The following is a 72089-nucleotide window of genomic DNA, read 5'->3' on the forward strand; positions in this document are numbered from 1 at the left end:
GCAAGATCCTATTTGAACTCTTTGGTCACAGTGAAAGAGAAATGGAGAGACTGAGGCAGGTTAGAGGACTTCACACTCATTCCCTAATTCCAGTTCATCAGGGTGCCAGGTCTCACCTGCAGGGCTTCAGCCTTTTCCAGCAGCCTCGGGTCCAGGAGTGGATAGACATGATAGGCCGCTTTGGCTAAGATGGCAGACAGCAGGGACAAATTGCTTGTTGCCCACCCCCTGCAGGTGTAGCTGGATGACCGTGGGGGGAGAATGTGCTTCAGCTCTTTGTTCTTTACTCTAGGCCAAAATAAAAGACCTGCGGTGACGTCCCTTCACAATCTTCTCTTACTTATTTATCTTTACTTATTTTACTTTTACTAAGTAGACACATTTCTCCCCAATTCAGTAGGAAGATATGTGTTTATGAAAAGTCATGCTAACCTGATTGTTACACAAAAACAACTTTTATGAGAGAAGAGTATTACAGAACGAAGGAATCCAGCAACCTTGGCTCACCTGGCCTTAAGAACAATGACCCTATAGCCTGTTCATCTCGTCTGCTTCCTGGAAGAAAGAAAAATCTTTCAGTGACCATGTCAGAGGTCTTAAACTCATGCAGGGCAATTCCCAAGAGGGACCCATTATATCTGTATCTGGTGTCAGAGAAGTCTGCTGACGTTGACACTTTAATACTGACCTCTGAAACATGTTATAGTACATCTCAGGGTGACTTACATTAAAGTGATTTAAGTTCGAGGGCAGAATTCAGATATGATTTATTTGTATATGCCCAGAAGCCAGCATATTTCCTAGCTGGGTTGCCAGGTTTAGCAAGAATACAAAACAAAACAAAGCAAAAATACTGAAAAGTTATCTGTTTATCCAAAATTCAAACTAAACTGGGTGTCCTGTATTTTGTCTGTCAGTCCTATTCCTCACATAAAACACGTAGATCCATCTAATCCTCTCAATAAATATTGGAGAGTGAGTGAGTGAATGAATGAATGAATGACGAGCATCACACCCACAAATGGAGAACTAAACTGGTAAAAATGTGGGTTGACCATGTAAAAGATACTTATCTAAGTTATGCCTGATAGTCACAAAACATCAAAACTGTGTCTGGTTAACATTCTACCTTTGAAAATCTGCCAGCCTGGCTCTGACTTGAGATACATTTTCTATCCACGCTTTGTTAGCCACTTTCATTCAGTGTCCATATGGGAAGAATACTAATCTTCTGTTAATGTAGGTGTTTTGTTCCAACAATTTTACATCTCAATTCCACACATTTCTGGTTTCGCATGTTTGCCTAATTGTTTATTAGTGTGTACCAGTTGTACAAGAAAATTGACATTGGATGGCACGTGGGATTCAGTCATTCTGAAGCTCAATCATCTCTGTATCTTCCTTTAAAATTGCCAAAACTGCTTTTACTCCAGCCGAACCCTGGGGTTTTGGGTAAAGTCGTTGACCTTGATTAAACCATCAGGACCAATTCTGTTTGGGAAAAATATATATCTGGGGTTAGTTCATTTAACAATCAATCTTAAGAAAGACAATATATTAACTCTCTCACTCCAAGTGAAATCTGCTGTGGCTTCTGCCCTTATCACCCTCTTTTTCTCTGACCTCTTGGCCCCCTGCTCCTCCTTCTCCTCCACTCCTACCCTACTCGTCAAATCTGAGTGTGAGCCAGAATCATCTGGGGGGCTTGCTAAGACACAGATGCCTGGGCCCTGCCCCTGAGTTTGTGACTGGGTATTTTAGGCAACAGCCTGAGAAGTAGCATTTCCAACCCCTCACCAGAATCACTGTCCTATGCCATTCTTTTTGCCCTTTCCCCTTTGCTTTTGGGTCCTTATTTCTTGTTCTTCACAACATTTCTCTGTTCCCAGGGCAGTATAATGTAGTAACTTCCCTATATCTTGGCCTGCTATGTTTGTTTTATTCGTAGTCTTTCCCCTTCAATGTGTAACAGTTACTTACACTTCCTGTTCAATGTAGTTCAGCATTCGGCTGACGTGTGAGGCAGAGATCTCCCCATCCACTTCGGCAATATATGTGTACAGAAACTGGAACGTGCTAAATGGGATCCGGGGAGGTCCACAGTCATGGTCAGATGATAACACTTCGCACACTATCTTGAGAGTTTTGGCAATGGTCTATAAAGCCATAAGATAAAATGAGAAAAAAAGTCACTATTCCAAATTAAATTCCTAAGATGAGTTTAGAAGCCAGAAAGAAAACAAAAATATTGCTCTCATAAAATGAAATCAGAATGATGTAATACTCTGGAAAGCTTAAATATTTTTTACCCCCAAATGTCATTTAATTCGATCTAAAAAATATTGATATCCTGGGTGTCTTTCTTTTTTTCCTTTCCTTTCTTTGTTGGAGGGATACTCTCGAGGGACTAAGTTTATGAACTGCTCAATACTTTACGATATTTATTACTTTAATCAGAATAACCTCACAATTTTTATATTATAAAAAATTAAAATTATTCTTATTGCTCTCCAATCTTACCTCTAAAGAGCTGAGGTAATTAGTCTAGTTTATATGCTCCAGCAGTCTGTGGAACAATGCCACAGTAGGGGCAAGGAGGGAGGAGAAGGTGAGTCCCTGGGAAGATAGGAGTCCCGGATACAGGAAAAGTGACACTGAACATTAAAACCACGTCTTCCAAAACACGTAGATCCATCTAATCAGAACACCTAGTATTTTTTTTTTTTTACATTTATTTATTTTTGAGAGACAGAGACAGCGTGAGCAGGGGAGGTGGAGAGAGAGAGGGAGACACAGAATTAGAAGCAGGCTCCAGGCTCCAAGCTGTCAGCACAGAGCCCGATGCGGGGCTCGAACCACGAACTCTGAGATCATGACCTGAGCCGAAGTCGGATGCTCAACCGACTGAGCCACCTAGGCGCCCCAGAACACCTAGTATTTTATTTTATTTATTTTTTATTTTTTGAGAAAGAGTGAGAGAGAGTGTGCATGCATGCAAGCAGGGTAGAGATAGAAGGAGAGGAAGGGAGAGAATCCCAAGCAGGCTCTACACTCTGCATGATGCCTGACACAGGGCTCGATCCCACAACCCTGGGATCATGACCTGCGCCATAATCAAGAGTCGAGCACTTAACTGACTGAGCCACCCAGGTGCCCCAAAACACCTAGTATTTTATATGACATAACATTCACCTTGTTGTTGCTGGGGAAAAATTAAGTAGATGATGGATTCCAGAGGGTTTATGGTACAGAAGCAAACACTGCTTACAATGAAACTTGACCATTTAAAAGATCATGTTCAGAACTGAGGTTTTACCTGTGTCTTTAAATAAACCTACTGTTTATATAAATTTCACAAGTGAAAAAGTGAAATTGTGGGATAAAGGAAAGAAGTGATTCGAAGAAAGGATTGTTTAGTTCTGAATTAGCAAAGATAGGTCAGCATATATGTCTTGATGGTTTACCAAAACAGATGATGTGCAGATTATCCTTAAACACCTTCCAGGGATCAGTGAAAAATGAGTCTGGAGTGGTGAACTGGGTGTGCCTGGGTGAAAGAAAAGGCAGCTGCACTATCTCCCCAAAGGCTGGCCAGCACAGTTCTTTCTTTGCAATTGCTATTAGCTGTTCTGTTCCCTTCCTCCCCCTGAATATAATGGAAGTCTCAATAATGGTTCTTTAACTGGTGTGTGTTACCCAGGGGTGTAAATGGGTATGTCAGGAGGTATATGGGGATGCTGAGTAAACTTGGCCATCTTCCTAACAGTGACAAGTGATTTAAACATTTTTTGCATTAACTATTAATTTTAATTGATTTAATATTTACATTTTGTTTCTCTGCATTTACAAACATTGCCATTTTATGAAACAGAAGCATCAATGCACATGAATTTTAAAATGATAAGCCACATTATGTCAAAGAAATTTTGGTTTGCAGTAGGCCATTTTCATTGACTCTCCCCTGCCCTCGGGAGTCCTCACCTGGAAATCCTGTGAAGTGCTGTATGTGGCAGAGGGCCAGGCACTTCCAGAAAGGAGGGTGAGAGGCAGGCAGACAAAAGGCTGGGTAAGAGGCTGTCAGGGAGAGGGAGGGACATGTACGTGACAGGACGTCAAAGGGGTTTGGGGACTCTATGATCTCCATTCAGGGCTCATCCTCTCTGCTTCTCTTTAAATAAATAAAATAAAAAAAGAATCCCCTACTGCCTTTGTTCTGCAGACTCATCCAGGTGGGGGTGCTGTTAAGGGCTGAACTGTGTTCATCCAAAATTCATGTATTGAAGCCCTAACCCCAGGACCTCAGAATGTGACTATATTTGGAGATGGGGCCTTTAAAGAGGTAATTAAGTTAAAATTAAGTCATCAGAGTGGGCCCTAACCCAATAGGACTGCTGTCCTTATAAGAAGAGGAGATTAGGACATAGAGACACCAGATATATGCATACCCAGAGGGACAGCCATATGAAGAAACAGGGAGACAAGGGCTATTTACAAGCCAAGGGGAGTGGCCTCAGACACCTTGATCTCAGACTTCCAGCCTCCAGGACTGTGAGACAATAAATTCCTGGTGTTTAAGCCGCCCAGTCTGTGGTACTTCGTTCTGGCAGCTTCTACAAGCTAATGCAGGTGCTTTCTACTCTAAATAGTATCTTTTGCTGATCACTCAAACACAAACCTTTAAGCTCTATTGTCTTCATAAGATTTTAAAATATTCTAAAAGATTTAATACATGGATGAATGGGTAAAGAATTCTCTGGACAAGAGCTTTTTGGAAAACTTAAATAAATCTAACATAAACAGGGATCTGCCTTCTGTTGCATAAGATTTTTTTGGTCATGTGGGGCTCTACTTCATAAAGAGAGCCTTTATAAGCATCTTCTGAGACTCATTTTCAAACCCAGAGGTGAAAGGCTCAGAAAGTGAATCATTTGCTAACAAAATATGTCCTTCCTTCCAGTGAACACAATTACATGATCTTCCTTTTCTATAACCAGTCTCAGTGGAACAGGAGGTAATATATGCTAGTCTAACGGAAGGAGTGCTGAGAGAGAAGAGGAATATAAGTCTGCGTGCCACAGTCTTTTGAATCATGAGTGTAGAGCCAGAGAGCTCAAGAAAGTACCTGCTATCTAAAATTCCTGCCAGTAGACTGTATGGAGGGAAGTGGTTTTTCTAAATGGCACCAAGATCATGGCTGGCTGGTGAATTGGCAAAGGAAGGAGGAAATTCCTGGGCTTGCCTCTAAGGATTTATGACTTAACTAGAATGCAAAGCCTCCACCAGACTGATGGCTCCTACCTCCACTTTTAAGTTCCTAGCAATAGTCCAGCATGAAAAAAATGGGTAAAATGGGCCTATTCCTGGATTCACAGAGCACCTTTTATTTACAGATTAGCCCTTTAGGCTGACTTCACCTCTAGGTGTTCTATGATCTTGGGATGAGGAGGGGCACAGATACCTCAGGACCTCTCAGTATTGGAGGAGCCCACTGTTATCCAAAGCCAGGCCTGAGGGTATCTCAGTGGAAGCAGAGAAGGGGGAATAGAATCACAGAATGTTAAAGATGAAAGAACTTCATGGAACATCTAATTCAACCTCCTCATTTTAGAAGGAGGTAGAAAGATACAATTCCCCTCATGGTTTCCCCTCCCCAGCTTGGAGGCAGACATATCAAAGTAAACCTAAGCAGCTGTGCTGTGAGCTAAGCAGAGGGAGGAATGGAATTTAGCTTTCCATAGTTACTCTTGGTTTCTGTGAGGTATGTGGACAAGGAAAGGACTCACACACTTCACCAAGGGATGTGGGAACCCCTTTCTTTGGTGGCTTTGCAGTCCTGAAGCCACTCTCCCTATTATGCACTTTGCTGCCATCTTGAAGAGTGGGATGGTGTGAAGAAATCTGAGAGGCTGGGCCTTTACCTCAAAGCTGTTTCAGTTACTGCATCAGACTAAAATTCCTGGACTAGATCGAATCTACTTATTTTCTTTTAAAAAAATTTTTTTTCAACGTTTTTTATTTATTTTTGGGACAGAGAGAGACAGAGCATGAACGGGGGAGGGGCAGAGAGAGAGGGAGACACAGAATCGGAAACAGGCTCCAGGCTCCGAGCCATCAGCCCAGAGCCTGACGCGGGGCTCGAACTCACGGACCGCGAGATCGTGACCTGGCTGAAGTCGGACGCTTAACCGACTGCGCCACCCAGGCGCCCCAGAATCTACTTATTTTCTTACTCAACCCTTTGTGGGTAGGGTAGACCAGGAAAATCAGAATTAACTACAGACAGGGGTTCCCAGGTGGCTCAGTCGGTTAAGCGGCCAACTCTTGGTTTTGGCTCAAGTCATGATCCCTCAGTTCATGAGATCCAGTCCCGAATTGGGCTCTACAGTGACAGTATGGGGCCTGCTTGGGTTTCTCTCTCTGCCTCTCCCCCCTCTCTGTCTCTCTCTCTCAAAATAAATAAATAAACATTGAAAAAATAACGAACTACAGATAAAATACAGTATGTTCCCGTCTCCTCACCCCAAACACTTCTGCAAGTAGTATGAATACATTTGTGACCCTATGAGAATTTAATAAAATGTGTCAATTTTTAATTTTCCCTTCTGGATTTCCCCCAATCTTTGGGGCTATTTCCACAGAAGTGTGATAGTGATGACAGGCAAAACATCTACTCTGGCTGCATTTTCCTCTCCTCTTCGGAGGAGAGCAATTTATTCATTATATAATGTTATTATTAGGACAATGAGACAAAAAACCATGAATGAATGGCCTCTCCTCACCTTGTCTCTGAAGAAATGGTTATAATGATGGGGCACCTAGGTTGCTCAGTCGGTTAAGTGTCCAACTTCAGTTCAGGTCGTGATCTCACAGTCTGTGGGTTTGAGCCCAAGGTCAGGCTCTGTGCTGACAGCTCAGAGCCTGGAGCCTGCTTCAGATTCTCTGTCTCCCTCTCTCTCTACTCCTCCCCCACTCACACTCTGTCTCTCAGTCTCTCTCAAAAATACACATTAAAAAAAATTATAAAAAAGAAATGATTGTAATGAAAGTTGCAGGGGAAACCCATAGGAATAGTTGAACTATGTAGTATTTCTCGTAACTTTTGTCAGAAACAAAAATGTCAGATACATATCCCAAGCATATTCAAGAACAAAGAATAAGATGGTGTTTAGATTTGTTGACTGATTCAAACTACCTCTGTGTACCATTTGCTTTTGGTGGAGGCAATGATTTTCTCATTAACTTCCAAACTTGCATGTATTCCAGGGATTTTTAAAAAACCATGTTTCTGATTCGTTTTATTTATTTTTATTATTTTTTTTAACATTTATTCGTTTTTGAGAGACAGAGATAGAGTGCAAATGGGGGAGGAGCAGAGAAAAAGGGAGACACAGAATCTGAAGCAGGCTCCAGGCTCTGAGCTGTCAGCACAGAGCCTGATGCAGGGCTGGAACACATGAACCACGAGATCATGACCTGAGCCAAAGTCAGACGCTTAACCGAGTGAGCCACCGAGGTGCCCCCAGATTCATTTTCATTTAAGCTATTATAACAAGAGTGTTTAACAAGAGTGAGTCCACATCTGATACCTAAATATATATATATATATATATATGAACTGTGTGCAGTATCTTTTTCTTTAAAACAGAAATATTCCATTTCCAATTGTAAATCAAGTCAAATTTGGAAAAGGCCTGAATTTGTATGAGCATCCTGCATCCATGATGATGTCAAGACTATAAGTCTGGAAATAGCCTCATATCTCCTTTCCTGCTCTCTCATCTCTGATTTTTATATACAGTTAAGCTTATCAGATAGTAGTTTCTATAAGGCTGTACATCTTTTTAAAAGTCTCTATTGGTATATCTTCTAGGTATCTGAAACCCAAGTATAAGCAAATCTACAGCTGGCTCTTGGTTATCTTTAGGAATATGGGTGGAGTGGTGACAGAAATAAATCTGAGTGCAATGTCTGAAATTCACAAATAATCCAAAATCCACATTCTAGTAACCTCTCCCCAGGGTCTGATGACAGTTTTCCCCTCTCTCCTCCTTCCCCCTGCTTCTGGCTGATGAGCAGAGGAAAGACCTAACTCAGAGAGGAGGAGAAGTAGACAAAAGAGGTATGCTCATCCTCAGCCCAGGAGACTGACCCTGTGTGCAGAACCACTGCTCTTCCAGGCTCAGACAGAGCTTTTCCCGTAAGGAACAAAAAAGCAGTAAAGCTCACTTACAACTCCAAGAGAACTGCAAGCAAGGGCTAAAAACTTCAGCCACTCAATCTCCTCCGTGAAGCGGCCCACGTTCATCACACTGTTAAACAGATCTGTTGGGAGACTCAGCACCTTCCATATCTGGGCCAGCTCATCTACATGGATGATCAGTCTGCCAGCAATCTGCAGGCCAGGGCATGGACACAAGACAGAGAGTGAGGGACAGGATGAGAGGATGCCCGAGGGACAATGCACAGCAAAGCCCATGTTCTCCCAGCACACAGCAAAGGGTTTGGTAGGGGGTGGTGGTCAGGGGAGGACCCTGGCAGTTCTCTTTGTAGGGTAGAGAAACATTCAGTGGAGTGGAAAGCATGCTGAGGTATAATTCAATCATTTTAACTCTAGATGTGAAAATCATAGGGAAATAATACACTTATTACATTTTTGTTTTTTTCTGATGCTTTTATTGTCTGCCATTTCATCCCTAGTTTGTCCCTAGTTTGGCAGATAGGATAGCCTGAAAATGAAACACCAAGGGGCAGAAGACTTGTCTGAGACCACTGATCAGTGAGGAAATAAAAACTAGATATTAAGTCTCTTGCTCCTAGGGTCTATGGACATCTTTGCACTAGACTTCCCATGCAACCCTCACACTTTCCCAAGAATATTATGGGGTCTGTGGTCTGGATGCCTAATATTACTTGGTCCCAGGCATGTCAGATCTCTGTCACATCTGTTGCATAAGGTGCTTGATGGTTAAGAGGAGGAAGGGAACAAATGGCCAGTTGTTGGCCAATGATGTAAGAAGGCTACAGATGCCCCAACAAAGTACTACTGCACCTTCCCTGCCCCTCTCACTCTAGTGAAATGCTAAGCCTCTGGGAGCAAGGCAGTTGGCTGTCATTCCTGAATCACCGCAATCATCTCTGTCCTGGATTTTAAAGTGGAGTTTGGTGGTGCTAAACATTATTGCCTGAGAACTGGCCAAGCTGCAGCTTTGTCAAGTCAGACCTTCCTCATCCACTCATTGGGAAGTTCCCAGAATTATGTGGCTGTGAAGAGAGCCAGGATTTTCTCCAAAAGCTAGGTTATGTCTGCACCTGAGATAACTGGGGAACTAAATCACGCTCCTCTCCAAACTGTGACCGGCATCATATTATGATCTTGATGAGTAAGGCAGACATTGTCAAGGGACTCTGGATCTGCACTCCTCTGGGGTGAAGGGATTAGTATTTAACTGAGCCCCTGGACATTCTGCCAGCTTCAGGGAAACCTGGGATGACTCCACTGATAACTCAGCTTACGGTCTATTTCATTATCATTCTTATTTCCCCAAGAGAAGATTCACTTCCAAGGCATCTTTAGTGAATTTCATGATACTGAGTGGCCAGCTGACTGGACAGAGGATGGTGAGCTTTTGTTTTTACCCACCTGGACTCAGCATTGCCCATCCTCCCCCTTGATGCTGGGGTGCAGCCCTTACCCGAGAATGCAGGATCTTTAGCAGCTCAGGTGTAAGCTCTGCCCAGTTAGACAAAGCCACTCGCTCAGACCGCTCTCTCACTGGAGGAATCTCTCCACGAGACATAGCCCCAAAATAACTACAAGAAAAAAAGTTAGGTGGGTGGGGAGAACATCCTATATGCCAGTGGCCTCTGGTTGCTTTGAGAATCCCCTTCCCCTTTTCTTGAGGGGAGGGGATGGAGAAAGAGCATTTGTTAGGAGCTTCTATAATGCCAGACACTTTGTTTCATTACATCAATGTACAGGGAAAGCCTGAATATGTTACTTTCCCCTCAAGGTATAAAGAACACTTAGGGAGTAAAAAGATTTGCTTCTCTCTAAGGATGAGGAATGATCAATAAAAATTTTGGTATGGAATTCCCTGAAGCATCTTGAGCCTGGGTTTTTTCCCCAGTCACCCCTCCTAAGTGTTTTATATACACATGTGTGTGCACGCACACACATATACATACACACACACACACACACATATATAATAGGAGATATATATGTGTTCTATATAATAGATATGCATATAATATATATGTAATATAATATATAACAGTAATTTGTTTCTCTCTCCTATCATATACATTACACATACTACATATAATTATATATGATATGTATATACACATATGCACATATACATACATATGTACATAGACTATACGTATTATACACATTATTTATATATGTATATATAACACCACACACACACACACACACACACACACACACATATATATATAATAGAGAGGAAAAGGTCACTGTTATTTTAAATCCACCTCTCTCTTTTATGGAGGAAGAATCCCAGTTACCTAGAGGACTGTCTTTCAAACATAAAATCTTTATTTTCAGAAAAATGGCTATTGACATACTAAAAGGTGATATTAGGTAGGGTGTAGGGATATGGCTCTCAGAAAAAAGCTGGAAGAGCACTAAAGTGACCTGTATAAGAAAGAGGAGGAGAGGAAGCCGCTCTAGGGGTGATCCAGGAAAGGTCTCCAGCTGGAGGTGGTGAGGCTTGGGCTTAAAGGAGGAAGGGAGAGAAGGTTGGCAGGGCACTAAGGGAGGCTCAGGTGAGAAGACAAGCCACAGAGGGTCAAGACCACCTTATGTGGGGTGTGTGAAGTAAAACTGTTCTCTACCTTCCCTCAAAATTTTTCATAAAAACTTGCCTGCTCATAGATGTTTTGTGGCGTGGACTTTGTTTTGATGCAAGGTGAAAAAAATGCTGAGTCCTGTTTCAAAACTGGCTTCAGATAAAAAGGGCTGCCTGCAGCAGGCATGGACATAAGCAGTTGACACACGGGTCACCAATGCTGTCGGGAAGGGACTGTCTCCTTCAAAAGCCTTGTTAGTAATTATCCCTGGATCACATGCCTCTGCCTCTCTCTGGTTTAGTTTTCATGAATAAATATTTTCACTATTTTTTCCCCAAATCCGGGTAGTATAAAAAGAATGCAGAGGGAATTTTGTAGAAGCCCATTTTAGGGTCAAGCCATACAATGATGGGAATGAAACACTGCCTGTCCCTATGCCACAGACCAATGCAGAGCTAAAGCTACAAGGCCTAAAACAATACCTTCCAGGTACCCCTCAGACGTCAACAGCAGAGAGGGCAGAAGAAATACTGTCTGGACGCCTTTTACAGTGTGCAGTGTTGGGGTACACGTGGGTTCAGACTGACAACAGGAGTGGACTAGAGAAACTTGGGTGGCATAAATGGGAGAGACAGAAACATGGCACCTCATTTGACAGAAGTGACTGTGCAGATAGAGAGTGAGACTCAGCAGCAGTGTCTTTGGACTTTCTGGCCAAGTTATTTAGAGAATGTGGAAATGAGGCTGTACTCCCGGATTTAGTACCCTGTGGGTCATTTAGCTTCTTTTGCAACCAACAGTTGCAGGGTTATTCGCATCTATGACCAATTCGTGTGGTCACACATACCATGAGACAAGTTTATGTCCTGCTGATGTCCAGGAGATGATTTCTTCACTGAGAGCACGTATGTAGGGAGATGCTTGCTTGTGATGAATTAAGCACAAAATTAAGACATATTTTGTCTTGGAAATACTTTATGGGGTTCCTAAAGTGCCATGGGCTTGTAAGTCACATAAAACCATCTGATAAGTGCTTTTCAGGTCTGAATAGATGGAGAGTGCTCTCAGGTCACGCTCTCCTTTTTCACTGCAGTTAAACTACAAACTGATTCTTCACGGATACTTAAAAAATTTATAGCACACGATACAAAATGGGAGCAAGCTGGCTACAACAGTGGAATGTTTTCTCCCATAAATGTCAGGGACAATCGCAAGAAATGTCATTTTCCTTGTTACAAAGCAGCAGCATAATAAAATGGGGCTTTAAACTATTGTATTGTATAAAACAAAGTCTGTCTGAGTATGCCAAAAGAAATTAGTCTTCTGATGCCAAAGTTCAGTCTGAGAGAGAATATATAAAATTTAGAATGGAAAACTAAACAGTGTTCGTTACTAGCAAAGCAACCCCATTATGTTCCCTTTTACGAGCACCACTGGCTTATTTTCCTTCCATCTGTGAAAGCTTCATCCTGACCCAAACCCGGAGCGGGAGCGGGAGTGCACCGACTCAGAGACTGAGGCTCCACTCAGATAACACTGTGCACCTTCTCGAGGTGCCCACATCTTCCCACCTGCTCAGTACGCCTCATGCTGAAGACTTTCTCCCTTCCCCCAGCCGACCGGCGAGGCTCCACAAGCCTCTCCGACTCCCCTTTTCCCCCTGAAACGCTGCTGAGGAGGTCAGCATTAAGCAGTAAAACTAGCCTGAAAATGGTCCAGGAGGTCTGGTAAGCTCCCACCCCCTGCCTCAAGCCCCAGATCCCCAGTTTCGAGAGGGCATGTCTGTCTAAGAAGCAATTCCATAGCTGAGAGGCTTTCTGCGCAAAGCTGTTGCAATCCGGGCCAGCGGCTGGCTACCGCGGCGTGAGCTCCTTCCACCCAGCAGCCTCCGGGGGTCGCTCCCGAAAACGGGCCCTGAGCTAGAGGCACGGTGTTTTCAGCCAGGCCCGCGCTCCTCCGGCCCTCGGCACCCCGTTTCGCCTCCTTGCTCCTCAGTGCAGCGTGCACTGGGTGGACATCTTCACGTTGAGGGAACAAATTAGCTCCGAGAAACACTAAAGAAAATAACGATTTCCCCGAAGACAAGGTACAGAATGTCCGGCTGGGGCAAGAACGGGGCTGAACGGCCGCAGAGGAACGGGTCTCAAGAAAGCGCAACCGCAGAGGTGGACCAGCGTGGACTGAGCGCGCGCTGCCCGGCCTGCGGCCACATCGCCTCGCTCCCCGAGGCGCGTTGCTGCTCTCTAGTGGTGAGACCAGAGACCCGGCCCTGGTTTAGACCAGGGACTGACTGCAGGCGCGGCTGCTGCGGGGCTCCAGGCGCCTGTGTCCTCTGGGACGGGGGAGGGGTGCAGGGACCGCCCTGGGAAGTGTGCCGCCGAGCTGTGGGACTCTACTCCTGCTGATCGCCCCAGGACACTTGGCCGAGTGCTTTGGCGGCCTGTCGCTCAGTCTGGGTCGCTTAGGGGAGGGCAACCCACCCCCGCCCGGTGTGTTTTCTTGCGGTGTGGATTTTAAAGCATCAAAGCAATTCGAGAGTTGAACATCACAAAGATTATGCTAATCAGTCCTGATTCCCAGTCTGCAGTCCTGACACCCTCCTCAGTTTTCCGGACGACCACCCCTCCTCCACCTCCAATGGGAACCTGGGGCTGAGGTGAGAAGGAGTACGTACTCAGCCGCCCACTGGATGAGATCCTGTGGCTGGGTCCGAATGGCGGCTTTGGTGAATTGCTTCAGCAATTCCGGCAGCTCCGGGGGGATGCATATTTGCTTATCTGTCTGAGGCATTGATTGGTTGACCTAATGGCAGGGGAAAGATAAATAAATTAATTGAGAATCTTTGAATCATAAAATGACAGGAATCCTGGACCAGAGGTCACCCAGCTTCTGTTTGATATTCTCCATCCTGGGGAGTTCATTACCCCACAAGGTATATACATTCCATTGTTACACAACTCCGAAGTTAGAAAATGGGCTACTAACCGCTGCTTTGTGTTCTTGTAAATAATTACGTCCTCTACTTAAAAACCGCACAATTCGTCTTCATTTAAAAAGTAAAGGTCAGCAAGAAGTAAGCAAAAATATCCCCTAATGATGTCACACCAAAATATTGGACATCTTCCAGAATGTTTTCAATATAAATACATGTATGTTTGTATAAATAAAAATGGGGTCGTGCACAACAGCATATCATGAACATCTTCCACGTCACACACATACAACTCTTATGGCAGGATAAGTTGTAGCAAAATTTACTCTGTGAATATTATTTGATACTAGGCTATTTCCAAATAAAAATAATCATTAAACAGCTCTCTGGTGAACATCTCTCCCTACATCTGCATGTATTTATCTTTTCTAATTGTAACAGACAAAACTTGTACATTTCATTCAAAAAGTTCCAGGACAAATTGAAACAAAACATAAAAATCCATAGATGGTACACAAACAGCAGATTAAAAGATTTTGTCTGCTGTTAGCAGAGAAAAAGAGACAAGATAATCCAAAAAGTCCCACATTGGGTGCCTGGCTGGCTCAGTTGGAGGAACTTGCAACTCATGATCTCAGGGCGGTGAGTTTGAGCCCCACGTTGGGTGTAAAGATTACTTACATAAATAAACCTTTAAAAAGAAAAAGCAAAACAAAGCCCCCCGCCCCTTCAAAACACATACATGTTGGACAAATCCCAGAAAACACACCTTTCAGATTGCCTTGCTGACATGGAAGAAAGCAAGGGATATCCTCAAGTGCCAAATAAAATGAGTAAAGCAGAAACCAAACTGGTAAGCAAATGAAGAAGGTAAGATGCAAATGTAGATGCCCAAAACTTGAAACTCTCAGACAAATGACCAGGCAAGTTGCAAACAAATCAGGTCTTAGGCCCACAAAAAGTGAACAACTGAACCAAAGGACTATCTTACGCCCACCCCACAAACCTGATACCCTCCCATGTTCACACACCCTCAACATAAACGGTGGAAATAGTCTGCCGGCTGGCAGGGGGCGGAAACACTGAAATGTGTCTCCATTGTTGCTTCTTGTTGGGGGCAAGCTAGTCTCCCACCAGTTTGTTGCCACAAACTAGGTCTTAGTGTAATAGGTCAACTTATAAGATAGCAGAAAGCTTATTGTATGTAAGTTCGGCTTAACCTCACCTTTCATGAATAATTGAGATAAAAGCTTTTGTAGTTCCCTATTAGGGTTATTGGAAATTACTAACCACCCTATCTCGCTTCTGTAACTTAACCGGCTTGCTAAATAGATAACTTAGGTTGCAAAACGCTCCCCCACCCCTTCTACCAAGATCTGGCCTAGGCAAGACCAACATGTAAAAAGTCACGAACTCACTGCCCCACGGTATCTTAGGTGTCTAACTATGATTGGTCATTTTAAACCCTCTTAAGACAAAGAACTTTAAATTGATAGGTTCCCGCCAAAACTAATGTCTGTGTGTCACAATATAATTGGTTACCATGAAATGTTGTAAATTGTAATTGGTTAGCTAAATAATGACGTATTCTGACTTGCTAAAATCCATATAAGCTCACTGCTACCTTTGTTCAGGGCCATTCTCTGCACTTTTCTCCTTAAGATCAGGAGATCAGGTTTGGCCCGGCTGTGAATAAAATCTTGCCTCACTTCTATTCGGCGTCTGGTGGTTTTTTTCGACAGCGCCCTGTTTCATTAGTTGTAGATTTATACCTCCGACCCTGTTGGGAAGTCCCAAGACAAGAAACTAAAGTGGCCTCAGGTTGGTAGTACTCCATTATCATTCACTGTATGTTCTTTTATTTGGAAGAGTAGAAAGATTTGATTAATTTTAGACTTTGTAAAAACTCAAGTATGCATAGCAACATTTCAAGAGTAATTACTATGAAAATAATATAAACACCAAACTAGTAGAAAGGAGAAAAGGAATTAAAAACAATAGCAACAATGGGGCGCCTGGGTGGCTTAGTAGGTTGAGCTTCAGACTTCGGCTCAGGTCATGACCTCACAGTTTGTGAGTTCCAGCCCCGCATCAGGCTCTGCACTGACAGTTCAGAGCCTAGAGCCTGCTTCGGATTCTGTGTCTCCCTCGCTCTCTGCCCCTCCCCCACTTGTACTCTGTCTCTGTCTGTCTCTCTCTCGAGAATAAACATTAAAAAAAATTAAAAAAAAAAACAAAACAATAGCAACAAAACAACTTGATCAACCCACAAGAAGCCGAGAAAGGAGTAGGGAAAGCATAGGAAAAATGGGTAAACAACATGATAGAAAAGAACCCATATACAGTATATCCATAATCAAAACAAAAAGAAATGGCCTTAAGTGTGGCCATTAAAATTATCAGACCAGATTTTTCAAAAATCCAAATTTGGGCACATCTGAAAAGACATAAGGACACAAAACAACTGAAGGTGAGAGGCTACATGGATAAATAGGCAAATAAAACCAAAAGAAATGTTCATACCAGACAGGAAACTTAAAGGCAAAATGCATTATTAGGAACAAGGAGGGTCAGCTCATAATGATAAAAGCTTCAATTCATTGAGAAGATGGCACAGTTCTCAGTGAGTATGCTACAGATACCATCAGGGGTGAATGCTGGATGGAAAGGAAATCTGTTGTTTAGGGTTACATATATATGTCATAATATTACAACAAATAGCAAGGGATGACAAACACAGATTCCAACTTTGAGTTTTCTCTTTTGGGGAGGGAGAGAAGGTCGTCAGGGAGATGCAACAGAGATACCAACACCATTAGTGATAGTCTATATTTTAAATTGGATGGTGGCTGCATAGATGTTTGTTTCATTAGCTTTAATCCTATATTTATGTCATGCATTTTATTTTATATGTATGAAATATTTCATAATTTAAAAGTTACCATTACATTTGTTTCTGATAACTTTTCAATCCATTTTATCTAGGAAAGGGCAGTGCCTTATTTTCTCATATTGTCTGAATATATGTATAAAATTGGGTTAAGCACACATGACAAAATTTACCACTGTAACCATTTTTGAGTGTATGGTTCAGAGGCATGAAATGCATTCACACTGTTGTGCAACCATCACCACCATCCATCTCCAGGATTTTTTCATCTTCCAAAACTTAAAACTCCGTACCCATTATACAATAATTCTCCATTTCCCTCTCCCCTTAACACCTGGCAACCACCATTCTGCTTTCTTTATTTATGAATTTGACTACCCTAAGTACTTCATATAAGTAGAATCACACAACATTTGTTCTTTTGTATTTGGCTTGTTTCACTTAGCATAATGTCCTCAAGTTTCATCCATGTTGTAGAGTGTTAATATTCCATTGTGCGTGTGTGTGTGTGTGTGTGTGTGTTCAACCTGTTGTTGAACATTTGGGTTGTTTTTGTCTTTTGGCTATTGTGAGTAATGCTGTGATGAACTAAGTATACAAACACCTGTTCAAGTCCCTGCTTTTAATTCTTTTGGTATATACCCAGAAGTGGGGTCGCTGGATCAGATGGAAATTCAATTTTTGGTTTTCTCAGGAAGTGCCATACTGTTCCTTCAAAGAGGCTGTACTTTTGCCTATTTGTATTTATTTTGACAGGATATTTTAGGTGTGCAATTGTTTGATTTCTATTCTAAAGATTAAAATGGCATCATGTAAATGAAAAGATGGTCGAACCCTAATTAACCAGGCTTCCATGATAACAGTAAGAATGACAGCCCTTGGTCATTCCAGAGTAAATTTAAGCAAAGCCTTTACCCCATTGCTTCTTCTAAGAATATTCCGAGATCTCTCTCCATTTTTGGCCAATCTCTAGTGAGTTCTCCATATCTACAGTCTTTTCGGAATGCTTACTCCTTTTATAACCTCTTGCAATTCTTTCTGCTCTCACCACCCCATTTTTCCCTTAAAAGTCATCAATTATACCTATTAACTTCTGGTCTATGCCAGATACTATGTTAAGTATTCTGTATACATATTCTCACTTAATCCTCAAAATATCCCTATGAGGTAGATTATATTATCACCATTCCACAGGTGATGAAACTAAGGAGAAATAAAACTTTTGAAAGGACATGTAGCTCTTAAGAGACAGAAGCAGGATTTGAACACACACAGTCTGATGTGGGAGATGCCTGTTAAACATGACTGTCCTTTCCTTCTTGAGGTTTTCTCTTCCTTTGATGGCGTATACCATTCTTGTCTTTCTATTTTCGTCAGCACTCCTCCTCTGTCACCATAACTTTTTTCCTCCTTCCTGGTGACAGACAAGTTTTCAATCTTCCCAAAACTCAGTCTTCAGCACCCTGAGCTCCTGTCTTTCTGTCCTTCTTGGAGAACTCACATCCTCTCATGGCTCCATCTACCACAAAATGGCATTGATTATACTTGTCTGTCCATCCCTGACCTCACTTCCTACTATCTCCAGGACACATCTCTACTAAAAGTCACTCTCCATCTCCCAACTAAGTCCCATTCCTAAATTTGTTTCTGAACATCATGCCACTATTTTCTCAGTCATTTGACCTCCAAGCCCTGGGGAGAAGCTTCATCAACCCACAAGAAGGCAAGAATGGAATGAAGAAAGCATAGGAAAAATGGATAAAGGATAAACGACATGATAGCAAAGAATCCATATACAGTATATCCGTAATCACAATAAAAAGAAATGGTCTTAAGTGTAGCCATTAAAATACAGAAATTATCAGACCAGATTTTTCAAAAATCTCTCACTAAATCCCATTGATGCTTCCTCTGAAATATGTCTCCAAATCTTCCCTTGCTCTCTATTTCTACTCCTTTTATTCTGGTTCAGCCCCTCACCACCTGCTGTGCACTTCCTAACTGGCATCCCTGTCTCAGGTCATTCTCTGGTCTAGTCTGTGTGTCCAGCATGTCCACATCTATATTCTACGCTGCTGTTAATAGGTCAGAGAGCCCTGCTCACAAAATGGCAATCATATCCTGACTTTCAAGGTTCTCTATGATTTATACACAATTTTAAACTAGAATTTTTCTACTAATGTTTACCAACACAAATTTCCAACACGTAGTCTACTCTGGCATATTTCCAAGAGATTATATATCTGAAGGTTAGCACTTGTTCATCCATTGTTAGTAGAACTCTATCTTGCTTTTCTATTTTCCTCAGTATTTTGCTAATTCTGGCTGGCTTACTTGAAGTGCTCTCTTTTTTTCCATCTATTCAAACTCTACACACCCCTAAGGTTCATCTTGCGTCCTACTATGCCATAGGCCTTCCTAGAAAACTTGAGAATCATCAGATAGTATTGTAATACACATTTTACCATTTCACCCCATTCTATCTTTTACAGATCTCTATAGCTGAGTTTTCCACAAGTGGCCAAAGCAGAATGGGCTACAGGTGTCTCCAGGAGAGATCGATGGTTGTAAACTTTTTATAGTGATACAAAATTTACAACCATTTTACAACCATTCACCTACTTATAACGGTTGAAATTATATGTGGATACTGTTTGGCTCAGTCAGTAAACTTCCATATTCCAGTAATTATTGTTTTTGTGCTTAAGGTTTTATGTGCAGCACCTGCCAGAGGAGATGATTGTATAGGGTTTTCCACTTTAACCATCATGTTAGAACCATCTCCATAAGTCTGATAAACATTGCTTAATTGTAATGTATTTGTTATTAGTGATAATCGTTTGTGCATATGTTTCAAATACTTAGGTCTTCCTTTGATTTAATTTGCTCTTATTTTTCACATTTTTTTCCCCAACAAAGAAGGTACATATGCCTCATCATTATCATCATCACTTATTCATTTTTTGAAATTTTGACTTGATTTGTATAGTTATTTATTCTTGGCTTTTGATGTAAAATATTCAAAATCTGATAATGAAATTTTATAATGACATTTGTTATAGAAATAAAAAACAATATTTATAAAAACAAATAATAATGGAAAATAATTTGTTTAGTTGAGGGGTTTGAATCTTTTTAATATCTTACAAAAAATAGTTTTCAAACTATTTTAACTCCATTTGATTATAAGTAATCGTTTATATTTTTAGAAATCTAACACTCTGATTATTAAATAATAGTATTTTCAAAATTCCCACTTTACTTATCAAATGCTCAGTTTTAAAAAATTTTGTGATTTATTTAAAAATACTTATAAGAAAATGGACCTTATTTTCTTTGCAAATTGATTTGTTATGGTCAAAAGACTTGTAGTCGCCTTAATACTTGAAATATATTTTTTATTTTCCTACCATAAAGTAAAATTTAAAATTAAATATTAATCATTTTTATTTATACCTATTACTATTTTTTTTTTTTTAATTTTAGAGAGAGAGAGCATGAGCAGGGGAGAGGGGCAGAGGAAGAGAGAGAGACTCTTAAGCTGGCTCCACACCCAGGGCAGAGCCCAACACGGGGCTGGATTCCACGACCCTGGGATCATGACCTGAGCCAAAATCAAGAGTGTGATGCGCAACTGACTGAGCAACTCAGGAGCCCCTAATATCTATTATTTTTAGTGTTATTTAAAATTTAGATTTGTTTTACCCTGATCATTTTTTGTCTATCTAAGTATCTTATTTTCATGGAAAAGTTATCAAATGAAGAAAATGGTGCCAGACAAATTATGCCAGGGACTTAGCAGAAAATACATTACCCAGACAATATCTTAAGAGACCAATTCTTAAAGTCTCTGGTCTCAGGATCCCTTAAAAGTTACTGAGGACCCCAAAGAGCTTTTGTTAATATGGGTTTTATCTATCAATATTTATCATTTTAGAAATTAAAACAAAAAATTTAAATATTAGTTTTAAAATAAAAATAAACCCTTTACATATCAACGTAAGTAACATTTTAATGAAAAATAACTATACCTTCCACAAACAAAAAACCCCATAGTGAGAAGAGTGGCATTGTTTTACATTTTTTGCAAATCTCTTCATGTCTGGCTTAATGGACGATAGCCAGATTCTCATATCTGCTTTGTACTCGATCTGTTATAGTATCACACATCATGTAGCTTCTGAAAAACACTGTACGCTCTTAAGAAAAAGAGTGAAGAAAGCATATCGTGTATTAATATTATTACAAAAAGTTTTAATTTCATGGACTCCTACTCCCCAAAGTCTCAAGGCTCCTCTGAAGTCCCTGAAATCACACTTTGAAAACCACTATTTTTAGAAAACTTTACAACAGTATTTACAATAGTAGTTTACATCAGATTGGATCCAAGATGCTAAATAAAAGGTCCCATAATTAAGAAATAAAGCCAACATGTCTCTCACAGTTGTAGAATTACTCATTTTACCAACCTGCCTGGGAAATGACCACATGTTTGGGATCAAATGAAGCCAAGGAAAGATATAAATGCTATTCTGGAATAATACTATTAGAAGATTCATTGATGACATTCTGTACAAGACTAATGAATCAAAGCATTTCCTTGCAGAGTGGTGAATCTGCAGTTGTTAAGTAACTGCATTCAGTTAATAGCACTAGTTAGAATCCCTGGAGAGGAATGCTTGGAAAAGTATTGTTTTGCCAAAAAGTACCAAAACTACTCAGGGCGATGTACATGGAGTAGTAACTAAGTACTTTAAAACAAATCAGATGTTCTAGATTATGCAAGCACAGCCGTTCCTATACCGGTGGGAAATCTGTGATGACAGGAAGGTGGGCAGGCTTTACACTCTATCTGCTCTCCATGTTCTCCGTGCCTGTAATGCAAGTAAGACATTATTTTGTTCACAATGAGCTCTTGTCTATACTTCCCCTGTAAATGTGAATTCCACATTAAAGTATGTTACTAATAAAATCCAAGCCATTCTGGTTCCGTCTGTTTTCAGCTTATGTGAAGAAACTGCTGTTTCCTACCAAGGTAACTATCAAAGGAAAAGCTTTTTCTCTGGAGATTAGGAGCTAAAAGAAAAATTGGAAAAAAAAAAAGTCAATGATCTTTGCTGCAGAGTTGTTGAAGAGAGATTATTGTCTTCAGAAAACTGGCCTGCTTGACATTTTTGAGCACCAGAATGAATTTAATCAAAATCTCAAGGAGTGTCTGAAAATAAGTATACTAACAATCCTTGCAGATTGAAAGGAAATGTGAAGTTACATGATACTGATACTCTAGCTTCAATCCTAAAGAGACTAGCAGCAAAACATCTGTTAAGTGTCACATTATTTGGAAATAAATGATATGAAAAAGTTCAAGTGCATTAGAAATCTATTCATGTTATCATGAGAATTTCAATGAAAAAAAGAAAGAAGGTAAACGATCCAGGTTCTGGTTAAGAGTGAGAAAGGAGTTTCTGTCAACTGCAGAAAAATCAATAAATACCCTTCTACTATTTGCTAAAAGCCATATGTGAAGCAAACTTTTCCACTGATGTTAACTGTAAGAATTCAAAGAAAACATCATTAAAAGATTTTTGTCAGGAACCTCATGTATTCATTTCAACACAAAACTTGATATAAAGCAAACTCATGATAAGAAAACAAACTTGACTTCTCTTTATAAAGTTTTCAAATGTTTATTTGGGAGTTTTATTCAAATTAAACAGTTATATCTTTACTGTTACTTTGTATTTTACTTTTTATTATAGTTATGTAATAAAAAATGCACTGAATTTTTGTATAAGCTCCATAAAAACCTCCCAGTACCCTCCAGTTTACCTCAGTGTGTGCCTTCCATTTATTTCTTTGTGTGCTGTCACTTGAAAAAGGTTGAGGAAGTGCAAGCACTTCTGTAGAAAAACTTTTAAGTTTTCTTTCAATGTTTAAGTTTCAATGTTTTAAGATTATGTGTTACAGAAGAAATTCTGGTAACTATTGCGATTGATTTCTAGTAAAACCTGAGATTTCTATAACTTAAAAAGAATGTCCATTAGAAAACAAACTGTAAAAATAGTGGTTGTTAAAGGAAAAATTAGCTCCTAGTTTAAATTACTCACCTAGAGTATTAGAAGCCAGCAAGAAAGTTTGGGACAAATTAGCAAAGTGGATAGATTTCTTTTGATTGCAGGGAAATAGAATTCACAGAATATTCCATGGGCCAAAGACACCTGGGACTTTCTAAAGAAAACAGGAGCCAAGGGAAGAAAGTAGGAACATCTGGCTAATCACTGGCAGAACCTCCCTTACTGAGGAAGCATTCTAAGGCAGTGTAACCTTACACTAGTTTTATAAATAGGAGCTGGGATTCCCTCATGAGAATTGACGTTGCTTGCTGGGTTGTTAGAGGAGGGGTCTTTAAGATTTCTGACACTTATAAAACACCATAGCACGAACAAATTTTAAGATGGCCATGTGATTCTAAGATTGAGATCAGCTGAGTGCATTTGAAAGAACAGAAAAGTTCTAATCTATTACTAATCTATTCTTATTTTATAAAGCAGTAACAGCATGATAATCTTTACAATATCAGTGAGTGCATTACACTCCAACCATGCCTCACTTCTACTCTGGAACTGCTTCACTCCTGCTTCCACCTTGCTTGATTTGTGCGTTCTCCATCACTATAATTCTATTTTTTGTTTAATTTCCAGTGGACGACTTTCCCCTCAAGGCTGCATCCCACCCAACTATTACTGTCCCTACTCTCAGTACATGAAGTCATTACCTACCTGAGTGAGATGTCAGAATGAATTCACACAGCCATCCTTTGCCTACCTCAGTGTATCTAAACACATTTTCATGCTTCTTTGCATACCCAGTACTTTTTAAATTATATACCAGACATGTAAAAACTAAAGTTTCTAGTCTGTTGTGCCACTGGTGTTTGACTAACAAAAGCCTTATCAGTTTCACTTTCCCCCCAGGATAGTCTCTCTGCAAAGGGTCAAGCACAATCCTCAGTCCACAGCCAGAGTTGGCAAATAGCTCCAGGGGAAAAAATGGCTTGTGATCTTCAGCTCACCTTGGAAGGGCTCCACACTCTCCTGGAATTTTAATCAATCTAGTCCTCATTGCTTCTAAAGCCCTCTGCTGTCTTTACAATGTTTTCAAAACTATTTTCTCTAGATTTTTTAAAGTTGTCACAGTTGGAATCTGGAGCTGCTGTACCCTCCTGTATTCTAGCTGGAGGTCAGGCTGATTTTTGTGGCTGCAACCAGAGCTCTACCCCAATGCTTCCCAAATCTCCAGTTGTAGACTCTCAACCACACTGCAGTCCTATCTACCAGCTACCCTTTCCTATCAGTTCCTCTTTCCCATAAAAGCACCTGAAACTTACTTTCTCAGTTGCCTTGTCTATCATGGCCATTTAAAAAAAATGTTTATTTTTGAGAGAGAAAGAGGGAGAGAACTAGTGGGGGAGGGGCAGAGAGGCAGGGGACAACAGAGAATCCGAAGGAGGCTTGTGCTGTCAGTGCAGAGCCTTACATGGGGCTCTAACTCAGGAACCATGAGATCATGACCTAAGCTGAAGTCAGACGCTTAACCAACTAAATCACCCAGGTGCCCCCATTATGGCCATTTTTGATTTATCCTCCTTCTCTTTCATTCCCTACTTCAGTCCCTGATGAGTTTTAGAAAACTGTCAAGAAAACAAAAAGGAGCACCTTTAAAAAAAAGGAAGGAGTTCAATTTGACTTACACTATTTTCCGTTTACAGATGAGAGAACTGATGTACAAAAAGGTGGAGTGCATTGGCACAAGGTAACAGTTTTATGTTGGAGCTGAAGCAAGAATCTGGGGCTACGTCACTGCTCTTTCCATACTATACTCCCTCCCTCTCTCTAAATAATGCACTTACACATTATGGATTTTCTCTAGGACAAACCTAGTCTCAAATATTATGTCCTGCTGTCCCCCTAAATCACTGAAATATCCAAGATATTCCCATTTGTATCATGAAAAGTACATTTTTAGAACGTTGAAGTGGAACAAAAATTATTTGTCAGAGTATGTCCTAATTTTTTTGTCCTGGTGATATGGTAATTGTCTAACTACATTACACCCAGTTGCAAAGAATGAAAGGATGCCCAGCATAAGAAGGGCCTAAGAGCAGTCATTGTTCATTCATGATCTCATTTAATCTTTACAACACCCTATTTGTAGGTAATTTCTAATATTATAATCATTTTCCCAATGGCAGGAAACTCAGGCTTAGTTTTCCCACATAAAATGTCTTAACCACTCATCACATCACTCTCAAAAATCTTTAGTGGATCTTCATTTCTTTTCTTGTCAAAATGATGCCATGTCTGACTTCCAAGTTCTCCACAATTCAACTTATTCATATTAATTAGCTTTGCCTCTCCAACTTTATTTCACAGAAATCTGAATATTTTTCCATCCTGGGCTTGACCCACGGTCAAGCCAATTTAGCATTTGGATGCCAACAGCAATATTGCTAAGAGCTGTCCTACCCGACCTTGTCCATTTTTTTGAGCAGTAGTTTTTGGCTTTGTTATCAGCAAATTTATCAAAATTGCTTATATATCATGCTAATACCATCTCTTGGAAGTTATGAGTTCCACATATTTATCATTTAACAGGTGAACAGGTATGTCTTTTGATTTATCTTAAACTAGCCATGCTAATATTTTAAATCCCTCAGGTTCATATCACGGTCCGCAAGCCCAGGACACCCTTTACAGACTGCTACATTAACTGTGCTCTCTAAAGTTGCATGACACGTCTTCTAATTTGGGGATCGGTGTACAAAACTGGGGTCACTTTAACACCATCTGTCATAAGTTTATCAGCCTTCATTTTTTCGGAATGAAGTTGTCAGAATACCCCCAACATCACGTTCATACTTTTCCTTGTCTTCCCTACCTCCCATTTCATTATAGCATTACTATGATTTAGAAACTCAAAATATGTGACAGCTCTGAGGGAATGCACCACAGTTTTCCATATAAGATAGGGATCTATTTTTTTTTCTGTTTCTTTTGTTATTCATGATGATGTTCAACATTGCACTTGTCTTTTCCAACAGAAAAACACTGTCCTTCACAGCAGGGTGAGGTATAACACCCATAGAGCAGAGAAAGCTCTAGTGAAGAGGCATTCTCGGCTATTAGACAGGAGACAAGGATTCTTGTCCTAGGCCTGTATTTGACTGATTATGTGATCCTGAGCTAATAATCCAATGAAACTTTATGGATCAGGACTAGTGCTGAATACTGCGATACAGAAATAAATGAGTCATACACCCTGCCCTCAGAGAGCTCATGGGCAGTAGAAGAGATTGTTAGGAAAATAAGTGACTAAAATAGGGTATGATAAGTGTTAAAAAGTCTGCACTAGATATAGGAAAACAGAATCTTCTAGGTAAGACATCTAACATTTACAGGTAGGAGAAAGTCATCAGAAAATTCTTCCCAAAGAGTAATGGCATTTGAACAGAGACTTCGGAAGCCTGGTTTGTTCATTGTTGTATTGTCAATTCCCACGATAGTGCCAGGTATAGAGTAGATACTCAGTAAGCACCTATTTACTGATAAGAGCAAGGAAGGATTTTTTTTTTTTTTAATGGCTAGGACTCCTTAGACAAAGGTATGGAAGTATCAGAGAATGTAGTGAATTAAGGGAACTGTGAGTAATTATGGAGGATTAGGGTGGGCAGAGGTGGAGTGGTTGCGTCTAGGCCTGGAACTATAGACCAAGTACAGAATATAAAAGGCCTGGTAAGCTTTGCTACGGCTTTAGAACTTTATCTTGAAGGCAATAGAGAGACACTAGAGGATTTAAGCACTAGGGTCACACAATCAGATTTGGGTGTTAGTTTGGTATGCCTGTTACCAATTTATTGCCTCTCAGCTCCAAATTCACCCTCCATTGCTTCTCAGCAAAAACTGAACCGGGTTCTTTAAATATTTTTCCTTTGTTATCTGCCGTGTCAAACTCTGCTGGTAGAGTTTGACACTGGAGGGATACTGGAGGAAGAAAGTGTTTCTCTTGCAGTTTCCATATGCTCCACTTGCTAGGCGTCAGGAGCATGAAGTTTCTCCAGTGATGCAATCCTGTAGTGCACAGCTTCTCCAGCCTCTGGTTCCTACAGGATGTGATCTCATGCATGTCTGACTGCCACAATGCATGGCAGCTAGCAGGGCCCAATGCCTAGCAGCTTCCCCTGGCACCTCTCTTCGGAAGCTTTGTAGTAGAGTGCTCCCACTAAGTTTGGGCAGAGAACAATATTCACCCATGGTCATATTCTTTTCGTAAATGACTTCTTCAGTGTCCTAGACTGTGGATTTTTGCCTGTCTGGCACCTCATCAATTTTTCTACCATTCAGTGAGTTGTGGCCACACTCTCTTTGACAAGCTCTTGGGAGGTCAGCTCTTTCTTGGGCAATCTATCTCGAGGGTAGCGGTTGCTCCTTATATTTGTGATTACTGTATACTTCAGATCTCTCCTTACATCTTAACTAGCCAATCTTCCATTAGTCCAATCCCATTATAGCTAAAAACTCTTAATGTTGAACGCTGTTAAATTTGTATATGATTTCTTACTCTTTCTTGAACTCTGAAACACATATTGAAGGATCAACAGCTGTGTAGATGGGCTGAAGGAAGTGGAGTGAAGCTCCAGGCAGGGAGGTTGGTTAAAAGAATATGGTGGCACATTTAGCAACAACTCTTGAGAGCATCATTGCCTTTTAGCAGTTACAATGGGGAGGGATAAGAGAGGCAGAAGTTAAGGACTTGGGAACCAGTGTAGGAGGAGGAGGAGAGAAGAGTATAGGGTGACCCCACTTTTCAAGTGTGCGTGACTGGGTAGATGGTAGTAGAAATGGAGGACACTGAAGGAGGGGCAGGTCAAATTCTCCTTCCATGTTTCATTTGACTCTCAGGAGTTCCATGTACTTTTGAGCCACAGAGACTTAGAATCATAGTCTCCTCAGGTTGAAGAGGCACCAAAGCCCAACTTTTCTGCCTTTGAGCAATAGAGACCATTTGTTCACATCAGATAAGTGAGGAAAGGTCCATTCTATCTTAATGTTCCATGATTCTAACGTTCTACAAAGTTCTTTTCCACTCCTAAAGCTCTCAGTATGGTAGACCTTACTCAATTATTTATTCCAGGCCCCACAACTCTAAAATTCAATGGGTTTCCTTTTTTTCTGAAGCATACATGCCACCCAGTGTGCAATGGCAGGTCAACACATATGTGCTGGGTGCTGAAGAATATAGGACTTATCAAACGTGGAATATAGATTTGTTTCTGGAATTGCTCATTTGGTTTTATTGGTGTGGGCTAAGTAGAGCTTCAATTCTATTAACGAAAGGCCACAGTTACATGAATGAAAGGCTCCAGACACCAGAATCTCAGAGGCAGTTTCTACAAACAGCTCTTGGAAACAAGGACCAGGCAATCGTATACACTAGTCAGGGCTTGGAATAGAAGGTAGTGGGTTTGGGACACATGGTTCCCCTTGCTTGGAATTAACTCCCCACTTTTTCACAGGTTCTTAGATCTCAGGTCAGTCCCATTACACCTTCTCAGAGCACCACTTACCTGCCTCTCTCCTGGGCAGCACTCGTCTCAGCTCTAATTACATTATTTGTGCGATTTTTAATGAACATCTGCCACCCCCATTAGACTATATACTTGAAGGTAGGGACAGTTTCTGCTCACTATAGGAATAGCCTAGCCTAGAATATAGTCACTGATCAATAGACATTAGGAAAATGAATGATTGATAGCAGTTTTTTATAGTGCTACTCATGTCCACTAATCCTCATGACAATCCCCCCACAGGTAGGGAAAAAAAAAAAAAAAGTGGTTTGGCTAGTCAGTAGGGGTCTCTGATCCTAGATTCCGTTCGGTTTTCAAATCACCATCGTCTGTGTAAGAAATCATAAAATAGTAGCCCTGGGTACAAAATATACACATAGCTTGGGTACAGAGCAGTAATCTCCCAAGATCATATTCTCTTAAAGATCACAGCCCCCTCCTCTTGCTCGGTGAACAAGGAGGGATTCAGAATCCAGGTGAGCCCAAGGGCAGGACTCTTCCCTCAGACCCGCACAGCCCTCGGGGCGCTTGGGGCGCTTCCCTCCCTCTTCTTCCCCTAGGGGTTGCTACCTGAGGCTAGTTCTCAAACGGGCTGTCGGGACGAGGCCTCACCTCGCACCTGGCCTCAGGCGGAAGGAGATGTGAGGACAGATGGAGGCCCACACACCCTGGGCGGGGGCTGGGGAAAGCCGCAGAACTTGGGCGGGGAAAGGCGGTACCAGCTTTGGCCTCAAGGGACAGGAGAGGTGGGGCGGGACCAGGCTTTGTTAGCGCTTCGCCTTCCCCTGGCAACCCCGACGCCGCGCTGCGTTGCCTGGCAACCACGGGGGGGAGGGGCCCTGGCGTGACGTCACAGAGCTGACCTCCCGCCGCCCTCCCGCCTCCCTCCCTCCTCCCTCCCTCCTCCCTCCGGCGGCGCCCCGCCCCCGCGCCCGCCACCATCCAGCAGTCTGGGTGACGGAAGTTCAGAACCTGCAGGGCCTGGACAGTTGAGAACTGCTTAGGGTTAGCTTGTGGTGGGAGGACCAGATGGCTTGGCCGTTTAAGATTAGGGCTGGGGGCGTTAGGAAACCTAGAGGAATGTGTGGCAATTTACAGTGGGCTTTGTATATTAAAGAGCGGAAGTGGAGGAGCTTAAAATGATGTTTTACCTTGTGGAAAGTGGACAGGTGAAGCCCTTGGGAATAATAGTTGCGAGCACTTCTTGCAGTGCTTTTTTTGTGTGCCAAAACGATCCTTAAATGCATGGCACATATTAATCCTTACAATCTCCCCACAAGGCAAGTACTGTTATTACCTCCCATTTCACAGGTGAGGAAACAGCACAGAGCGGTCAAGTAACTTGCCCAAGATCACAGAAAGTGATAGTTAGGATTTGAACCATGTTGCCTGGTTCCAGATTCCTCATTCTTAATCTCTATAATGCTAAGAGAGGGAGCCCTTGTTAGTATGGAAATGAGCAGAGCTCGAGATGCCTGAGGCAACAGGGAAAGAAGAAAAATATTCACCGTGTAGCATGGCATTAAAGTCTCACAGTAACTCTGAAGGTACGTACTTACCTTTGTTTTAGAAATAAGAAATAAGTTCAAAACTTTGAGTAACTGGCCTGTGGTCAAACAGCTGACGATAGGGACAAATTTGATTCCATGTCTTCTGATTTCAAATTTTTTTTTTTTTTAAGCTCCCAAGGAGACAAGAAAAGACCCATCTTTCTCTGCTTTACCTCTTGTCCCTTCACACTCGTTTTTAAAGATGTCCGTTGCATCATCCAGTCTTTTCAGTCCTTTTACATGGCTAGCGTGCGCTAGTCTAAATCATTGAGTTAGTTCATCCAGGGCCTTCAAAGCTTTCTCCAGTTGTGAGATGAAAGCCTGTTGTCTCTCCTTAAAGCAATTTCAAGCATCAGTGAGTAAGCGCGGGGGCTGGGTGTTTGGATTATGTATGCAGAAGGCTTCTCAGAACCTGCTGTCATCCATTTGTAAAGGGCCCAGTCTTTTGGCATTTGTCAAAGTTTTGCAGATCCCTCCATACCCTGAGAGTCCTGGATGATCTGAGGATGGCCACTTGCCCATGGGTGATTGGGGATCAAAGAAACCTGACGACCGCCTTCCTGAGCTCTCTGTGGAGGGGCCACCAGGAATTGACGCCTGCCCCTCAGGGTGTGCCTTAGGACGAGAGGGGGAGGCTTGAGGTTTGAGGACTTGCAGGAGAAAAAGGGTGCTACGGCCAATGGGGTCTGTTCTGTGTGCACATGAGTGAAGAAGATGTGCTTGTCTCTTCCTGCTTTCATGTGGAGGATGTGATACAGAGAGGAATGACTAATATGATCCTCAAGTCAAAGAAGGGGTGTTTCTGGTAAAGCAGTAGCCAGCTGGAGATGGAAGATGAAAAATGGGCTTTTAGTGTGCAGGTTCAGTGTAAGAAAGGAATTTCATGAGACGGACCAAGGTGGTCTGATGTCTGTCTGCAGAAGGTAGGTTGAGGGGCAGAGAAGAGGTCTTCCTTGATCTATCAGTCAATAAATACAACAGATTATAGTGAAGAGATATGACTTTACAAGGAAATGATAACTGCAAAATTCAGGGAACTTGTTTTCTTCTGAGAGGCAGAGGGCTCGAGAGGGGAGGAGCACACATATAGATGTGATTGGTGGTGGTCCAGCTGTTGGTGTGGATGGTGGTTTTGTGGGTGTTCGTTGTGTTTCAGAATTTACATATTCTCTTTTATATATGTCAGCTATTACATACAATCTAAGTAAACTCATCAAATGGGCCACACTATTTCTATTTTCTTGTGTAACGGAGAATTGACTATACACATTTTGTCATTATCCCTTTGCTCCCATCAACATACAGATACGCTCTAATTTCTCCCATCATAGTCCCGTGCAGCTCTGCCCCACTGCTCTACTCCTTTACTGCACAGCTCATTAAAAGAGTTGTCTGTACTTGCTGCCTCTAATTTCTCTCAATCCAGTCTCTCTTGATGCTAATTGAATTGAGCTTTCATCCTCATCACTCCATCAAAACTATTCTTGTCAAGATCCCAAATGACATGATGCTAAATTGAAGGTTCTTAGCCTCAACTAACCTGTCAGCAACATTTGACCCTGATGACCAGTCTCTCATCCTTGAAACTCTTGCCTTGGCTTCCAGAACATTACACTCTCTTGCTTTTTCTCCTTCTTTACTGCCTCTTCCTTCTCATCACTTTTGCTAGTTGCTGTGGACTCAAATGTTTTTGTCCCCCTCTCCCAAATTCTTTTTTTTTTTTAATGTTTATGTATTTTTGAGAGAAAGAGGGAGAAACAGAACGTGAGTGGGGGAGGGGCAGAGAGCGAGGGAGACACAGAATCCAAAGCAGACTCCAGGCTCTGAGCTGTCAGCACAGAGCCCCCTCTCCCAAATTCTTATGTTGGAGCCCTAAACCCCAGTGAGATGGTATTTGGTGGTAGGACCTTTGGGAGTTAATTAGGTTTAGATGAGGTCATTAGGGTGGAGTCCCTACGATGTGCTTAGTGTCCTTATGAGAGAGAGACCATTGCTTGCTCTCTGTGACATGTGAGGATACAGCAAGAAGGTGGCTATCTGCAAACCTTGATTGGGGCCTCCCAGGAACCACATCTGCCAGCACTTTGATCTTGGACTTCCAGCCTCTAGAACTGGGAGAAATAAATGTCTGTTGTTTTAAGTCTCCCCAGTCTGTGGTATTTTGTTATGGAAGCCTGGACTCAGACACTGGTTCTTTCTTTTCTCTGTGATACCTTAATGTCAGAGGCTCCCAGGATTTACCCTCATACTTCTTGATCCACATATACTCCCTTTTAATCTCAGCTGATCTCGTGTTTTAGATACTAAATTTATATCTCCAGTCCCAATGTTTCCCCAAACTCCACACTGGAATATCCCACTGTCTACATGATAGCACCAATGGGTGTCCAATAGGCTCCTCAAACTTAACATGTCCCAAACTGCACTCCTGATATCCTTTTCCAAACCCTTTCCCTTCCAGCTCCTCTTCTGCTTTATTGTCACTCCACACTATACTTTTAGATTTTTGTTTTATTAACTGGCCTCTCTTCTTTCACTGGAGTGTATGGATTTTTGTTTTATTCACTGTGTGTTGCTGGGGCCTAGAACAGGGCTGCCCATGTAATGAGCACCATAAATGTTTGTTTGCTGAATAAAATTCTCCTTTTTTTCTTCTCCTTCCACCTTTCTTCCATATCCTTCCTGCTTTGAAGAGGCCCTCCTGAGAAGCGATACATCAGTGCCCATTCAGCTTCACTAGCTCAGTATCTGAAGAGCTAAAGTTATACTTGGCCAAGGAAGGGACAGATCTGGCACCAGGAGTAGGAATCCTGAGCAGACTTAGTTAGTGCCATGATGATCTCAGTTCAGAAAATAAGTTCTGCCTGTTCTGTGTGGCTTCTATTGTGTTTCAATTTCTCAGGTCTGAAGTTTGCCCTCTCATAGGAGGAGATGAGTTATGGCCCTATAAGCTGTGGGCTGCTTGGGTCCTGGTGAAGCTGGGTCTGAGAAACAGCAAGGGTCACACCGTCGCAGCCTGCCCAGTCCCTGCATACGTGGGGCTCAGCTGTGGGTTGTGGTTGTCAGTCTCTTCATGGAGCCAACCCACCCTATGGACACAGTCTCTCTTCATATATGCCTTAGTTTTCTTTTGCTGCATAACAAATTACCACAAATGTAGTACCTAAAAACAACACAAATTTATGAACTCAATGTTTCCAGGACAGGACCCTCTGCTAAGGGTCTCATCAGGCTAAAATATAAGGGCTGGTTGGGGCTCTGAGCTTATATGAAGCTCAGGGTCGTTTTTCATGATCACTGATTATAGGCAGAATTCAATTCCTTGTTGTTACAGGACTGAAGTCCATATTTGCTTGCTCACTGTTGGCCAGGAATCACTCTCAGCTCCTAGAAGCCTCCGTCTGGTCCCAGTGATGTGGTCTTTTCACGGCAGTTCACAACATGGCTGCTTTCTCTTTATCTGTTTTAAAGGCTCACCTGATTAGGTCAGGCTCACCCAGGACAATATCCTTTTTGAGGAACCCAAAGTCAACTAATTAGGGACCTTAATTACATCTGAAAATTCCTTTTTGCCCCATAATGTTAATCATGAATGTTAATCATCACCCTGTCACATCCACAGGTTCCATCCACAATCAAAGGGATGAGATTACACAAGGCATGTACAGCAGGGCCTGGAATCTTGGGGGGCATCTTAGAATTCTGCCTACCACAAATACATCTTTGTGAGAGGGAAAAAAAATCCCCCAAGAGGATCCACCATTTTTCTTCACTTAGAAGGACGGAGACAGACAAGCAGGCTACCTTTGTGGATCTGGATCCTCAGGTCTTCCTACTACATTTGTGTGCAACCTCTCCTTCAGAACTCTAGGGGGATGACACTTCCTATAACTGCTCCCTCCCTGATGAAGAGCTGTTTATTCCACATAAGTGAAAATGTCCACCTAACCAAAGTCTCCTTCTTTCAGGATTTGAGTGATTTTAAAAAATAGAGGACTGTTAACTACGTGTGCGTGGGGGGTGGACAAGGCTCCTCTCCTGCCTTGACACTTGTGGCTCCCGTGGCATCTTTGATTCTCTTCAGGACTGCTCCTAGCCCAGCGGCACCTTTGTATATATTATAAAAGGTAGTTTCTTGTGGTAGACATAGCCCCTGGGGCATATGGACTGGTGAGAGGGTCTGGGGCTGGGCTTCATGACTTCCCCCCTCAGAAAACTGTCTGGTTTTCTTGCCTCTGGCACTTTCTATTTCTATCTCACATTATTCTTCTAAATATGCACATCACCCTGCCCCCCCCCCCCCCCCCCCCCCCCCCCCCCCCCCCCCAAAAAAAAAAAAAAAAGAGTAAGAGAGAGAAAACTTCAGTGCTTGGCTTCTCTATCTTCCTCCGGGAGAACTTCTATCCATAGGAGGTTTAGAAGCCTGTCTCTCTGTGGATGACTCAAATTCACACCTCCAGTCCCAGTCTCCCTCCTCAAGTCAGTCTCTTATCTAAATATCCCAGGCTTCCTTCAAACAAATTCACAGAAGACACATCATCCTTCCCCAAGGCCAGCCCCACACATTTCTACCTCTTCAGTTAGAGATGTCATTCTCCCTGTTATCCAATCTACAAACTGAAATCACCCTCCACCACTCCCTCTACCCCTCCTCATTCAGCCTGCTTCCTCCTCCTTCATAGAGACTGCGACATTGGTCCTTGTCAGTGTCACCGTGCCACACTGGACTAAGCCCTTAGTGTCACCCGTCTGCACTGTATTTCAACAGTTATCTGCCTTCTTTGGTCTCTTTCCTTTCCTCTCCCAGTGGTTCTCAATTGGGGGCAATTTTGTGCCCTCCAAAAGATATCTGTCAATGTTTGAAGATACCTTCAGTTACCACTGCTAGGAGTGCATGCTGGCATCTAGTGGGTAGTGGCCAGGGATGTTGCTAAACACCCTACAGTACACAGAACAGTCCCCAAAAACGATCATCCATCCCCAGATGTCAATAGTGCTGAGATCAAGAAACCTTGCTTAGTGTCTTTTCCTCCAAGCTTCCTGAATGTTATAGCCTGACTTTTCTGTACAAAAAAAAAAAAAAAAAAAAAAAAAAAAAAGCACTTTGTGTACATTACCTCCTGACAGGAAAAAAAAAAAATTCCTTACTTCTTATATATATATATGCTTGTCTTTCTCTGCCTCAGATGCCCTCCCCCTTCATTTTTTTAAATAAGTTTTTTAACATCTATTTATTTTTGAGAGAGAGACAGAGGGTGAGTTGGGGAGAGGCAGAGAGAGAGGGAGACACAGAATCCAAAGCAGGCTCCAGGCTCTGAGCCATCAGCACAGAGCCTAATGTGGAGCTTGAACCCACAGATGGTGAGATCATGACCTGAGCTGAAGTCAGACACTTAACCGACTGAGCCACCCAGGCGCCCCTATCCTCCTCCTTCATTTTTATGCCAAGAAATCTCGTCTTTCTCTTAAGGCTCGTAGCAAGGTGTCTAGCCCGGGTGCTGAGCTAGTCCATTTGTCCCTCTGGACGCACTCTCTGCTCTTCTCTCTCCTTATCTGTGCCCTAGGACTGTGTCTTCTGGCTCCCTTTCCCTCTAGTTTCTGGGTAGGCTTGGCTTATGGGAGGTATCAGCAGGGGATCGCAGGCTGGGTCTTTACTCCCCAATCCCAGCCTTAGTGTCCTGCCCCTCTACAGTCTCAGCTTGCGTGGGGCATCCCCTCTTCCATCGCACCAACTCTTGTGGGGCTCCAGTGACACCAACCTTGCCTTGCCTCAGCCCAAGAGTGGCGATGGCTCGCCACTGTTGCTAGTCCAGGAGTTCACCACTGTGATTAGTTGTCTTAAGTCTCCCCACATCTCAGTCAGTATTTCCTTAGTTAAACTCTCTCTAGTTAAATCCTTTGAGTGTGCCATCTGCTTCCTGCTGGATCCTCAGGGCCTTGGCAGTCACTTGAGGATTCGCCTTTCTCTTGGTTCCCACACAGAACTTATAGTCGGGACTGCTCCCATGTCATTCATTGTATACACCACTTAAACATCTATTTCCCAAACACATTGCAAACTTCTGTGGGTGGAGGCTGTTTAATATATCATGTACAAGCCCTTGGCATAGAGCCATGCTCAATGAACATTTACCAAGGAAAATTGTGATAAAATGTATTGAAAAAAATCACCTGATTTCATGAACAAAGTGTTCTGAATTTAAACTACTTATTTTCTTTCGTACCATTGGTATTTGGGGGTGATTTGACCTCAACTTTTACACAACATTTTAAAACCAACAGAGGCATGGGGTTTAAGACTTGAGAGTGGCTCTTCAGCTGCCTTCCTTCTTGGTTCCTGGTGGCATTCTGTGTGTTTGTGGCTGCTGAATAAGGGACTTGGAGTAAAATCGGGGCTTTCTGTATTGGCTCCCTCCCTTGAAACCAACATTCTCTCCCTTCAGATCTCTTTGATGTGCTCATTCTATTGCTGGTCTGCAGGGACCAAATGTTCTACTTGCTCCCTGAGCCTAAGACTTGGCGCTGCATTGTGCCCAAACATGTGCTTCATAAATGCCTTTTTGTCCCACAATTCACTTCGAGTTTTTATTTAAATATTTAATGATGCAAAAATTGGTGTAAGTGCCTCCTTAGGGAATCTTGGGAAAGTACAGGGATGTAATCAAATGGTTTGCAAATTGTACTTACTTATTTATAACTCTAATTTGAAAAGAAGGACCAGGCTTATTAAAGAGGATGTTCGCATTTCACAGACACCTTACCCTAAGGAATGAGGGATAATCATTCTTAAGAAAAAGGGGAAATGCCAAGTCATTTCTTAGAGTTATTGCTTCTTATCTTTCCTGTGTTGTAATGGTTGTTTGTGTGGGCAATTAAAAAAGCTATTTCTTCTTCTGTCTGCTAAATAGATCTTCATCTGCCTAATTCTTCTGTGGGGTTTCAGTTTGACCGAATGGTTAGTTATTTTCATGCCAAAAATCCACACCCAAGTTCTGTTTCTTTTGTACCAGAAAGATGACAAAGATGAATAGAGAGGAGTGGTAGGCATGCTTGTCCACAGTCCACCTTTATTTCATGGAAGGGCTTGGAAAATATGGGGCTGATATGGGCTGAGCAGGGGCATATTATGACTTTCATAGGCCTTAGGCACTTTTGCCTTCATGGGCAAAAAATATGAAAGCTTATATTGTACAACCATGTTGGCAAATATAAGATAAGGACAAATATGTTATCTATTAAAACGTCGTGGACGTATAAAAGCACTATGGTACTGTGTCTCTTATGCCTAATGAATGTTAGCCCTATAAATGGGCCATGGGAAAAGAAGGTAGCTTGACTCCCCTTTTTCAAGAACTAAAGATACCTAGATGCCAGTCTGTTCTCAACAGTGCCTAAATCGGGAGATTTTGATCACAAATAAGGTGAATGAATCATCTTCCTTTGACAGGCATGGGGTCTTTGGAGGGGTGAGGAGAGGTGAATCATGCAGCTCAGCCACCTCCCAGATATGGGCTGGTTATCTCTTCATCTTGTCCAAGGACGGTGTGACATCTACAAAGGTTAGAGATGGTGTTAACAGTCTCTACTACGGAGGGTCCAGGGCGACTGTCCCATTTCACAGATGGAGAGCCTAAGGCATGATAAGATGAGCTTGAGTGGCCTCTTCACTGTAGCTGATTCAGATTCCAATGCCTTGCTGCTTTCTTGGCAGCCAAAAGAGGAAACACTTAAAATAATTTTTTTCTGACTATAAGAGTCATACTGGTTTATTAAGAAATTTGGCAAATAAAAGAAATCAAGAGAAGATTAAAAAACCAAACTCTTTTAATCCTACCTCTTAGACCAACTACTGCCCACTGCCCCATGAAATTGTATAAATAGGTGAACCAAACCCTTGGGATAGGACTACTCAAGTTGCCAGGAGCCAACCCAGCAGTGCTGGTCATTGCTGCCAATTCTGCCTGGTGTCACCCTCAATTGTAAGATGGCTAGATTTTACTGCACCCCTTACCACCCGCCCCCAAGGCTTATAAGCTACAATGTTAACTAAAGGAGATAGATTATAAAATTTATATATAATATGATCTCAATAATATAGGACCATGCATAAAAAATTGAGCAAGTCAATATAATTATGTCAACAGAGGGACTAGTCCATAGAGGCTCCTGTATGGGTGAGGAACAGCTTTCTGGGGGGATGGCAGCTTTTTAGCACCACATACACTCACCTCACAGGCAATTTCCTGTGCATGGGAAATTTCCTATGCAATTTTCAAGCAGTTTCCTATGAATAACATTGCTGCCATTTCTACTCCCAGAAGAGTTCACTAGGGACAGTGACACCTCCATGCATAAACCCCAAACTTTTAGAGGTAGCTGTCCTCCCTGATGTCCTTTTCCCTGTGCCCATCCATGAAGCAGCAGTTTCAGCAGGCTCCCATTTGTATTCCAAGGCTGGCGATGGGGTTTCCTAGCTATCCTCTTGGGAACATGAATCTATTCTGTACATAAAAGCAAGGATGCAATTAAAGCTATGCATCAGAGAGCAATCAAGGGAACTAACAACTTCGCATTACTGTGAAAAGGATGCCATTGAGTGAGGACGGTTTCTGCGACAGCTTCTCTTACCACAAATGCAGAAGAACGGCTCCTGGTGCCTCTGCAGACCCTCAGAGGCAAAGCCTTCCCAGCAGGCAGGAATCTGGCTCATCCCAGAGAGATGGGGACCTGCAGGCAAAATATTTTGTCTTTCTTGTTGGTCTGGTCCAGTGTCTTATGTTTCCCTTAGTTCTAACCTAGATCCTGCCTGCTGAGCTTTCATCCTGTGTCTGTTTTCCTTGATGAAGACAGAGAACATTGGCCTGTGTGTCCCCATCTGATAATCTTCTAAAGCTTGATGGTGGATTTCCTCTAAAGTGTCTATATCAAGCCCAGAATGTTAGAATGTCATGCTAAGAAACTAAGCTGAAATGATATATCTGATAATTTAATTAAAATATTTGAGTAGCTACTATGTGCCAAACAGAAAAGAAATAGGCAGGGGGACACAGATTGAACCAGAGGTCATTAGCATGTGCTACCTTGGATGCTGTGTTCAAAGGCCCCAAATCTTCTTTAGGTTTTTGAAGTGAGCTTTGAAGGCAGATAGATTTGGGGTGAATCCACTTACTCTTTCTAGGGCAAGCTGCTTACCTACCTGAGTCTCAGTTTTGTTACCTACAAATGGGGATCAAAATCTTATTTCAGAGATTGTAGAATAAATGAAATAATTTAAGCAAAGCACCATTCCTAATAGTGGAAGACACCTTGTAAATGTTGCTCCTTCCTTTAGGTTTTATAATGATTCAGTGATGGGGACATCAGAGACGTTGGGTGTAATAAGAAACTATTTTTTTTTAATGTGAATTTTTATATGTAATGTTGACTTTGCAGATCAGCTATAATTCTAAATTGGCTTCCCACAAACTCAGTTATGACCTGTTATTAACCTGCCAACATTTATTCACCCAACAAATATTTCTTAAGTATCTTTTATGGTGTAGCCAATGTATGTTAGGGAATAGCACCTACCTTTAATATAAGCTTGGTCTAGACATAATCAGGAAGGGAAATCTGCCAGGAATAAAATCCTATATGGAAGGAGTTTCCAGGACAGCGGAAGATGGGCTCAGAGAAACACAGCTGCCATCAGAGACATTTCTCAAATGCTGGCAAAAAAACTCCTAACCAATGCCTGACTGTAGAAGAATCCTGGGAGCCTGGACTTGTCTCTTATTCTTGAATTGCATTTATTCTGGGAACCAAGCAGAGTGCTGTGTCAATCTGCTAAGAGGGAGGCAGAATTATAAATAGGATATGTGCTGGAAATAGGAAATAAGATGAAAGATGGCATTTGGGGCTTTCACGGCTCATCCCCCCACTCCCTTAAGCAGAGGGAGAAAAGCCATCCAGTTCTGCTGGGGGCAAAAAATTCAGGAGCCATCCTTCCAAGAGAAGTGGAAGGGAGAAGAGGAAGTGGAAAGTATGGTGGTGAAAGCAGGGATGGGGAAGAACCCAGTGAGGTGCCAGCAGAGGGGTGGGAAGGTGAGCTGGCCCCCCAGGCAGATGAGATGACATCAAAGAGAAAAACTCAGTGCTAAAACAGAGTGTGAAGATTTTACCCAGCTGGACAGAAACCTGAAATAGCAAGATAGTAATCACACATGGCCAGAGAGAGGGATTAGGTAGGAAAAGAATTAAAAAGCTTAAGCCATAAAGATGGAATTAGGTGGCAAGGTGAATATGACTGTTGGAAAGAAGACCAGGCCTGATCAGTAGCATTCCCAGGTAGCTCCATTTACCCTTCTCCCTCAGCTCTTAAGCTGGATTTCTTCAAAGGCATTAGTGAATCTATAATCCGAGTGGGGAAAGGGTATCCCAGCTATGGTTAAGGGAGACTGGAGTAGAAAAAAGTCTTGGAATTGGAGGCAGTTCTAGTCTTGCTGTTGCCATCAACCAGACATATGGCCTCAAACAATTTACCTGACCTCTGTGAGCTGGGTTTGAATATAGACTCTGCTATGAACTGTTTGATCTTGAATGATTTTCCTCTCTTATAAACTTCCTTTTCTTTTTCCATATAGTGATATATAGTAGATTGTGTCTTAAAGCTGCTGCCATGTATAAAATTGGATGAATACTTAGGGTGGGAGAGAATAGTAACCCTTAATCTATTCTATAATAGGGAACAGCTCTCAAAGACAACATCTAGCTTAGGTGCTAGAAGAATGGATAGCCTTAAGTCCTATTATAGCCAGGGTGTGCCCCCTTTTGATATTACAGACAGTCATGCCTTTTACCATCTTTCTCTTGCACAGATGCCAAGTCTGGATCTGTGCTGCTTGAATCAGGGAGGCCCAGCAATGTTAGACCATACAAGAGAGTTTCTAGCAACTATCCATCCAAGATAAGGTGAGAAGGACGTCTATAGATAACACGAAATGGAGGGTCCTCACAGAGCCATTGAGGGAAACAGTAAAGAAGCACTCTGCCAAGAAGATGAGACATACCTAGTTGTCTTGCAAATAGAAGGTATGGAACTGTAGGTATGGTTCTTTTTCATTGCCCTAAGTGATCTCTTTCTGAGGTCAAAACAAGGATTTGGAGAAGTCATAGGTCAGAGTATACTCAAGTACATTAATATTCAGAAGGGTACTATGAAGTGGTTTTGCCCAAACTCATTAATCAAGAACGGCCACGTGTATATATAGAAACTTGCCTCCTTTAACCTTACAAATTACATTAACAATTCACTTGATAATATGACACACATAATGTGTCCTCCCATTGGTCCATGTGCTCTATTAAGGTTTCATGGGCCCTATAAAGATTATCTACATTATCTATAGGGATTCTCTTGCTTCTGCTCTGCCCTCCTGCCCATCTCACCCCTTCAGTCCCCAAAGGACCTAGTATATAAATCAAATCCTCATTAGAGAGATAAGGTTGAATCTTATCAGCCATTTATTACCTTGTCTGGTAGGGGAATCCTCAAGTAGTTCAAACCTTACAAATTTTCAATAATAGGTATCAGTTTGGGGACTGGCTCTCTCGGTCACTGCCAGGGGACATAAGCCTTGGATGTTGGCCTACAAATCCTGGCCTAGGAGACAGGAGACTCATTATTATATTAAAGATTGTAAAATGTACCCCCCCCCCATCGGGATGAATGTGAGTTTGGGTCAGAAACCATCCTTGTGGGAAACCATTATCAGTAGGCAGAGTGTCCCCTCTGCTACAGGTGTTTGATCATAGTGACAAAGTGTGGTGTTATGGTTAACATGTTGAGTACCATTACCTCTTGGGAGGCAAACCTTCATAAGGATGAAGGTAGAGTCAGACTGAATATTGTTTGGGATTAGAACTTCTTTTGAGTTAGGGTCTTGTTCCTCCACCTGCTATCCTGGATGGGCAGTGTCAGCATGGCCCGGGGGCTTGTCAGAGAAGCAGAATCTCAGGCCTCATGCCAGGCCTACTGGATCAAAATTGCAAGTGACAAGATTCCCAGGTAATTTGTATGCCCATTAAAGTTTAAGAGCTGGGTTAGGGTGCTCCTTTAAAACAAATATAAATGTCTCTTCTAGAAGGTTACTACTGGCCAGTCATTTAATGTAATGAGGACAGTTTAATCAGATTACTTCTCATTTATTCCTTAGCTAAAATAAGCCAGGGTGGGAATTTTGTTTGAAAGAGAAGGAAAAACTACCAAACTCCCAATCCCTAACCCCTACTGTAACCTTAGCTCTCACCACAGAGATCTGGCACATAGTAGGACTCAGGAGATTTTATTTGGCTGAATAACTGATTCACAAGAAGAAAGAGTATGTGGTTTTGTGGTTTCACTGTTTGCCATATGTAGTAGGCAGAATACTGGATCTCAAAATGTCAATGTCCTAATCCCTCAAACCTGTGAATCTGTTACCTTATGTGCCAAGGGGGATTAATCAGCTGATCTTAAGATAGGAAGATTATCCTGGATTACCCAGGTAAACCCCATGTAATTACAATGTTCTGAAAAGTGGAAGAGGGAGACCGGAGAGAAGGTCAGAGTCAGGGAAGGAATGTGAGAAGACTTGCCTTTGGTGGCTTTGAAGACAGAGGAAGGGAGCCATGAGTCAAGGGATGTGGGCGATCTCTAGAAGCAGGAAAAAGCAAGGAAGCAGATTCTTCCATGGAGCCTCCAGAAAGGAAGGCAATCCTTCTGACACTTTGTTTTTTGCCCAGGGACACCTGTGTTGGATTATTGGACTTCTTACCATCAGGGAACTGTCTGACACTGAGTTTATGTTGTTTTAAGCCACTAAATTTGTGGTACTTTGTAGCATCAATAGGAAAGTGATACACTACACTAGAAAAGTTTGTTCATTTTGAATATGAAAACAAACACAGAAGCAGCATGTGTATGTGTGTGTATATATGTATATGTGTGTGTATTTGTGTGTGTATGTTTGTGTATTTGTGTATGTGTGTATATGTGTAATGTGTATGTGTATATATGTGTCTATGTGTATGTGTTTGTATGTATGTACCAATCATCTGTCTATGTCTAACTTTTTTCTTTTTTAATTTTTTTAAGTTTATTTATTTATTTTTAGAGAGAGAGAGAAAGTTGGGGATGGGCAGAGAGAGGAGAGAGAATCCCAAGTAGGCTCCCACTGTCAGTGCAGAACCTGATACTGGGCTCAATATCATGAACAATGAGATCATGGCCTGAGCTGAAATCAAGAATCAGTCACTTAACCAACTGAACCACCCAGGTGCCCCCTAATTTTCTTCTTTCTTATATACTTTGGAAGTCAGATGCACATGCTTGCATTAATCCTCTTCTCATTTCACAGAATATCATCATCTATCCATGGAAGGGTTCTCTCTTTTCATAAGAAAATGTTTATTTTATTGTTTTTTTCCCCTTCATCCACCATTCCTAATCCCATGCCCTCCTCCCATAGGCATCCACTTGAATATATTTAATATAGTCTTTACAATCCATCTGACAGATGTTTATTTAGCTATAAGAGCACACTTACAAAAATACACAAGGCTGTTTTATGTGGGTGTGTAATATATAAATGGAATTGTTCTATAAATCTCATTCTGTCTTTACTTTTTTTCTCACTGTTCTTGAGATCAATCCAGATTGCTATATGGAAATCTAGTTCATTATCCTGGTGTGTACATATTGTACATTTTACTTGTACATTTCTTAAAGATGGACACCTAGGTTACCCCCAACAGTGTGACAGTAAACTTCCTTAGATACATCTTCTTGTGTTCCTAGGAAGAATTTCCCTAGGTGGGTATCCATAGGTCAGCTTGCTGGATTTTAGGGTACTTGATTGCCCTTCAGAATCTGCACTAGCAGTGAGTGAAGGTCTGGTTTCCCCCATGTCCTTGCCAATGCTTGGTAATCTCTAACCCAAAAAGCACAAATAGCTGTGGGCAAAAACTAGCTGCGAAAGGAAGTATAGATGATTTGGTGGAAATCATGCTGTGAATGCACAATGGGCAGGGATAAATTAGAAAATAATTCTTGGAAGAGGAGAGTCTTGCAAGAAGTGACATGTGGCTAGGAAGGGGAAAGCCTTTCAGGCAGAGAGGATGTGTTCAGGGCACACAGGGCTCGGACTGATCACCAGTGAGTGGTCCTTAAGGTCAGAGGAGATCTCCCTTCTTCTGAACGGTCAGTCCACTCTGTTTGCAGACTCCTACTCACCTTCCCACCCAAGGAAACAGGTCTTCTCTGAACTTCCCTGAGGATATGAGGGCTCTCAGGTTCTAACTCCCTCTCTTTAACTCTTCTCTTTGTCACTTTGTAAATTTATACAGTTTGACAAAATGTATAAAATTGATGCGTTTTAACAGATACGTAGCCCTGGGACATCACCAGCACAATCAACATATAGAACATTTCCATCATCTCCCAAACCTTCCTTGTACATGTTTGCAGTCCACCTTTCCCTCTGCCCCTAGCCCCATGGATCCACTGATCTGCCTTTTGTTACTATAGGGAAGTTTGCATTTTCCAGAATTCTGTGTAAATTGGATTTTACAGTAAGTACTCTTTTGTGTCTGGCTTCCCCCCCCCCCCCACTGAGTATAATTATTTTGAGATTCATTCATCTTAGTGGCATATCAATAATTTGTTTTTTGTTTTTTGTTTTTGTTTTTGTTTTTTTTTCTGAATGGTATTCCCTCATGTGAATGTATGACATTTTCTTTATTCACTTGTTGAGAAATATTTAAACTATTTTCTATTTGGGGCTGTGATGATTAAAGCTGCTGTGAATATTCATGTATAAACTTTTGTGTTTGTTTTAACTCTTTGGGATAAATAGGAGTTCATTGGCTGGATCAAATGACAGGTATATGTTTCACATTTTAAAAACCGACACTCTCTTTTTCAAAGGGGTTGTACAATTTTCACTCTTAACAGCACTGTAAGAGAGTTCCAGCTGGTCCACATTCTTGCCAACAGTTTATATGGTCAGTCTTTTTAAATTTTTACCATTTGAATGGTATTTCATTGTGGTTTTAACTAGTACAATGACCAGTGCACAATACCAAGTAATGATGTTAAGGATTTCTTTGGTTCTTGTTGGCCATTCATATATCTTCCTTGGTGAACTGTCACTTTGAGTTTTTGCCCCTAGTAAAATTGTTTTGTTTGTATTTTTATTACTGAGTTGTAAGAGTTCTTTATTTATTCTGGATATAAGTCCTTTGGCAGATTTTTGTATTGCAAATAATTTCTCCCATTCTGTGGCATAACTTTTCATTTTTTTTTTTTAACAATGTCTTTCAAAGAGCAACATTTAAAAATTTTGGTTACAGAGCTCCTGGGTGTCTCAGTTGGTTAATTGTCTGACCTCGGCTCAGGCCATGATCTTGTACTCTGTGAGTTCGAGCCCCGCATTGGGCTCTGTGCCAGCAGCTGAGAGCTCAGAGCCTAGGGCCTGCTTAGGATTCTGTGTCTCTCTCTCTTCTACCCCTCCCTGACTTGTGTGCTCTCTCTCTCGCACGTGCACTCTCTCAAAAATAAACATTAAAAATGTTTTTTGGAATAAACTCAAAATGGTTGAAGGACCTAAATGTGAGACAGGAAACCATCAAAATCCTAGAGGAGAAAGCAGGAAAAAACTTCTCTGACTTCAGCCACAGCAATTTCTTACTTGAAATTTCCAAAGGCAAGGGAATTAAAAGCAAAATTGAACTATTGGGACCTCATCAAGATAAAAAGCTTCTGCACTGCAAAGGAAATAATCAACAAAACTGAAAGGCAACCGATGGAATGGGAAAATATATTTGCAAATGACATATTGGATAAAGGGCTAGTATCCAAAATCTATAAAGAACTCACCAAACTCCACACCTGAAAAACAAATAACCCGATGAAGAAATGGGCAGAAGACATGAATAGACACTTTTCTAAAGAAGACATCCAGATGGCCAACAGGCATATTAAAAGATGCTCAATGTCACTCCTCATTGGGGAAATACAAATCAAAACCATACTGAGATACCACCTCATGCCAGTCAGAGCAGCTAAAATGAACAAATCAGGAGACTATAGATGCTGGCGAGGATGTGGAGAAACGGGTGGGAATGCAAACTGGTGCCACCGCTCTGGAAAACAGTGTGGAGGTTCCTCAAAAAATTAAAAATCGATCTACCCTATGACCCAGCAATAGCACTGCTAGGAATTTACCCAAGGGATACAGGAGTGCTGATGCATAGGGGCAACTTGTACCCCAATGTTTATAGCAGCACTTTCGACAAGAGCCAAATTATGGAAAGAGCCTAAATGTCCATCAACTGACAAATGGATAAAGAAGATGTGGTTTATATATACAATGGAATACTACTTGGCAATGAGAAAGAATGAAATCTGGCCATTTGTAGCAATGTGGATGGAACTGAAGAGTATTATGCTAAGCGGGGCGCCTGGGTGGCGCAGTTGGTTAAGCGTCCGACTTCAGCCAGGTCACGATCTCGCGGTCCATGAGTTCGAGCCCCGCGTCGGGCTCTGGGCTGATGGCTCGGAGCCTGGAGCCTGTTTCCGATTCTGTGTCTCCCTCTCTCTCTGCCCCTCCCCCGTTCATGCTCTGTCTCTCTCTGTCCCAAAAATAAATAAAAAACGTTGAAAACAAAATTAAAAAAAAAAAAGAGTATTATGCTAAGTGAAATAAGTCAGGCAGAGAAAGACAGATACTATATGTTTTCACTCATATCTGGATCCTGAGAAACTCAACAGAAGACCAGGGGGGAGGAGTAGGGGGGAAAAAAAAGTTACAGAGAGGGAAGGAGGCAAACCGTAAGAGACTCTTAAATACTAAGAATAAACTGAGGGTTGATGGGGGGAGGGGAAAGTGGGTGATGGGCACTGAGGAAGGCACCTGTTGGGATGAGCACTGGGTGTTGTATGGAAGCCAATTTGACAATAAATTTCATATAAAAAAAGAACATTACAACAGGGTAAAAATAAATAAACATTTAAAAAATGTTTTTTGGTTAGATAAAATTTATCAACTCACTTTTCTATTGTTCATGTTTTTTGTATACTAAGACATCTTTGCCTACCCTAAGGTTGCAAAAATTTTTCTCTTATGTTTCATTCTAGAAATTGTGTTTTAGATTTTATACCACTTGTGCATAAACTTAACTTCCTCCTTTGATCTCTGAGATCCTTGGATCCATTAGGTTTTCCTAGAAGGGTCAGTATCTCTTTTTATCTATAATGGGAATAAACTTTAAGACCTAGCTGAAGTCTCATAAATACATCATCATCCATTTGGGCTCACAGGTATAACAAAAGATAGAAGAAAAATTTTAGTTTCCAGTGAGTGGTTCTCTCACTTAAGTACCACACATGTAGAATATGACTAGTTGTCTGTTATGGAACCCAAAGGAGATTCATATCTCCCCAAAGAAAAGTGAGCAGGTATGACAGGGGCTGATTTAGCTAAAGGAAGAGGGAAGGTGTTTTTGTTCAAGTACCTGGGGGGAAAGGGGGGAATCAGGAGGGAGCATAGTGTCTCTCCTGGGTATTTATGATGAGCCATGTTCTAGCAACTCAAGAAGTATCTGATGAATATGATCTCACAATTGATGTTGTGAGCAGAGGAACATAAATATAGGTGCTACAGTGGTACCAATGGGGGAAAGTGTTCTATGCAGTTACAAAAGGCCCTTTTCCCCACTTCACATAGACTCAGTAAGGTTTTAACCCGGGAAGACTCTGGGTAGTATATGGCCACTGGTTCTGTGGGAGTTTGTGGCTCTAGGAGCTCCTAGAACCACCAGCATTGGCCCAGACACAGACATCAGTGTGGTCACAGAAAAAATAAGTGGGGAGGGGGATGAAAAACAAGAGAAAACCTTTTGAGTGCACAAGAGATTTCCCTTGGGAACTCTAAAAAATGTAGGAGTAGAGGGTTATTGCCAGTAACAAGACAGATTCTCATGTACCACCTCTAAGGGAATGCAGCTTCCTTCTACCTTGGCTTTTGAGAGTCACTGCTTGTAATGAGAAATATTAGTGATGAGGAGCCAGAAAAAAAGTCTGAGAGACACTGAATCATAGGAAAGAGAAGGTATTTTCTTGGCCTGGCACTATGGACTCAAGCTCATAAGAGACACAGAAGCAGACCCATATCCCTCAGGCCTTACCATTTCAGTGCGCTCCTTCTTCCTACTGCCAGTATCTGCATTTTGGTGCTTGAGGACTTCATCTGGAAACCTGGAAGGTCACTAGGCCTGAGGTACATGGCAGTTCAGACATTCTGAGAGATTAACTGTCCCCTGTCCCCTAGAGCATCTTTCAACCAATAAGTGATGGGAGATGATGTGTAAATATCCCAGCAACCTCATCCCTTGGGTGGGATAATTCCAAGGTATATGTTTTGCATTGTTCCCCAGCAGGATTAAGCTGTGGTCGTCCACTGTATAGTTGGCTTAATAATTCACTTTTTATTGGCTGTCTTCCCCTCCCTGACTCATTTCCTCATGCTCTTGCTGGTATTTCCTTGGATTAAATCCCAAATAAACTACTTGCTCTCAAATCTTTGTTTCAAGGTCAGCTTCTGGAGGATCCCAAACTAAGACAATTCTCCATGATAAGTTAGCATCATGGCACACACATTGCCAGAGAGCTGCTAAATGAGAGACACCCTTCCTCTTATTCCTCTCTTCTCATCTAAGGGAGTGGGACCGGCACCCAGAGACCTATGGGTGTGTTGTATGTACTGTCATCTGTGCAGGCCTGGTATTGTGCAAACATGTTCACAGGCATTGAGGAATCTCTCATTGTGATCTTCTCAATTTCCTCACTGTTAAATGGAAGGTGATCACCATGGAAAGAGTGATGAGATGCTGTTCTGATGGGGGATGAGGCGAGCCACCTTTATTGACAGTGGCATCTCTTGAACTGTGTTCCCTGGTGTTTTGGGAGATGCTTAATAGGAGACCCAAAAATCAAGTTCCTGAGGTCGCATGTTTAGGAATTGCTGAGTTAAGCAGAGACTATTTTATGGTAAGACTTCTCAGGATCTTTAATAAGACAAGGTGCATTGTGATCTCTGAGAGATGGTGTTTTCCAAATCTCTCTGACCATAGACCTTTTGAGGAAACATCTATTAATACCCCACTGAAAACATTTTGGGAAGTAATGGTAGAGAGACACGTATTTTCCTTCTTCCAAACTCATGTCTTTCAATCATGAGTGTTTTGAAATGAGTTCTGGCTTCCATCCCAGTGGTTGAAATGTCTTCTGTCTTCTCTCTTCCCTGTGAAGCTAGACTTTGGTGGGGCTGTTACTCCTTAGTATATATGTAAAGTACCATAATCATCATAAGACCCAGAAATTTCCTGGCTTTTGCAGTCTCCAGACTGTGTTCCTATACATTAATCCTCACAACATCCCAGGAGGTAGGTCTTCTAGATCCTTATTTAATCGTTTATTTTTTTAATGTGTATTTATTTTTGAGAGAGAGAGAGAGAGAGAATGAGCAGGGGACAGGCAGAGAGAGAAGGAGACACAGAATTCAAAGCAGGCTCCAGGCTCTGAACTATTAGCATGGAGGCTGATGTAGGGCTCGAACCCACAAACCGTGAGATCGTGACCTGAGCCAAAGTCAGGCTTAATGGACAGAGCCACCCAGGTGCCCCTAGATCCTTATTTAATAGGTGAGGAGTCTAGAGTTCAGAGGTTTTCCCAGGATCTCTTGGTAGTACCTCAGTGCAGGAAAACTGGGATTTGAAGAAAGCAACACAAGCAAGGGACTGTGATTTTCTCTAGATGGTCTGAACTTTGGGTAAAGATTCAGTTAACAGAGCAGACTTTTCTAAGACTTCGGGGTTTGAAAATGTCATTGGACCAGGTCCAGAGAGAGATGAAAGCACATCAGTTCTCAGAGGATGACATTTGGGATTCCTCCAGGTGGTCTGTGGGCTGGGTCCATGACACCACCAAAGGAGGTAGCATCCTGAAGAAGACGGGGTTTCCAAAGTGAACCTTGGGCTTGAATTTTTGCTCCATCATTTAGCAGCAGTGTGGCTTTGGGCAAAGTACTTAAACAATCTGAATCTCAGTTTCCTCATCTCTGAAGCAGAGAGAATAATATTTTTCATGGGGCTGCTGTGAGGATGAAATCAGATAGTATACCCAAATTTCTTCACACAGAAGATGCCTGGCATATAATAAAATGAAAAAGAAAAATCAGCTCTTACTAGTAGAATAGTATCCACAATTTTTACTTTCTGGCATGAATTAATCCATTTAACAAAAACCAGACATCATTTTTGTTGGTGCCTTACTAGAAATAGTGCTGTTTTCTAATGACTTCTGGCAGTAGTTTTAAAAAATTGTTGTTGTTTGTTTTGGGTTTTATTTTTTGTAAAAATAGGATTAAGCGAGATAGGTCTTTGCAGTTTTTTTCCCCTCCAGTTACACAGCCCATCTACACTCCCTCACACTCCACCCTGCCCCCTGAAAAGAAGGAAAAAGAACAGATTGAGAACGTATGGAACCACAACTCAGAAACCTGAGTGTTTTCCATTTCAGCTTTTCTTGGAATAATTTGATGAAAAGCCTATGCTGTGGTTTTAAATGGCATTAGGGTGCCCATCTTCTGTCCCTACCCCTAAGCTCCTGAACATGATTTATATTTCCCTATTTTAAGCTAGTGCAGATTTATGAGACTTTAAACACCATACTTGGAGTTATTGGAGGTTTAAAGGGATTAAGCAGGTCCCACAGTACCTGAGGGGTGTACAGGTTGTTTGAAAGATTTATCAGTATTTCCATGTTAAAATCCACTTTTCAAGGATTCTCATAGCCTGGGTCTGAATCTATGTATTTTGGACAGAGGAATGAATTTTTAGGATTTCTCTTAGGTGGAAAAAAAAAAATCCATCCGTCTATTGCTTCCTGCTTTGTTGTATGGGTTGTGCCTCTGTCCTTCACCTCTTCATCTTTCAAGTCTAGCTTGCTTTGTCTTCTCTGGGGTTTCCTTTCTTGTCTCTGTCCCTGTCTTCTCTCAAGCAGTCTCTTGGTATTCCTCTATGTTCACGTGTTCACAAGCTCCGCCTCTAACCCATGAACCTAACAGCAGCTGGGAGGGAGTCTGATACTTCCCTGCTTGAGGGGGTCAGGGAAACCTGAAGGCAGGGGAGGACTGCAGCGGGTGATAGATATATGGCTGTGTAGGTGGGAATGCCTTATGCCACAGGGGTGACAGATCCCCAGGTTTACACCAGAGGGTGCAATGACTCCGTTGCTGAGAGGGGCTGGCTGGAGTCTGGAGTTTCCAAATAAAGTGCCCATTCAAGGCAAAGAACACAAAATTCCTAGGCAGTTAGGTTTAAGACAAGCTGTATTGTGTGACATTGAAAATAGGTTCAGGGCACATGCTCTTTGTCATTTTCTACCAATGCTGTGAAAAGCCAACGTTCTTCTCATTGCCAAGTATTTTCTCATCAGCCTCCACTTCTTACCTCTCAGATTTCTTCCACATCCTAGCTCTGCCCACCCTGTCAAATCACTGTGGGTGTAGGGAACATGAACTCATTTTAATATCAGCCTGAACCAGACATCACTTGGGAAGGAAATCAGAGAAGCTATTCCAAAGTCTAGTAAAAATAACTTTAGTGAGTACATACTCTATGATTCCATTTATATGAAAACCCTAGAAGAGACAAATCTAATCTATAGTGACAGAAAGCAGATTGGTGGTTGCCTGGGCGAAGGTAGGGGAAGATTAACTGAGATGGGACACATGAAAATGTTTTGGGATGCTGGAAATGTTCTTTGTCTTGATTATGGCAATGTTTGCACACCTTAGAACTCATTAAAATGTACAGTTAGAACACGTATAAGTTATACCTTAATTTAAAAAAAAATTTAATGTTTATTTTAGAGAGAGAGAGAGAGAGAGAGACTAAGAAAGAGACAGAGTACAAGTGGAGGAGGGGCAGAGAGAGGGAGACACAGAATCCGAAGTAGGCTCCAGGCTCTGAGCTGTCAGCATAGAGCCCAATGCGGGGTTCCAACTCATGTACCGCGAGATCAAGACTTGAGCCAAAGTCAGATACTTAACTGACTGAGCCACCTGGACTCCCCTATACCTTGGTTTTTAAAAATGTATCCTATGGGCATCCATACTCCTCACCCCTCTCTTATGATAGATAGGGGAAAGCTGAGTATAAATCTTAGAAGGTTCCCTAATCTGTGGCTGGTTGTTTACCCAGCCTATGCTATCTGTCTACACAGAGCATGGAGATAATCCAAAGCAGTAGATAAACACCTAATCAGTTTTAATTGACTTTGAAATGCTTTCTATGCCTTTACTTTCCCTGAGTACAACCTGACTGACAAGGGCAGAAGGGAGCAGGCAGCCAAGAAATGTGGTGGGGAAGCCAGATTAAACAATTACCAGGGAGAGACAAGAACAGGGTGAATGACCACACAGATGATAAAGAACTGTTGACTTTGTAATATGAACTGCGCATTGTATGAAAGTGTAAAGGGATTGGTGAGGGGGAGCAGATGCTCATTAGAAATCAAACCAACCACACTGAACGGTCCTGGCATTTAGATTACAGGAGATCTTCACCAACTTCATCTTTTCCACATCTCTAATTACATCTTTGATATTGCTTAAGTCAGGCACAGTGCCCTATTCATTTTGGCTCCAAATATCCACTTTAAAGTTGGCCAGGCTCACCCAAAGGATGATGTAAATAAATCAAGGATGGAGTTAAGATTTAGGACACTGGAGTTTTGTCCCTGGTGTGTGACCTTCTGAAAAATTACTTAACTTATTTATTTGCTCACTGATTCATTTATTCAATAAAATTATGGAGCACCTGCTATTAATCAGGTGTTTTGCAAGACACTGGGGATACATGGCTCTAGGCATAACTTTCCTCATTTGTAAATGTTCATTCCGGGATCCTTGCACCATCCCCCCACTGTGTCCATGGATAGTATGGGTAGTGATGTAGTCAGGCTCTGAGACCCTCAGGGCTGTGCCTCAATGATAAAGCTCACTAGGAGGTATAACAAAAATCGGACTCCCTAACTTCTCTGATCTGTATCTTTCCAAAGGATAATTCTAGGCCACTTAACGCATCTTTGGCATAAAAAGTTCCATGGAAATGAAATTAAGCATTTTAGTTTTGTTTGTTGAAAAAATGCCCTTAAAAAACCTTCTTAGGCAGTTTTTAAATTAATTCCTCACTGCTTCGAAGCACAAACTCATATATAGTTATAAACTAAGTTTATGTTTGAGCTCATGCAGAGCAGTAGACCAAGGCTTTTGTCTAGCCTTCCCCTGATTTGCCACATCCCCTGTCCTACCCACCCCCTCCCCAAGCAAGATTTAGAAGTCAACAGACACAAAATTGCTTCTCTTCCTGAAGTTCTTCTCACACTTATCTTCAAGTATACAAATTCTGTTCTTTTCAGGTCAGCAAACCAACTTTCAGAAGAGTCTGACAGAGTAGGACTCAAATTCTACTGTATAATATGTGACCCAGGGAAAGTTCCCTAAATTTTCTGTGCCTCATCTTGAAGTGGGAATAACAATATCTACTTTGCGTTGTTGTGCAGTTTAAATAGGATAATAGATATAAAAATATCTAGCATGTAAAATATCTAGCAATTGTAGAAAACAAATTTATGGTTGTTATTAAAGCCAAGCAGAAATGAAGTCTGGGGACTGAAGGGAAAAAATCCCCTGCAGAGATAGAAGTAGTCCATTGATTCTTGGAATGGAGGAACCAGGACTTTCAGCCTTATTGAGTGGGTGGTAACTATGGGGGATAGGACCATCAGGTTGTGAAACTCATACCCCCAATCTGGAAGAAGGGTTTACTTTTTTATGAGGTAAATTAAGTCATCCATATGCCCTTGACTCAAGAATGGAAGAGTTTTTCTCTTTAACCCAGTATCCAGCTATAGGAGGAATGCATATGGAACAATGATGGAAAAAAAGTCATGCCCAGCTAGCTGTGATGGCCACATCAGCAGACACAACAGTCAGATTACTTCCATATTCTCTTAGGAAAGGTTCAGATCTCCTGGCCCTTTCCAAAGAGCACTGTTCCACCCAACAGGTCAAAATTAGTGTCACAAAGAGGGCTGAGAACCCGAAGATAGAGTATGCCTGCTGATCCAAGAACAACAGACAACTGGCTCAGGCTGTGATTAAAGTTGGTTGGAATTCACAGCCGTCAGAACAATGGCCACATTCATGAACTGAACTTCTGCTTACTCTCCTATTCCAAAGTTCTTCGTCTTCCTTCCACATGGACAGCCAGCTGTGCTGGGAGATTTGTGTGTTAGCACCTGAAAGTGTTGGATGGACTTGATTACTGTGTAATAGAATCTAACATGAATGACTTGAAAGTATAGTTAAAGGATGAAAAACCTATCTGTAATTACTGGGGACCCCCCCCCCCCACCAGGCCCTTACCAAAGAAAAGCCCACTAGATTGTAGAGATCCTTATGAGCAGGGACTATATCTGTCTTCCTCACTGCTTTATATCCAATATCAAATACAGATCTTTGGGGGAAACTGACCATCTTGGTTTGCCTGGGACTCTGGTTTTAGCACTAAAAAATCCTGCATCTCAGGAAACCCCTATTTTACAGGCAAACTAGGATGACTGGTTATTCCAGGCTTGGCACATAGTAGATGTTTAAAAAAATTTAGTTAAACAAAAGAAATTAAATAAATAAGCAGTAGAAGTGTAGCTGGAATTATAATGCAATACATTGGATAGGAGTCTACCTTCAGCAGATGCTGGTTTGAAGTTGAGTTTGGTGAAACCAGCATACTATTTTGATTGTATATAGGTCCAGTCTTGCTTTAAATATCATCTCATTTCTGTCCCTCCTTTTACCTTTTTTAAATACATCTGGGCCATCAGTCAGCAATAGGCTGCACAGTTTCAAAACTGTCAAAACATGGTGAAAATATGACTAAGATTTCTAAAGTCTTTTCCCATTTGGCAACTTTCTCGCCCCATCTACATGGAAACCAGGTGTTTTAAACTGATCCATAATATACACTTGGGAAGGAAGAAGCATTTCTCCAATCAAAGTAAACAACCCTTTATTGAGTGACTGCTCTGGGCAATGTGCTGGGTGCTGCAGGGCATTCAGAATTAGTGACATAGAATCCTTGCCCTTAGCAGCTCTCAACCTAGCAGGGGTGTGTGTGAATAAACATATATATGTATTTATGACATGAAGCAGGCTTGACACATCCATGCTATTTTAATGATTTCAGTTGTGCCCTATGTGACTGTGAGAGAATGGGAGATCAATTTTGAGATGTCATAGAATGCCTTCCAAAAGGAGGTGGGCTTTAGGGTGGGCTTTGAAGAAAGCAACAGGACATCAAATACTGGCTATGTGGTGAGGAGAAAGCAACTTTCCAGGTGGAAGGAGTAGTATGGATGTGACAAAGAGTTGCATTAGGCTATTCATCACCTGAACCTGTAGGGCTTTAACTAAATGGAGGCATCATATTCTTTGCAGGAGCTCCAAGGTGGCATCAGCATTCTAGGCTCCTTTCCTCCTTCTGCTCCATCATCCTTAGCTTGTGGCTTTGTTGTCTTCTGCTCCTAAGATGGTTACTCTACGTCCAGCCTCCTGTTTGTGGACCAGGCAGGAGAAAGAAGAAAAGAATGAAGGAACAAAAGGAGAAGAGAGAAAGGAGAGGCATGTGTGAGGGAAAGGCAGGGTCCATATGAAGAGGGAGAACATTTTCCCCAACTCCCAATCTGACTCTCAGAGTCATGTCTCATAACAAGAAATGGGTTACATGGCGCCCCAGGTATAAAGGAGTTGGGGCAGGGAGCATTTTAGCTGGGCACATTGCTCTTCTGAATAATATGGCAATTCTCTTAGTAAGGAGGCATGACTTTGGGGTAGATAACCAGCAGTGTCTGTGCCTTTGAGTAGAAAGCTAGGGATGGGGACAGGGCAGGGATTGCTGGGTAGAGAAAGAAAAGTAGAATCTTGGACATGAGATGGAGTGTGAGTGTATGTGTAGGCAGGACAAGATAGAATGGGATGACTTTGGAGGGTATGGAAAGGAGTAATTTGAAGAAGATAAGATTGGAAAAATATACACCAAATGGAGCAGACATGGGGTTTTTATTTGGCTCTTTAATTTCTCTGCAGAAGGTCCAGCACAGCCTAGATGATCCTGTTTCACATTCTGTGCGGTGGCTTTCATCCTTTACTCGCTGCCTTCGTCTTCCTCAGCCTCATGTTATCAAGCATCTTGGGTAGAGATATAAAAAACACCACTTTCACACTTGTCCCCTCATGTCATATAAAAAGATGATAATGGAAACATTTAAACCATTTTCTTTCCCTAAATCCACCTGTTATCCATATTTTAATTTTATATTATTATTATTCCTGTATTCTATTGATAAACTCCTTTAATTCCCTTGGGCACCATACTATACCAACTTTTACACCATGAACAGTTGTGAGTTGTGTACTGCTAAATACTAATTGGAAAAAAATGTATATACAGAAACATTATACTTAGAAATATACACACATAGATTTCTGTATATAGATTTCTGATTAGTATTTAGCAATACTAAAATTGTATCTCTCTCTTGCTCTCTCACACACACACTCATGCACACACACACACATACACACACACACACACACACACACACACACACACACATTTCCCATCCATAACTGTCTTTTGAGAGTCAGATTTGTTCTTCAGCTTTGCAATTTCTTTTGTACCTTAATGTAATTTGCTTTGGTCACTCTCTAAGCTACAATTCTGAATAATTTTCCCATTGCTTGGCTCCAGCCCTTTTTTCTTCCGGAATAATAGTTTCTGAAGATAACTTTAAGCATTAAGAACAGTTGAAGAACCACAAAGAGTTTACTAGTATTAGAGGAAATTATGACATTCTTTATTACTCTAAGTCAGGAGTCAGCAAAACTTTTATTGTAAAAGGCCAGATAGTAAATATTTCCAACTTTGCAGACCATATGGTGTCTGTCACAACTCTTCAGCTCTGCTGCTATAACACAAAAGCAGCCATAGACACTAATTATATGAATGGGCATGGCTGTGTCGGAATAAAACTTTATTTATCAGACCCCTGCTTTAAGTGAACAGCAGAGATTCTCTCCCTTGCTCTACATCTCTCTCCATCTCTTTCTCTCTCCTTTTTTGTTGTCTTCTTATCACCATCTTTCTTCCATTTTTGTTTTTATTCCTTCTTCATCCCAACCTGTTTCTTGCTTTCTTTTCTACATCTTGATTTCCTTCTTGTCACTTGCTACAAGACATATCCCCAAGGGATGCTTGGCAGATCCTCCTTAGCCTCTTGAGATGGCATCAGAGAGGAAACTTTACTCTTCCTTGAGTCCACTTGGTGACACAGAGAGGCTCCTGGGGCTGACTGGATTATATGTCTGGTGACTTCTTAAGCATATGTAACTCTTCTTGGCTAGCTTAAGATATGCTTTAGTTTATTAGCTGCAGAATTCCTTCTGGCTTCCTTGGACCTGAATCTTTGAGATGACTAAAGAGGTCTTTCTTTTACAACGTCAGTGGAAATTGGCATGTATTTGAATGTTCTTTAATCTTTTTGAGTGCCCCTATCTTTTTAGGATAGGCAAGGCTGGCAGGTAACATGGGTGTACAGTCAATGACAACTTCCTTAGGATCTGGAGGAAATCCATGTTACTTTACCTGCTGCAGATTTCCTCATCCAGGCAGGCTTTTTGGCCATCACAGGCTTCCCCCGAAGACAGGATGAGAAGGAATTTGCTTCAGTTGGAGCAGGAAAGATTAAGAGTAGAGGTCAGGAAGAACTTTGGTTCTGTCACAACTGTATATTGAACAAGGCCAAGACCAGGGGATGTTTTGGCGTTCCCTTGGAATTGTTAAAAGAACAGGACAGATTACTTCCTATGCTTACTCTAAACAGAAAATAGTGTGACAAAGGAAGCAGCTTTGTGTTAGAAATTTCCTGTGCGGTATGGGCTGAGGGCTGGGAATCACGATTTGAGGCCCAAATATCTTCTACCAGCTTCCTCTATGCAGACCAACCCTCAGGATGCTGGCTGATCACTGCAACAGGGAGAGCCACCCACCCTTCTAGTTTCTGAATGACTCTGATAGTTTTCCTGCTTCAGAATTTTCTAACTCCCTCTTATTCTTTCAGTTGTCTCTCAAGTCTGCACAGCTAGCTCCATTTTGAAAACCAGATAGAAACAAACATTTGGAAACTTGATCGTACTGTGGAACGACTGTCTGTCTGTCTGTCTGCCTTCGCTGCCCAAACTTCAGGGACAGATGATTCAGGTCTGCTGCTTCCATTCCCCTCAGGACACATTGGCCCCTGTCCTATCTGCAGCCAGGTTCTGCCCTCTGCTTTCTCTCTCCAGGCCACTTGTAGCCTGCACTGACCAAATCCTGTCTCCATGCCCCAGTCCTTGCTGCCCCTCACTTCTCTGTGACATCTGACATTTTGGATCTGTCTGCCTGCCGACACCGCTTGTCTCCTATCTCCATGGCCAACATGCTCCTGTGACTTGTCTGTCTCTGTTTCTTTCATGTATTGGCTTTATTTCCACACCTTGCCTGGGAAAGCCAGTTGGAAAGCTATTGTAGAAATTCAAGATTATGGAGTCAAAACCTGGTTTGGATGGTGTTGGTGGGAAAGGAGGCAATGGATGCCATTTCAAAGGAAAACTTTGGCTTAATGAGAGCATGAAGGCAGGAAGTAGAGAGGGCAGAGGAGCCAGGCAAGTCTCCTAGGGTTCTAGTCTTTGACACTGAGATAATGAAGTCGGTAAAGTCAGGAAGAGGTGCTGGTTCCAAGGCAGATTTGATTTGAGTAGAAAGCAGGACATAGAAGTGGATAATATGTCTAAAGAGGGAAAGTTAATGGAAATGGATAGAAAACCTTTTATCTCATTTGCTGTTGCTGCTTCAGCCAACTTCTGGCTCCTTGATCAATATTTCCAGCTCCCAAGCTGTCCCAGGCTCTGCACTGACTGTTCTAATTGCTGGAAGGACACTACCACCTGGATGCCTATCATCCTTCAGACTCCTCGAGTGGGAGATGTGTTGTTATAGGGAAATAGCCTGGAAAACTGGCCTAGGAGTCATGAGTTCTGGGGTTGGCTGTGTGACTTGGGGCAGGTCACTTTACTCTCCAGTTTATAGTTTTCTCATCAGTGAACTGAGGGGTAAAACTAAATAACATCTTTTAAAAATGTTTATTTATTTATTTTGAAAGAGAGAGGGAGGGAGAGAGAATGGGGTAGGGACAGAGAGAGAGGGGGAGAGAATCCCAAGCAGGCCTGATGTGGGTCTCAATCACACGAACCATGAGATCATGACCTGAGCTGAAATCAAGAGTCAGATGCTTAACTGGCTGAGCCACCCAGGCACCCCTAAAAGTAAGTAATATTTAATCACTTTCCTGTATTTCCCCAGTTTGGTTTCTCACCTAGATTGTTTTTTCTTCTGTTAGTGGTGCCGCCATTTTTTCAGTTGCCTAGTGCCCAGAGGTATCCTGAACTACTGTTTACCACCATTCCCTCTTTCCTGCCCACATCTTCTCCCTTCCACATATACGCTTTCAACACATGCTATTGCTCTGTCCTTCTTATTGACTTCCACAACCTTCTGCTTCAGTCTCACAGCCATACCCTCCTTGAATTATTTACCACCTGCTCTTAGACTGTTGCTATGGACTCTGGATTGCCCCCTCCAGTCTCTTGGGCATGTCTACCTTCCTAAGCATTTCTTCCATCCTGTCCCATTCTGATCCATTCCTCCTTAAATCTTCAAAGAGGAGTGGAGAAAAGGCAGTGTCTGTCAAGACTGAGAGTTTTTTTTTCCAAAATACTTGTACCTTAATATCTCTCCTCCTTCCTTCACCCTGACATTCTTGTGCTCCATGTAAGAAAGACTCCCCAGGGGATGATTCTCTCTCTTTCTCCTCATTGTGAAGAATCATGTTATGAAGTTTTAAATATTTAAATATAATGTAAAAATTCTGAGACCATGAAAATCCCATATATTCCTCACATGATAACTGCTATTTCCTTGTAAGTACATGGAGCTTTACCACATTTTCTCCCACATTTTTAAATTAATTAATTAATTTTAAAAGTTTATTTATGTACTTTGAGAGGGAGAAAGAGAGAGCAAGCTGGGGAGGGGCAGAGAGAGGGAGAGAGAGAGAATCCCAAGCAGGCTCCACACTGCCAGCATGGAGCCTGATGTGGGGCTTGAACCCTTGAACCGTGAGACCATGACCTGATTTGAAGTTGGATGCTTAACCAACTGAGCCACCCAGGTGCCCCTATCACCTTCTTTTTAACAAAAATTATTTTAAAAAATAGCTTTATTGAGGCATGATTGATATTTGATAAATTGAATGTATTTAAACTGCACAATTTGATCAGTTTTGACATAAGCATACACCTAAACAACAATTGACACAATCAAGAACATACCCTTCACCTCCAAAAGTTTCAGTGTTCCTCTTCATTGTCCCAACTTCCTGCTCCTCCCCTCCCAGTCTCTGCCCTGCTGGTCATCTCTAGACAACCACTGATCTGCTTTCTGCCAGCATAGATCACTTCGCATTTCCTAGAACTTTATATAAATGGAATAATTTAGTATGTGCTTTTTTTTTGGTCTGACTTCTTTCACTCAGCATAATTAGTTTGAATTTCATCCACATATTATTGGTATAGCAATAATTCATTTCTTTTTATTACGAAGTAGTAGTCCATCGTGTGTATATATGGTAATTCGTTTATCCTATCACTTGTTAATGGATTTTTGGATTGCTTCCAGATTTTGGCTATTATAAATAAAGCAGTTATGAGCATTTGTGTACAAGTCTTTGCATGATATATGCTTTTATTTCTCTTAAATACCAAGAATGATTGAGTCATATGGCAGGTGCATGTTTAACTATTTAATAAACTGTCAAACTGTTTTCTGAAGTGGTTGCACCCTTTTACATTCCCACCAGAAGTGCAGGAGAGCTCCAGTTGTTTCACATTTTCACCAACACTGGAGATGAGCAAGTCTTTTTAATTTGAGACATTTTAATAGATTGTGGTATCTCAGTGGTTTGGAAATTTGTATATCCCTAATGACGAATGATGTTGAATATTTTCTCAAGTGTTTATTTGCCATCCATGTATCTGCGAATATGGGTTTCTTTTCAAATCTTTTACCCAATTTTTAAAAATTGGGTTGTTTTCTTATTTAAAAAATTTGAGGGTTCTTTATGTATTCCAGAGACAGTCCTTCATCAGATATGTGATTTTCAAATATTTTCTCTGATGGCTTGTCTTTTCATTATCTTAATATCTTTTTTTTTTTAATTTTTTTTTAGCGTTTATTTATTTTTGAGACGGAGAGAGACAGAGCATAAACGGGGGAGGGTCAGAGAGAGGGAGACACAGAATCTGAAACAGGCTCCAGGCTCTGAGCCATCAGCACAGAGCCCGACGCGGGGCTCGAACTCACGGACCGGACCGCGAGATCATGACCTGAGCCGAAGTCCGACGCTCAACGGACTGAGCCACCCAGGCGCCCCTCTTAATATCTTTTAAAGAGTAGAACTTCTAAATTTTGTTGAAATTTCATAATTACAAGTTTATAATTTTTTCTTTTAGAGATTATGCCTTAGGTGTCATATCTGAGAAATCTTTGCCTACTCTAAGGTCACAAAGATTTTCTTCAATGTCTTCAAGAAATTTTATAGTGTTAGATTTTACATTTAGGTCTATGATCCATTTGGAGTTAATTTGTGTGAGATATTGATCTAAGTTTATTTTCTTTTTACATATGGATATTATGTAGGCAGAATAATGCCTTTCCCCAAAGATGTCTATGTCCTGGCCCCCAGAACCTGTGGATATGTTATGTTACATTGCAAATGGGAATTAAGGTTTCAGATGCAATTAAGATTGGTAATCAGATGACCTTAAAATAGGGAGATTATCTTAGATTTATCTGGGTGGGCTCTATGTAATCACAAGGGTCTTTAAGAGTGGGAGAGGGGGACTGAAAGAGAACCAGAGAAATGGTAGTGTAGAATGGAATTGGCCTATATTGTTGGTTTTGAAGATGGAAGAAGGGAGACATAAGCCAAAAAAAAAAAAAAAAAAAAAAAAGGCTTTTAGAAGATGGGAAAAGCAAGGAAACCGTTCTCCCCTAGAACCTCTAGAAAGAATAGGAATCCCTTTTAATACCTAAATTTTAGCCCAGTGAGACCTGTTATGGACCTTTGACTTCCACAACTATAAGATAATAAAATGTGTGTTGTTTTAAGCCACTAAGTTTGTGGTAATTTGCTATTTGAGTCATAGAAACTAATACAGGTTTTCAGTTTTTCAGGCACCATTGTAGACTATCCTTATTATACCAAATTTCCTTTGATCTTTGTTGAAAATCACTTGAACATAAATGTGTGGGTTTGTTTCTGGACTCCATTCTATTCCATTCATCTATTTTTCTATCTTAATGCCAAAATCACATTGTCTTGATCACTCTAACCTTATAGTGAGTCTTGAAGTTGGATAGGGTAAGTCCTCCTACTTTATTCTTTCTCAGATTTTTGACTTTTCTAGTTTATTTGGATTGAACCAACTTGTCAATATCTCCAGAAAAAATAAAAACAAAAAATGAAAAAACCCTACAAAACAATCCTCTGGGATCTTAGTTGGTATTGCATTGAATCCACAGATCAATTTGGAGAAAATTGATGTCTTAAGCATTTTGAGTCTTCTGACCCATGACACAGTATATCTTTTCATTTATTTAAGTCTTCTTTAATTTCTTTCAGCAGTGTATTGTAGTTTGCAATGTGTGGGTCTTGCATATCTTTAATCAGAGCTAGCCTTCATCTTTATATTTTTCCAAGCAAATGTAAATAGTGATTTTTAAAATTTCAATTTCTAAACCTTCATTGCTAGTGTAGAGAGATACAATGTATTTTAATGTTGGTCTTACATCCTGAAATCTTGCTAAACACATTATTAGTTCTAGAGGCATTTGGATAGATTTCATGGAATTTTCTAAATAACCAATCATCTTGTCTGTGAATAAAGTTCTACCCCCTACTCTCTAATTTGGATGCCTTTAACTTCCTTTTCTTGCCTTATCATACTTGTTAGAACATCCAATACAATGTTGAATAGGAGTCAGAGTGGACATACTTGCTTTGTTCTGATCTTAGGGGAAAAGCAGTCTTCTACCATTAATTTTAGTATTAGCCATAAGTTTTTTAAAAATGTTTTTATTTATTTTTGGGGGGTAGGGGCAGGGACAGAGAGGGCAGAGGATCTGAAGGAGGCTCTGCACTGACAGTAGGTGAGCCCGACGTGGGGCTTGAATTCACAAACCATGAGATCAGAATCTGAACCGAAGTCAGATGCTCAACAAACTGAGCCAACCAGGTGCCCTGGCTTTTTTTTTTTTTTTAGTAGATGCTCTTTATTAAGTTGAGGAAGTTCCTTCTATTCCTAGTTTGCTGAGAGTTTTGATCAAAAACGAATATTGTATTTTGTCAAATGCTTTTCCTACATCTATTGAGATGATTGTATGGTTTTTCTTTTTTAATATGGTATATTAATTTTCTAGGGATGCTGTAACAAAGTACCACAACTGGTTGGCTTAGAAGAACAAAAATTTATTTTGTCAGAGCTCTGGAGGCTAGAGGTCCAAAATCAAGGTGTCAGCAGGACTGTCCTCCCTCTGAAACTGGGTGGAATCCTTCCTTGCTTCTTCCTAGCTTCTGGTGGTGACCATCAATTTTTGGCGTTCCTTGGCTTGTAGCTGCACCATTCCAGTCTCTGCCTCTATTGTCACATGGTGTTTTCCCTGTATGCCTCTTCTTCACAACACGTTTTCTATCATAAGAACACCAGTCATATTGGACTAGGACCTACCATAATGACCCCATCCATAAGGCATTACATCTGTAAAGACCTTATTTCCAAAGTAGGTTATATTCACAGGTACTGGGGATTAAGATTTTAACTTATCTTTTGGGGGGGACACAATTCAACCCATGACATATGGTAAATTACATTGGTAAATTTTCAAATGTCAAACCAACCTTTCATCCTTGCAAAAAATGCACTTTATTATAATGTATTATCCTTTTTATATATTAGTGGATTTGATTTGCTAAAGTTTCATTAAGAATTTTGCATCTATGTTCACAAAGGAGAGTGGACAACAGTTTTGTTTTTGTTTTTTTCTTTTCTCCTCTTCATTGGTCTTTGTTTAGTTTTAGCATAAGAGTAATGTTGGTATTGGGGTGCCTGGGTGGCTGAGTGTGTTAAGTGGCTCAGGTCAGGATCTCATGGTTCATGAGTTTGAGCCCTGCATTGGGCTCTGTGCTGTCAGCTCAGAACCTGGAGCCTGCTTCAGATTCTGTGTGTCTCTCTCTCTCTGCACCTCCCCCACTCATGTTCTGTCTCTCAAAAATGAATAGACATTAAAAAAATAAAAAAAAAAAGAGTAATGTTTGCTTCATGCAAATAGCTGGGAATTATTTCTTCTTCTTCCCTTTTCTGGAAATGTGTGTGTGGATTGGTATTACTTTTTAAATGTTTCATAGAATTCACCAGTAAAGCCACATGGGTCTTGAATTTTCTTTATGGAAAATTTTAAGCTACAAATTTAATTTCTTTTATAGATATATGGCTATTTAAGTTATCTGTTTCTTCTTGAGTAAGCTTTAGTAGTTTGTGCCTTTCAAGAAATGTGTCCAGGGGTGCCTGGGTGGCTCAGTCGGTTAAGCGGCCGACTTCAGCTCAGGTCATGATCTCGTGGTCCGTGAGTTCGAGCCCCATGTTGGGCTCTGTGCTGACAGCTCAGAGCCTGGAGCCTGTTTCGGATTCTGTGTCTCCCTCTCTCTGACCCTTCCCCATTCATGCTCTGTCTCTCTCTGTCTCAAAAATAAATAAACATTAAAAAAAAAATTTAAAAAAAAATTAAAAAAAATGTGTCCATTTTATGTAAGTTGTTGAATTTATTGGCATAAATAGCTCATAATATTTCCTTTTGTTGTTTTTACATCTCCATTATTTATAGTGATGTCACCTCTCTCATTCCTGCTAATAGTAATTTGATTCTTCTCTCTTGTTTCCTTATTTCAGTTTGGCTAGAGATTTATCAATTTTATTGATCTTTTCAAAGAACACAGTTTTGGTTTCATTGATTTTTCTCTTTTTTTTCAGTTTTTCAGTTATCTATTTCATTGATTTCTGCCTTTTTAAAATGCTGTTCTTATGCTTTGGGTTTCATTTACTCTTAAGGTAGAACAGGAGATCCCTGGTATGAGATATTTCATTTCAAAATAGGTATTTTACTACTCTAAATTCCCCTCTAAATACTGCTTTAACTGTATCCCACAGATTCTTATATGACATATTCACTTTAATTCACTTTAAAATTCTTTCTAATATTCCTTTCAAGTTCTTAGTTGAGCATGGATTATTCAGAAATATGTTATTAAGTTTCCAAATATTTGGGGGATTTCCCATATATTTGTCATTGATTTGTTTTTATTTTTCTTTTGAAATATGACTTTTTTATTTTAAAAATTTATTTATTTAAATTCAAGTTAGTTAGTACACAATATAGTATTGATTTCAGGAGTACAGCCCAATGATTTACCACTTACATACAACACCCAGTGCTCATCCCAGCAAGTGCCCTCCTTAATAATGCCCATCACTCATTCAGTCTAACCCTCTACTCACCTCCCCTCAAGCAACCCTGTTTGTTCTCTGACTTTAAGAGTCTCTTATGGGTTGCCTCCCTCTGTTATCTTACTTTTCCTTCCCTTCCCCTATCTGTTATGTTTCTCAAATTTTACATTTGAGTGAAATCACATGATATTTATCTTTCTCTGACTGACTTATTTCACTTAGCATAATATACTCTGGTTCCATGCACATTCTTGCAAATGGCAAGATTTCATTTTTGCTGACTGGTATTCCACTGTATATATATGCCACATTTTCTTTGTCCATTCATCAGTCAATGTCATTGATTTCTAATTTAACTCTATTGTGCTCAGAAAACATACTTTATATGATTTAAAAAAACCCCAAACAGGGGCGCCTGGGTGGCTCAGTCAGTTAAGCCTCTGACTTCAGCTCAGGTCATGATCTCACAGTCTGTGAGTTTGAGCCCCACATCGGGCTCTGTGCTGACAGCTCAGAGCCTGGAGCCTGCTTCAGATTCTGTGTCTCCCTCTCTCTCTGCCCCTCCCCTGCTCATGCTCTGTCTCTCTCTGTCTCAAAAATAAATAAAAACATTAAAAAAATAAAAAAAAACCCCAAACAACTGAGGTATAATTTACCTACTAGTCTGCATGGGGTTAATCCTTTTAAATTTGTTAGAGACTTGTTTTATGGCTTAGCACATGATTTATCTTGTTACATGTTACCTGTGCACTTGAAAAAAATGTGTACCTGCTGTTGTTGAGTGGAGTATTCTATAAACATCAGTTGGGTTAAATTGCACTGTTCATATTCTTACTGATGATCTGTCTCCTTATTCTATCAATTATTGAGACAGATATTAAAATGTCTGACCATAATTATCAATTTGTCTGCTTCTCCTTATAGTCCTATCGGTTTTGCTTCATATATTTTGAAACTCCCTTATTAAATGCAAAAACTCTTTGAATTGTTACATGTATCTGATGAATTGAAATGTCCCTCTTGATCTCTGGTAATATTCTTTGCTCTGAAATCTTCTTTGTCTGATAATGATATAGCTACATACATTTAAGATTTTAATACAAATTGCCAAATTGCCTCTCAAAAATTGGTGTTATATAAGGTTTTCCCCCATTCTGGTTCACATTTATTGAGACTTTGATATGAAACTTCTTCTAAACATGTAATGTTTCTTCTGAATTTGGGATCAGCTAATACTCTTGCCAGACTTCTGGTTCTCTATCTGCACAAGTAGCTGTTAACAGCTCTGCCATCATGTGTATGGGGGAGTACAGGAAAGGGTTTAGGCATGGGGTTAAGCGGAGGCAAAAGTTAGAAAAGACAAATGAGAAGTACTTTCATTGTCAGAAAAGGTGGTAGGTAGGGGGGCATCTGGATGCTTTAAGGCAATTTAAGGTATCAGATGAATTAGATCTCATGGCAGTGAACTTGTGATCTCAGCGTCACTATTAATCATTTTTAAGAAATGGAGCCTGATAGATGTACCCAAGACTGGAGACAGGCAACAGTACTTATATTTTTAGTGGGTGAAAAAAAAATGTGTGACATTCAGTAAAGACAGTGATGAGTACTGGGAGCTAGAAAGGGTTCACTAAAATCTTACTTAATTCATTCTATTTGCTGTTAGAGTTACCCAGTTAATAGATCTGGAAAGGTCCCAGGTGCTTTGAACCGGAGAGAGGTGGAACCAAAGACGTTGTTAGAGATAAATACATCCAGGAGTGGGCCATCAAATTTAGACTAGGACCTGGTTTTCCTATTCCGTGTGTTTTAACACATTAGGTCAGGCCACAGCCTCTCCATCTGCCTGGATGAGGCAGCAGCAACACCTCCCAACACACCACATTAAGTACTTAGGTCTAAAGAGCCTCTGTTTTGTAGTCTCTGCAGTCACTAGAACTATAAACAGAATACTGGCTAATTATTGTTTAATTATTGCTTAAAAAACCAATTGGCACAATACAATCACTGCATTAATTACCCCATACAGCATCTGCTTTCTTTTTTGCCGTCATCCCCATTCCTCCCCAGCCCCTCTCCCCACTTTAATTGAAATTCAGCTTGCCGTAACACCTCCTTTCTCCAGGCCAACTGGATCTCTCCATTCACACGAGGGAGAGGAACAAAACAGAGAAGGCCCCCGGGGATTAGGGAGTTTTGACAGCTGTCCAAGAGGAGCTCAGAGATACGGGCCAAGTACAGAGGCAGGACAGAGACAAATGAGAGAGAGAAGAGAGTGACAGAGGGAGGGAGAGATGGGCAGGGAGACATCGCAAGAGGAATGAGTGGGACAAAGAGTCACAGAGACAGGCAGAGATGTTTAAAGGGGCGCTGAAAAGGGGAAAAAGGAAACGAAAGGCTAAAAACGAGAGGAACTAAGGCGAGACGGAGAGGAAAATGCGAGAGGCTCAGGAGGGGAGGGAGACAGGAGAGAGCTTTGTCAGGAAGGAGAGGGAAAAGTCCGGTCTCTGAGGACAGGTCAGTGCAGCTTGGGTACCGGTCTGAAGAGGAGGCGGGCAGGCAGCGTGGGGTTCCCCTCGCATACCTGGGCGCCGGGTGGGGCGGAGGACCGCCGCCGGGCCGGGAGCATCGCAGCGCGAGCGGAGAGCTGAGCGCGCGGGACCGCGGCGGCAGGGCCCCTGGGCGAGCCCGGCGGCCCCGCACTAGCCCGGCGGCCCCGCCCCCTCCTCAGCCGCCTCCTTCGCCGGGGCTTTTCCTGCGGGGCTCAGGAAGCCGGCCTAGTGCCGCCACGAACAATAGCTCGCTGCTCGGGCTCGGCTCCGGGAGAGGCCGAGGCGCGGCCGCGGGGGAGGGAGGCGTCCGCGCCGCCGGGGGCCCGCGGTGAGCGGCCGGCCCGGGCCGGAGCTTCAGTTCAGCTCCGCGCCGTCCGGGTCATTGTTGGCCGGGACTGAGGGAGCGGGAGCCGGGGGAGGAGCTGGAGAGGCGACGGCGGCGGCGGCGGCGGCGGCGGCGGCGGCGGGAGCCAGAGGGGGAGCCAGAGAGCGAGCGAGCGAGCGCGGGAGGGAGGAGGTAGAGACACAGGGAGGGTGGGAGGGAGGAGGAAAAATAAAGAGGAGAGCCGAGCAGGGCTGAACAATAGAGACAGGCGGACGGGCGAGGAGAAGAGCCAGCTGCCGCTGCTGGGGAAGAGCGGGCGCCCAGGCAGCGCGGACCCCGGCCCCGGCCCGGTCCGGATCCGGCCAGACAGCAGGGCGGCCAGCGCCCGCAGGGAAGGGGTACCATGGGGGAGCCGGCGGCAGGCGCCCCCAGCCCGCCGCGCGCCTCCGCCTGAGGGAGGCTGGGCGTCCTCTGCCCCAGCCCCGCCGTCCCAGCCGCCCGAGCCGCCCGCCCTCGAAGCCGCGAGTCCTCCTGGTCTGCGGCCGCGGCCGCTGCGCCCCGCGCCCTCCGCCCAGCGGGCGCCCCGCAGCCCTCGGCCCCGGGCTCGGCCGGCCCCGGCTGCCCGCGGACGCCTCCCCCAGTCATGAACCCCCCGGAGGGGGCAGCGGAGGAAGGAGGAGCAGCCGACTCGGACGTAGATGCCTTTTTCCGGACAGGTAAGCTGGGCAGGGCTCGGGGGGCCCGGGGGAGGGCTGCTGCTCGGGACGCGGCGTCTCGGACAAGTTTGGGGAAGGAGGGCTGTTGCTGGGGTGTGCGTGTCGGGGGGCAGTCCTCCGTGTCGTCGGACTGGAGTTGCCGAGATTCTTGTTGTTATGGCAATGCTGCTTGCGTTTTGGGGAGGGGTGGGGGCTGGGAGCCCGGCACCCCTCGGCGTTCACCCCACTTGCGAGAGTCGGTGTTGGGGAGGCGGGAGGCGGTCCCCTCGGCCGCCTTCTCCTGGAGCGCGGGGATGGGGCGATGTTGGATCACTTTGCAGCGCGCGGCTCAGCTACCGGTGTCCCCGGCCCCTCCCTCGTCTCCCCCCTCCCCCAGCGCCTGTCAGCCAGCCTCCGGCCGCCCTGGGCTGGCACCCCATCTGGGGCCAGGGGCCCGGGGTCCTGACGTGTGGAGAGGGGCAAGAGGGGACCGGGAGTCGCTCACGCTGCAGACTGACAGTCAGGAGCCGGGCGGACCAAGGACGGTCATGCCTGGTGCGTGTGGGGAGTCGGCGTCTCGGACTTAAGAGGCAGACCGGGCTGGGAGGGCGGTGGGCGCCTTGGACCTCCTCCGTGTCCTCCTCTTCTCCAGTTCTGGGAACGGATGAGCTTTTCTTAGGAATCACTCATTCCTGGAAGTGTGAGTTAGCGTCCTCCTCATACACACCCACTGAATCTTTTGCTTGCCTGTGATATAAGAGCCCCCAGATCTGTCTTTACAGCTGTTTGTTGCCCCTGCCACCTCCCATCCCCCAGGTCTATAGCTCTTGCTCCCGGGCTCCACAGCCCATTCTCCAAAACAGACACCGACCACCCTCGTCTCCCACCACCTGTGGCCCTATTTCTCTGGCAGCCAGGGATTCCCCATCTCCCGTTTACCTGTGGCTTCCGCCAGTTCCTCATCTCCCGTGTCTGGAACCATTTTGTCTGGAATCTTTGTCCCAAGGAGTCCAATAAGTTATGGGGACCCTGCACATCTGCCCTGTCCTTCCATAAGTTGGATTAGAGGACATGAACTGGTGGGGTCAAGGATCAGGTTAGCTCTGAAGGCTCTCTCCACACCCATCTGTTTCCTAATCTCATTGCCTTGCCCTAGAGGTCATCTCTAGGGAAGAGGGTGGGGTGCTTTGTTGGGGAGACTTGTGGCTTTAGAAGTCAAGACTTGATTGGCCCATATGTTCATTTTCTGGTTGGTCTGAAGAGGAAAGAGCTGGAGGGCAGGAGATCATGCCAGGGCCTGGAGAAAGCAGAGGAAGCCTCTGTTATACGCTACTGCTTCCAAGGGCTCAGCACCCCCCCACCAAATCAGTCTCTATCTCTTGCACTCACACATACTCACACACACTGCCCAGGACCCAAAGCATGGATTCTAAAGAGGTGCCTGACCTAAGTTTATAACTTGACATCTAGGTTGTAATGTTCTGGGGCCTGAGTGATAACCTGAAATACTCATCAGGAGGTCTCCCCTGACACCCCCTGCTGCCCCCCCCCCCCCCCCCTCTCTGTCCTCCCATCTCTGGACAAAGTCTGCCTTTTCTTAGCTCTAGGGAAAAAAAAAAAACTCTTGGAGTGTGACCTTTCCCACCTTCCTTTTCTGGATCCCACTTTCATCTTTTGACAACCACTCCTCCTTCACCTTTCTTATTACCTAAACATTAGTTCCTGTCCATTCCTTGTCCCAGGCCCTTGGGCTGAGTTCAGTTTCTGGAGGTTTGATAATTTTGACAAATTCACACAGTGTTAATGGTGTTAATGGCCTATAATGGTCCAATGTGTTACTTTTCCCAGGGCCTTTCCAAATACAATGTGTGGCTTATGTATGGCTCAAATCACAGAATAAATAGCAGACTAGGGTCTGTCTCCTGTGGGACTCCTGTTGAGGATATTCCCCTTCCTCCTTGGGGAGCCTTTTTTTGGGGGGGGGGTTAGATCTGATGTGCACTTAGAATCAGAGAAAGGTTAAATCTGCAATGAAGAAGGCTGGAAATGACTGATGACCTGTAACAAGTTGCAAGTGGGGATGCACACTGCTGGTCGCTAGGTCTAGGACTGCTTTCCTCCCAGCCCCCCAACATGGTCCTCTGTGCTTTGCTTCCTGATTTTACCCTCACTAGTCTCTAGCCTGGGCTCTTGCTGAAGATTCTTAAGCCTGGGATAAGGCCACATTTTGTAACCTTCTCCCTTCTGATTCTCCATCATTATGGACCATAGCACTGTACCTGGTAGCTAGACAGATTATAAATTTATTCAGTTGAACTGAGAAAACTTCAAACACATTTTCAAAGTCCCTAGCACCAAAGTTACCCCCTACTTTCTGGTGGAAAATTTTGCATGCACAAGGACGAGACTGGCAATTGCTTTGTCAAACCCTGGCATACTGTGCTTCTAATTAGGAATGTTTCAAATAATTCTGTCATTTTGGTCCCTACTAGTCCTCTTCTGATTATTTTGGTATCTCAAGTCTCCTGACCAATCGATAAAGCTATATTCCCTAAATTTCAACTCCCTTGCACACATGTACATATGCACACACACAAACACACACACATACACACATGTACACACACCAGCCCACTATTCTTATTGGTGGATTCCATATTGTCTTCTTAGGAATTCTCTGTTCCAAGCCTGGGAGTGTGTCACAATAGTTTTATTTATCATTTTTATTAGGTAGAGGAGGGGAAATATGGGAGCTCAAAACTGGGAATAGAAACCAATTGGAATAGAAAACCAACAAGGACTCGGGGCGCCTAGGTGGCTCAGTCGGTTAAGTGTCTGACTTTGGCTCAGGTCATGATCTCACAGTTCGTGGGATCGAGCCCTGCATATGGCTCTGTGCTGACAGC

General features: G+C 42.2%; 1 protein-coding gene across 2 annotated transcripts; it reads right to left on the minus strand.

Annotated features, from left to right (window-relative positions):
- Nucleotides 1-1282: 1282 nt before the first annotated feature.
- Nucleotides 1283-29055, minus strand: LOC125921031 (ropporin-1). 2 transcript variants are annotated; one of them, XM_049628320.1, is made up of 6 exons: nucleotides 28876-29055; nucleotides 13493-13620; nucleotides 9693-9810; nucleotides 8231-8392; nucleotides 1981-2156; nucleotides 1283-1491 (listed from the first exon to the last, which is right to left on the minus strand). In XM_049628320.1, the coding sequence occupies exons 2-6, from the start codon at nucleotides 13606-13608 to the stop codon at nucleotides 1425-1427; spliced, it is 639 nt and encodes a 212-aa protein (XP_049484277.1). In that variant the 5' UTR covers nucleotides 13609-13620; nucleotides 28876-29055; the 3' UTR covers nucleotides 1283-1424. The 2 variants fall into 2 exon arrangements, with proteins under 2 accessions (XP_049484277.1, XP_049484276.1); XM_049628319.1 differs by having other exon boundaries at nucleotides 28834-29055.
- Between the last annotated feature and the right edge of the window lie 43034 nt (nucleotides 29056-72089).

This window comes from Panthera uncia, chromosome C2 (assembly GCF_023721935.1).
Source record: "Panthera uncia isolate 11264 chromosome C2, Puncia_PCG_1.0, whole genome shotgun sequence".
NCBI classification, from domain to species: domain Eukaryota; kingdom Metazoa; phylum Chordata; class Mammalia; order Carnivora; family Felidae; genus Panthera; species Panthera uncia.

Excerpts from the sequence above, each read along its gene's own strand:
- LOC125921031 (XM_049628320.1), bottom strand. The coding sequence starts at position 13,608 with ATGCCTCAGACAGATAAGCAAATATGCATCCCCCCGGAGCTGCCGGAA. Across the intron at positions 9,811-13,492 it reads CTCATCCAGTGGGCGGCTGA|TTATTTTGGGGCTATGTCTC; the intron begins GTACGTACTCCT and ends TTTTTCTTGTAG. Across the intron at positions 2,157-8,230 it reads CTTGCAGTTCTCTTGGAGTT|ACCATTGCCAAAACTCTCAA; the intron begins GTAAGTGAGCTT and ends ATGGCTTTATAG.